A 68,636-nucleotide genomic window follows, 5' to 3' on the forward strand; every position below is an offset into this window, starting at 1 on the left:
GAAAAGCAGCCCCGAGCCCGGGGTCGGAGCTGGGTGAACACATGGATCTGATCTCTATCTCACCAGACCTCCCAAGTTCACGAGTGCTGCTTTGACTGGTCCATTCTTATACAGTTTTTGGGTAGAGTCCAAATTAATTCTATTCTTCTCGCATTCATGAAGTTTTCTTGTCCCAGAGTTGGGTTGCGCAAAGCCTTTCCTGGGTCTGATCAATTGTCCATCCTGGGTGATGAGTGGGCCATTTCTGGTGATGGAAGGGCCATCTCTGGTTCCTGGAACAGTTATTTTTTGCTCCCGGAATGTCCAATTCCTTATCAGATGCGATGTAGATATCAGAGTGTGGTGATCAAGTCGTCATGGTGCAAATGTCCTGGTGATAAGATCCAACCCCACCTAGGTGGAATCCTCACTTATTGTGAAAGAAATACTTTTAGTGTTGTGAAATTTTTCTCTCAGCCAGGCTGGTGCAGGGATTTTGAAACTCCGTCTCTGTAGGGTCTGATTACATTCCAGTTTTATAACAGCACGAATGACATACTTTATTTATAACACCCTGGTCCTTTCACGCTGCCATGCCACGTTCTGGGGACACTTCAGAGGATTTGGGCTCAGTTTCTGCGGCTGTCACTGCTCAGCAGCTCGGGGCAGGGCAGTGCCTCGGTGGGGTTTTTAACTGTGCAGCTGTAAAGCACAGGAGCACTGGATTTAACAGCTCGCTGCCAGCAGTAAATTGATGGTGAAACACTGCCCTGCCCCTCACGGACTCTCAGTGCTGCTAAAGGAGCAACTTTCATCCCTGATCTCACTAAAATGTAATTTAGTACGGATGCCACATGAAGATAATAAACAACAAATGTGTTGCTTCCTCTCTTCCAGTGGTTTAGTGGGTTTTTTTTTTCCTTTCTTTCCATAACTGGACACTCCAAATGGCTGAAGAATTAAAGGGTGAGGGAAGAACAAAGTGAGATTCCAGGCAGTTTTCCTGAGGAGAAGCTCCTGGCTGCAGCCATGTCCTTCCCAGCGGGACACTGATGGGAAGAAATTGTCAAAATCCACAAGTCACTGCTGGAGTGTTTTAACAGCTCCTGCCAGCTCAGAATCCTGAGGGATTGGGTTGTTAAAAGGACTCCACAGGTGTCACCAGTAGGAGCAGAGGCCAAAAAAAATCTTGTCTGTATAGAAGGAAATACTGGAGCTTTCCCCTTCTAGTGCTGCCTCTCCAACAGCAGATTGGAAAAACAAGAAGTTTGGAAATGTCTCCTGTAATTCTCTGGGATTCACAGACTCTGGATAAACAAATATGACCTTACACTGATTTATTTTGCATCAGAATGTTACATCAGGGTTGTGGAGAAAAGAAAGTCCTACGGTCGTGCTCATATTACATCCAAGTGGCCTCATTTGTAGGGAAAAAGTCATATATTTGATAATTCCTGGCTCTTTCAGGGGGTGGATCAGGAATTTCACAGATTTTAGCTGACCCAGAGCAGTGCCTTGCATTTCCTTGGCCAGTTCCTCTAAAAATATAACCAGGAAAACAGAATAGCCTAAAAAGAAGAGCTTCCCCAAAATACTGACTCACATGGGGCACTTATTTTACCCTTGAAAAATAATAAGGTTTCCAGAAAAATAGCAGCTGGAACCTCAAAGTGTTTTTTACAGTCAGGGGAAGGTCTCTGGGATTTATGGATGAGTGCCCCTGGACTGCTGGGCTTTCAAGTCAGGTTTTAAACTGGGATTGCTGAAAGCACATAGAAAATAATTCCCCTTAATGAAGTAATTTGTTTGCAGTGGCTGAGGGAAATCTGTAGCTGAGGGAAGGATTTATCTTGTTCGATGTCCAACTTTGACAGCCCATCATGGGAAAACCTCGTGTCACTTCAGAGACAAAGGGACAAAGTGGATAAAATCTTTCCTGATTTTTTTTTGTTCTGGGAAATACAACAACTCCCATCTCATTTATGGTGTTGGGAAGATCTATTTTATACTCGGGCAGTAGAAATGGAGAATTTGTGGGTTTATCAGCTGCTCTCTGCTCTGCTAAAACCTGATTATTATCTGCTTTAGACTTCCTGAACTAGAAGGGTAAAGGAATCCCTGAGCTGACACTTAAACCCAGGTCTGCGGTGTACAAAAGCCTCCTGTAGCTGCAACAGAAATGGAAAATTCTCCAGGAGGCAGCTGCAGGATAAGCTTTGAATTTAAATAAGAAACCAGAGCAGGGCCAAGAGGTGTAACCCTAAGGAATGAAAAGGGAAAGAGTTGAGCAGAAGTGAGGAAGGGAAAAGTTGAATGTTTGGTGAGTGCTCCTTTAACTGCTATCTGGTGAGGATTAGCAGATGAAGGCAGCACATCTTCCTCTGGCTATCTCCTCACTGGAAAACTGAGGGAAAAAATATCCCCCAAAATCACAGACAAAAATAAAAGAAAACAAACCCCAACCAAAAAAAGAAAAAAAAAACAAAAAACCCCCAAAACCCCCAAAACCCCAAACCCTCCCACCAAACAAATAAAACAACCCCCTCAAAAAAACCTCCAAACCACCAAAACCAAACCAAACCACCCCAAACGGGCCCTGCTCCCGAGTTTGGCACATCTTTAGGCGGATGGGATGTGTTCATGCTGAATCCCTTTCCCCTGAACTGCTTTTCCCGGCTGGAGCCGGAGCAGGAGCGCCCAGCAGGGGCTGAGAGCCCGTTTGGCACCCCCTGTCCCGGGACTGGCTTTGTTTGCCCAGTGCTGCCCCATCCCATCCCCTCCGCCTCTCATTAACACCTGATTTACCCTCCGTGCTCCTCAAGCCGCGGGAATGACACGGGTGATGGGAATTTTCTCAGTGTATTCCCTCTGGATTTAGGAAGAAAGGAGAGTTAAGCGTTGAAAAGATGAAGGAGCAGCTGTAGCCCTCCGAAGGTGGTGACAAGGCTCGAGAAAAGGTGTCCATCTGACTTCATATGTGCCTTGAACAAGGATTTTAATTACCTTTAGCTTCAATTGGTTCCTGATTGAGCTGAGAGAACCCAAAATGTGTTTGTCCAGATGTTTTAGGACAGATTTACCTGAACTGGTTTAAAGCATGGCTTTAACCAGGTTTCAGTGGCACAGAACTGGGTCTCCACAATATTCCTGCTCTGCTCCTTTTCTTTTGCGCTGAGTTAATGTAGAGCACTGAGCAATCCACCCTGGGCCAGCAGAAAACAAACCCAGAGCAATTTAAAGAGCTTTTACTGAACTGAAGTCAGGATGTTTTGAAGTGCTGAGTAAAAAGCAAGCTCCCTTTCTGAACAGGTAAACCAAGCAAAATTAGTCAAGGCTTTTCGCCTCTTTCCCTTTTTACCTCTTCTAACGCCACCTGGCAGAACTGAGGAGAGATTCCAGCAGCCCTGGCTCCCTAAGCTGGATGAATCCAGGATCCAGGATTGGTATTAGCAGGATCCATTCAGAGCTGTACCTCAGTGATCCAGGCATTTTCCTTTTCTTATGAACTTTTTGTTGATAAAGTTCAATGTCATGAACTTGTGCCACCATGCACGCTGTAATTTACACAGGAGAAGTGGAAATAGGGCGCTGGTACATGGGAAAATGTATCCAGGTGTATTCAGGAAGAGGAAAGGCCCTCTGGAGGAGCTGCCAAGGGAAGGGGAGGAGGCTGAGCACCATCTCCCCTGCCACACACCAGACAGAATCCGCTGTGCCTAACAGGTAACAGCATTCTCCTCTGAAATCTCCTCTTTCTCTATCATTGAAGCTCAGACTTGGTGTTCAAGGCATCCACACTGGTGTCAGAAAGAGGAAAACCTGAAAAACAAGGGCTGTTTAAACCATCTCTTCTTAGCAGCCCAGAGGTACCCCCAAAGTCAGCGCTGCAGGAGAGCACTGTGCCAGTGCTTGTGGGATTTCTGCTTTCCTTGGATCCTGGTGAGGAATTTATAAGCCCTTATCTTTTTATCTCGCCCATTCTTAGTCAGATAATTGTCTAATTCTTATTTGAAACTCCCCAAGCTCTTTGCCTCAGTAATTGAAGTTTTAGTCGTACTCTGGGGTTTGAAGAAACAGAGCAAGAAAAATCCCACGGATGCTCCTTTGTGGCTGGAATTCAATCTGTTCTAAGTGGGGCCTCTGCTCCCTGGTGCTCTGCTTGCTGTGGCAACAGGAGAGATTTCAGCATTCATGTACAAGGTGCGTGTGCAGGAATGCAAATGTGGCAAAGCTCCAGAGTTCATCTGAAATGCTGGTGGATTTGCAGAGCTGGAGCCTGAAGGACACACGGTGCACACCACTCCTTCCCACACTTAAAGAACGTCCCATTTTCCACGGGGCAGCGGGGAGTGCTCCTCACTTTTCACTGTTATGTGGAGAAAATGGCCTTGAGTTTTATTGAGGCTGAGGGTGTTGCTCAGTCTTGTTCTCCAGAGGTGTTAATTCCAGGTGTGGGGCAGTCACTGAGCGCTTTGCAAGCATTTCTCATTCTGCTCAGGTGGAACCTGCTCCAACAGGCAGAGCTTCCTTCAGATCCCAAAAGGAATGAGCAAAACACATTACAGTGAGCAGAGAGGGAAATGGGGGGAATCCACCACAGCTTCCATCAAAGAAGCTGAATTTTTTCTGAATTTTCCCCATTCAGGTGAGCGGGGATAACCATCCAGGAAGTTTAACCAAGTCACATTTTAAAGTAAAATAATTGTAAATCCCTTGCTAAGGGCTCCTGAAGGTCTCCCAGAGTGAAATGCTCTGTGTTTCCTGGCTGTCTCCACAACAGGGACACTTCCCACTATCCCAGGTTGCTCCAAGCCCTGTCCAACCTGGCCTTGGACACCTTTCCTGAGCCAGAGAGGTGTTAAAGCACCTGAGCTCCTGTAGAGAAGGATCCTGGAAGGAAAGGAAAGGGAAGGGCCGAGAAATTTGTTTACTGAATCACAGTCTGAGGTGAGTTTTAGCTCTCTCAGGAGGCTCCAGCCACATAATTGCAAATAGTTATTTTAGCTGAACTTCATAACTCGAAGTTGCAGTGATTAAACTGAAATTCCCATCACAGACCTGCAGGAAGACAAGGCCTAATAACAACTGTTAAATCTCAAACTAGCATTCAGCCACCTCAGTAATCTGTTTAAAAAAGCAAACATCTGCAATCCCATTATCAAGCAGCCCAGAGGCTGAAATCTCCCAAGTGGATACATTGGGGAAGAGAGAAATTTTGCTTCAAAAGGAAGCTTCTATCATCAGGATGAAAAATCTCAAGCAAGGAAAGCAAAATGTGCTGTAAAACACAACCACAACCTTTTTTATCTCTCCTCAATGTCTGAGCAATTAAAACTCCCCAGTGGATTCTCCCCCTCTGAAATGCAGGTCCAGCCCATCTTTTAAAACAATGGCTTCAGGTTTATCACAGGGAGCACAGAATTGTTTCTTCATGGCGAGCACAGCTGATACAACAAACAGCCTCACATTCTTAGGGGGTTCTGCTACATAACTAAAAGTAATTCCTACCACCACCAAAACCCCCATATTTCACTGTGATAACAATGCTCTGGAGCATCTCATCCCTGCACAGTCATCATCCATCCGAGGCAGCCAGGGCAGGATTTCTCCTTTCATGAATCAAGAGAGAGAAAACAAATGTTGAAGCTGATCTTGCTGAACGTTTTCAGGTGGCTGAGCAGAATCCTGGCTGCATTATGATACATCCATAAAAAAATCCAGAGGCAGACTGGGTTCCACATGGCTGACAGCACTGCTGGTGCTTCAGGTTCTCCTGGAAGACAAAGTTTCTTGGGAAGGATGACAAAAAATATCATGACACTCATTACCACGTTTCTGTAAATGTAAAGGATTACAGAGATGTGGACAATCTGAGGGTTAACCAGGACTGCAAAGCACATTTTTAAGCACTAAATTTTACCTCTTCAGTTCTCTATTGTTTCTCTGTGAAATGCAGAATGAGGGGGCTCTACCTCAAAGAAGCAATTGAAGCCTTAAATGCACATTTGACTGAGTAAATTACCCAGCAACTCCTCTGAGCATCCAGCTGGAGACAGGCAGAGATGAAGCTCGGGGAGAAGCACAGCAATAGGTTTTATGTAATGGAATTTAACTCTCCTGGTGGGAAGCAGGATGCTGACAGCTTTGGAAGCACTCTGATAACCTTGGTTTCCTTCACATCAGAAGTGCTCTGCCTTTAGAAGGGGTGCTTCCAATTAAACTGTTGTTAGTATGTTGTCGTTAATAAATACACATGGATTCAAGCCTCAGCATTAAAATGTGAACATGAGAACTGTTCAATGACTTCATCATTGAGAAGATGGGAGGGTTGATGTGGGGTTGTTTGGATCTGGGGGTTTATTTTGGCAGGCTGTAAAAGACAGATCAGAACCCATTCTGGCTTTCAAACATGGAATTTCTGCCCATGGAAAAACGATAAATGATGGAGAGATGCCTTGTCAGCAGAGGACAGGGTGAGGAGCATCGTAAATCACATTTTGTTACAAACTTTCCTTGAACTGGGGAAATTCCCTTCACCTCCCCAGCCCAATCCATAGCTCGGCAAATCAGGGATATGCTGCTATTCCTGACCTTACACTTGGACACTAATCTCCTTATGCTCCTGAGACCTAAGCTGCCTATTTTAGCCCTAGGACTGGCCCAGGAACAGCCTGACACAACATCTTTGCTCCTGTATCAATTTTGTCTCAGTGGCCCAAGCACAGGCACCCCCTGAGCCTCATCAAACCAGAATACTGAACATTTTACTGGCACTGCACAGGGTTTGTGACCAATGCCCAGCCCAGGCCATCAGCTCTGTCTGTGGCTGGGGTTAGGGGACAGCAAAGCAGATTCTAAATAGGAACACCAGGAGCTTTCCTTGCCAGGCCTCCCATGCCAAGCCATGCCTGTTACACAAGCCTTACATCAAAAATCAGAAATCATTGCAAAAACATTGGTTAAAGGGCTGGCCAGGGAGTGTTTCAGTAACTTCTGTTAAAAACATCACATGCTCCAGCTCAGCTCCAGCTCTGCTTTGCCATCAGAACAGAAAAGCCAAGTGGGTAATTTTTAAATGACTTTTTTTGCCATTAGGACGGTGTCTTTTATCCCAAAGATGAACACAGATGGCTCTCAAGACACCTGTAATTCTTCCTCTTCAGTAACAAACATGCAAAATGAATAACGAAGAGCCAGCAAGGCAGCACTCCACGGAGGTGCCCCCAACTGGCCCAGCCAGCCACAGATTTTGTCAATATTTCCTTTATTTGGGGAGGGAAGAGAATAAAGTTTAAACAGCAGCCTCGCTTTTAAGTTTTAATAAAACTCCTGCAACTCCTGGGATTCTCCCAGCCTAGATCAAGGTCACTTTATCTGGACTTCTGAGTTTTTAGACACAAGGCCGGTGTTTGATGCTCCTGGCTGCTGCCAGGGCCCCCAGTGATGAGGCCCTGCTGTAAGGACAAGCAGTTTTGTTGGGGTAGAATGCATTTAACCACCCAGAGCAGCTCCTGTTCCACGCTAATGGTGCCACAGCTTCACTGGCTCATCCAGCTCTGTCAGCTTGGGGGCTGAATTATGGCTTTCATATCTCACTCTCTGCTCTGTGATTTGTTCTTTGCCGTGTTTCTGTCTGTACTTTAGGGTAATCCGTTGTTGGAGACACTGGGGCTGCTTGTCACAGAGCTCTGCAAACAGAGCAGCTCTTCACTCCACTAATTCTGTGTATCTGTGGCTGTACATGATGGGAACGTGCTCAGGATCTGTGAGGCTTCCAGAACATTTGAGCACCAGTTCCTGACAGAATAGAAATACATCTTCACACTTCATTTTTAAATTAAAACAATCAGCACATTCCAGTGTATGTTTTCTCCATTTACATATTTCCATTACAACCTTCATCAAAATGCATCTTCATATGTTCTTTACAAGTATTTTACTTCAGATATTTAATGAACAATTAAATATTCAAACATTCTATACTTCAAATATTTCATGAACAGAAAATGTAACATTGAATCAATTTGGCTTTCCTTTAATCAGCTGTTCCCAAGGCACTACACATATGGATACACCTTAGCATGTAAATAAGTTTGCAGTGGATCCGAGTCTGGATTATTATTATTCATAACTAAGAGAGGAAGAAAGGAGAGTTAAGGGTATACTGTAAATGTATTCTGCTTTTCAAAATTCAGGAACAATCCAGCAGAGGCTTTTGAGTTATCACAGGAGTCAGCAGGTGTTCTGTGAATGAGGAATTGGAAAGCTCAAGGCCTCAGAGCTGTAAGCATTCCTGAGTTTGAAGAATTCAGAAAGGTAAATCGGTGCAAGAAATAATAATGGGAAATTCCATGTAATGCAGGACAAAGGCAGGGGGAGGTAGATATACCCCTAATGAAGGGAATGAAGCTTGACAGGGAGCTCAAAGCAGGCAAAACCTTCAGACAACTGTCCCCAGCTGAATCCATCCATGGATTGTGCAAATCACGGAGGGGGGGAAGTGAAGATCCCTAATCCAAGTCTAATCCAGCTGTGGAGAGCGAAATTTTTACAAGTTAGAAAGGAAAACAACTGAGGCTACAAGTTTTGATAGCTCTGCAGCTCAGGTGTAATTTTTGACAGCATTTTTGGTTCAGGTAACCAAAACTGAATGTTACTTTAATGACACTTCCCCTATTAGGTCATTAAGATCAGTCCATTTGTTTCCCCTGCTTTTAATTATCTGCTGTGGAGTCATTCTGGTTTTATACTGGTGTAAACACATCACATCCCATGCTGTGTAATTGCCCTAAAAATTCAGTTTGCCCATTTCTGGTTTTATGGGGACTTTAACTTGCAGGTGTTTAAATCAGCAAGGAAACAAAAAGATCATCTTAGAAGGAAATGGAGTCAACTCCAACTATATTTTAATTTTATGATTGTTCGTTTTCTTCCACTGCCAATTCCCAGTCAACAACCTCAGGTGAGAGAACATGACATTTTTAACCATCTAAATCCCATAATTTTGAAGTAACTATGGGCTTCTGCTTGTTATTGCTTAAGATTCAACAGAGGTTGCATCATAAATGAGCCTTTGAGGAAACCAAGCCTATTATTCCTGCTAGCTGGGGCAATGGCAACCATCATGAAAGTAAAATTACTGCCATTAAATCAAGAAACTAATTAGAATCAGATCATCAAGTTCCTTTTCTGCTGGAGCCTTGGTCTCCTGGCATGGGATAGGAGGATTTACTCCAGGGTACACGCCCGGGCTGAGCCAAGTCTGTCGGTTTAACGCTTTTCTGATACTTCTAGAAATTCAATAAACAGCTCAAGAAGGTCCAGTGGCACTTGTGGATGTGGATCTGGGCTGGCAGCTCTCAGAGAGGAAGGCTGGGAACACAGAGATCAGGAAATCCTGTGCCTATGGATGGAGTTAGGAGGAATCAGCCTCTGCTCTCCCTGCACGGCCCCAAGCGGAGCAGGAGCTCAGCTGAATGTCTCAAACCCAAAAAGCCTGGGCTTGATTTCCTTCCTTTTTCCTTCTGGAGAGCCCTCCCTCTCCCAGCTCTGCCAGCAAAGATCAATATGACATCAGATGGAAAGGATTATGAGCGTGGCTGTGCCCAGGCATCTCAAACAGAGAGGAGGGATCTCTGTGGTTCCCACAAGGAGACGATAACTGGGTCTGACAGAGTTTGTGAGGCTCTGCACTCTGAAATCCCCTTTCATCCCCACACTCTGGGGATCTCCTGGGCATGGCAGCATTTCACCTGCCTGCCAAACTCAGTGGCAGCTTCCTCCTGTCAATCCTCTCCCTCTGTGGGTGGTTCAGCAACTCAAATGGAGCCCAATTATTTCATAAATATCCACCAGTGAGCTTAGGAACCTTGGGGGAAAAGCACAGGACTTGTGAAGTTCTCATCTTGAGGATGCCACGGAGAGGTGATTCACTCCAAAGGATAACACAAACAATTAGACAATTTTACATTATCAAAGGTTAATAATGAGAAAGGTAATGAATAACAAGGTGCATCTGTCACAGCAAGAAGTGCCACGATGCAAATCCAGGCTGTCACTCTGTCTGACCTTACAGGAGTCATTTGCTCGTTGTGCTTTTGATTTCCCAGCACCAATCCTTATTTTACCTGTCTTTGGAGAGTAATCAATGTTTTAAATGTTCTTCAAAATTATATGAGTCAGTATAAATTGTGTTCCCATATGTACCCTTAATTGGCTTTTAAGGACATTTTAGGCATATGCATGTTCATAAGTCTAACAGGAACTCTTAAAAGCCCAAAATTATTTGGGACCAAAATTGACACCTGAGGGCCATTCTATTAATGGGAGTTGAGAGTTAACAATTTAACAGTTATTCTGTTCATAACCAGAGGTTTACTCAGTAGCTGCAGCATTACTCTGCACAGACACCTGAGGAATGTTCCAGAAAGCACCAAGGGGTTTGTCTGGCCCACAGGTAAAATCACTGCTTAAGATTATAGGGGCTACATTTATTGAGGAGATCTGCCTTAGATTAGGACACTGGAGTCCTCAAATACCTACACACAAAACTGGTTGCCCAACTTCAAATTAATGCTTGTTTTCTGAGTTACCAAACAGTCCCAGAAAATGAAGTGAGAAGTTTTCTCCCCCAAAACTACAGTCACCTAAAACAACTCACCTCCTTCCCAGAGGGGAAATGCTCAGAGCAACATTGATGTTCCTTCCTCCAGGGCCATGAGAAATGAGCTTAAGCTCAGAACAGATTATAAAGGTCCTCTGAACTACAAAATCAATCCACCTTCTGCAGTAGAAATAATATTCCACTAGCAAAGGACTGGAAAGGAAAACAGAAAATGCTTGCTAATATGACCCACAGCATGTGTGGGGCACTTCAAAACTGCAACAAATTGGCTGAGGAACAAATAAATTCTGGGGTTTTATACCATGATGGGTTAAACACAGTGGGAGTATGAAAAGCTGCAATTTCTAAATTAAAGCATTTGCTGGGCTGTCAAAATAACTCATCAGTTCGAAGTCAATCCTGAAAGTTTCCCAAAAGAATCAACTTATTACCAAAGCAGATGGATAAATAAGTCCAGTATTGATCTGCCAAGAGCACGGGGTGCCTTTGCTGATCCCTTTGGAAGCTCTTCCCACAGCAACACACTGTGAATTCAGCAGGATAGGCCACAGGGAGATCATTAAGCAAAAATAATAAAGGGAGAGAAGAAAATGAAGGAAATCTCAAGCCTCAACTCGATGGGTTTCCGATTCTCCTCTTTCCCATGAATTAATGTCATGTGCAGGTTGTCCATCCGTGGGAATACAATATTCCTTGGAAAAACAACAATAACTCTGCATGGGGGAAAGTTAAAAAGAACTGATGCAAACCTGCACACAAGGAACCAAACTGAGCTAGAAAGCAGCCCCTCTGTGTGTCCCCAGCAGCAGGAGGATCTGGGGATTTTCCCAGGCTGCTGCTGTAAAGGAGCACTGATTTATTCAGACACAAAAGATTAAGGCTGTTGGGGAAGGTGTGATTTAGAAATTCAGTGTCTGGTGAGGATCTGGATGCTTCCATATAAATGGAGATCTATCCCTGTGAATGGATATTGGATAATGCTGCCTAATGGAACTTTATTGCATTTTCAGATGTTTTCCCATCGGGTTATTGAAATTCCTGCTACTGTAAGAAGAGAGGACTCGCAGGGAAATCTGCAGTCTGCACTGAAAGGCACCAAAGGACGAAGGGAAAAATTTGCTCTTTACCACCTCCTTAGGACAAGGTGAGGAAGGATATTTTTCCAGCTGAAGGCACAAGGAAAATCAGGAAGGCAGAGTGTGGCCTTGCTGACCGGAATGTTGTTTCCTACACCAAACCCAAAGGAAAATTAACAACAGCTGCCTACAAATATGGATTTTTAATGCTTTTTTTCCTGTCTGAACCTCAGTGGACTCGTTCCCCATCTCATTTGGATGCAGAGCTCTGATCTGCCAGGGACACCTGCCAGTCTCCAGCAACTTTAGGCAAAGATCAATCCATTTTCTAATTAGAGATGGGAGTTAATGGCAGCTGAAATGACCATTTTAAATACAGCAGGCCCTAAACAATGACTTCCTAGCATGCTGCCTGCCCCAGAGCATTTCCTTTGTAATCTTTCCAGCCTCTCCACTCTCCTGGATGATTTATGGTGTCTGGGGGCTCCTTGGCAGCACTTTCTGTGCTGATAAAGAGGAAAACCTTGACTGTATCTTAAATTGTCAACAAATGCTTTCAAATTTCCTAAGAGTTCTTGCATTCATTCTTCATATTTGCAGAGTTAAAAAAAATGCTCCAGCCTCAAACTGCCTTTTCCTACAGAACAATGCCTATGAGCATCTCATTATTGAGCCCCATGAACTTTCCCCACCATCAGCTTAATTCCACTGGCCTCACCCCATAATTCCCAACTGGATACCCAACCTCGTGGTGACAGCCCAATTAATTCTGCTGGCATCATTAATGAGAGGCTGATTATTTGAGAAACACACCTAGCAAGCAGGAGTTCCATGCAGCCCTCTGGCTAAAAGGGATGTTACAACTTTAATAGAAGGAGACATCAAAAAGCATTTGCCCACACCAAGGAATTCAACAATTGTGTTTAAATTTAATATAACATATGATAAAGAGTTGAGCTGGAGTAAAAGTCTGTCACTGGCTCTCACACAATATTATTTATGGCTCTATAGAGGCCCAGCTCCATGACATTAGCGGGCAGAAACCTTAATACCTTGTGACACAACCGGGCTGAGCCATCTAATATCACCCCCAAATCCTTGAAAAACAAATACTCCTTCAAATAATTATGCTGTTCCAACATATTAACTTCCCAGGCACCAGCAGGGGAGCAGGGATGAAACATCCTGTCTTAGGGAAGACCACTGAAAAGCCTTGTCTGTATCCTGGGCTTCAAATCAAAAACCTTTAATATTAGGATCACACTCTGCACTGAATAAATGTCAGAGAAATAAACTTGACGGAACAATATATTTTTCACGCTCTAAAATGAATTTTAAAAAGGACCTGGAACAGGAAACTACAAAGTCTTTAACCTCCAGGGAAAAAAAAGATCAAATACCACCCAGGTCACTAATAATCTAATGTCAACTGTTTCCATAAAAAATGGGCAATGATAAATAATCAAAGCATTTAGTGGGAGCTGTGGGGATCAGTGTTATTCTCAGTTATTCTGTGTTATTCTCTGTGCATGATGATTAGAATTTTAAAGAAAAGGTAATGTTTCTCCCAGCCCTGTTTCCCCACGGTTTATAACCCAGAGCATGAAATCTCTGACGTTATCTTCTAGACCCTTCCAGATGCTCATCTCCCTCAGCCTGGCTGCTGGAGAGATGGTTTGCTGTGTTATCTTCCTGACAAGGAAAGCAGCCAGCAAGCAAGGTGAACCTCTGGGCTGGAGAGGTTTAGGACACAAGGCAGGTTTGGCTGATCTAAACTGCACGTAATTCCATAATTCCATAATTCCGGATTCCTGCCTCCATGGGGTTGGCAGCCAGGGCTCCTGGCATTCAGCTGACTCCCACCTCCTGCAGTGGGATAATTCCCCTTCCACTCACACACCTCTCTGATCACTGCTCTCGTTTGTGTGCACAGAAAAGGTAAAAGAAATGTTGATCCCATGTAAATTATTTTAATTTCTTGCAGCAAACCAGAGGAAAAGGGCCAGCCCCAAGCAGCCCATTCAGCAAACAACTGAATCCTAAAACTGGTACAATGTGTAGGCAGAGCTGTGTATTCCACTCTGCTTTACACTCCACTGCATCAATGCATTTATTACTCTCCTGCATCCATCTCATGCTGACCAATCCTTCTTTATATTAAATGCATAGATCAGCACGGAGTTCTCTGTTCCAGGAGACACAGGATCACTTGAGCTGCACTTCACCAAATGTGAGAGAAGACAAGAAGATCTCTGTCCTTTGGCCAGGCAGTCCAAACTCAGCATGAGGATAAAACCCCAGTGACAGACAACACACTCTGCATCCCAGGACTGAAGAATCAGCTTTTCTTGCTGAAAAAGGCTTCGCTGAAAGGAAAAAAGTGGTGGTGGCTAACCTGAAATAGCAATTTTAAAGCAAGACCCCAGGATACAGAAGAGCTGCTTTTATCATGGTATAACCTATGGAAATTGTACCTGAAAAGATGGGAAGATTTCATGCCCTGGAATACTTTTTGCATCTTATTTCCATGAAGTGTCACATCCAAGGCCATCTGTGTTCATCTTCTTGAATGTAATACACTCTCCTAAAGGTAAAAGAAGTCATTTTTAAAAGCCACCTAGTGTTTCTCTTGACTTTTCTGTCCTTACGGCAAAGCAGAGCTGTAGCTAACCTGTAGCCTGAAACGTTTTTAACAGAAGTCAGTGTAACACCCCCAGCCAGCCCTTTAAGCAGCGTTTTTGCTGTATCTTTGCTCTCATCTTCCTCGGGATTAAACAAACCCAGCTCCCCCAGCCGTTCTCACACATCTTCCCCAGCCCTTTCACAAATCGCTGGACACGCTCCAGCTCCTCCGTGTCCTTTTCAAAGCCAGGGGGGCTACACCTGGCAATCGATGCGGGACATAACTGGGGCTCCATGCGGGGCACAACCACAATCCCATAAACCCGGGGCTATTTCGGGGCAGGATTTTCCGCCTCAGCCGCGGCGGGCCCGGCCTCCCCGCCCCGCTCCGCCCTCAGCGCCGGGGCCGCCCCTTCCCGCCCTGGGGAGCCGGGCCGGGGTAAGGAGCGAGTTCGTGGGGCTGAGCGGAGGGAAAAACACCTCCTAGAGCCTGTCCCTGAGGGCTGTGGGGAGCGAGTGAAGGGCAGAGCAGCTCCCGGAGCCCGTGAGGGCGGGCACGGGCCTGGCTGCGGGGAGTTACCGGGTATGGAGCTGCTGCAGGGCTGGAGCCCCTCTGGAGCCAGGCTGGGAGAGCTGGGGGTGCTCAGCTGGAGAAGGGAAGGACACAGGGACACCTCAGAGCCCCTGGCAGGGCCTGAAGGGGCTCCAGGAGAGCTGGAGAGGGACTGGAGACAAGGCATGGAGGGCCAGGACCCAGGGAATGGATTCCCAGTGCCAGAGGGCAGGGCTGGATGGGAGATTGGGCAGGAATTGTTCCCTGGGAGGGTGGGCAGGCCCTGGCACAGGGTGCCCAGAGCAGCTGGGGCTGCCCCTGGATCCCTGGCAGTGCCCAAGGCCAGGCTGGACATTGGGGCTTGGAGCAGCCTGGGACAGTGGGAGGTTTCTTCCCACTATCTCATCTAACCATACTCTGTTTCTATTTCTACCCGTTCCCTCTTGTCCTGTCACTACCTGCTCTTGTAAATAGTCCTACCTCATCTTTCCTGTAAGTTCCTTCTTAATAATAGAACGGGAAGATTTGCATTTTATTTTTTTTAAATGAATAATTTTATCCAAGCATTACTGTAATCCACTGCAGATTTGAAAGGAATGCTGCTCAGAATTCATGGCTAATGCTCAGTGCTAATTGTTACTGTGCCTTTACCCCGTGGATCTGAACGTGTGCTGCTCCAGTCAGTGCTTTGGCTTGATCACAGTTGAGTTGAGATTTTACCCACCTGTTGTGGGTGTTAAATCAGGTGTGATCTGACTGTAACAGCCCTCTGTATATCCCATGTTGCTGTAATTAACCCACTCGTCCTCCCTGTGAAGCTGACTTTATTTTTGTTTTCATTTGCAGAGCTGCCCCATGGCGACTGCCCTGGCAGAGAGCTCTGGGAGCCGTGGAAAGGGGCTGGAGTTGAGCCAGAGTCACAGCAGCTCTGCTTTGGACTATTCAGGAGACACCTTTGAGTCCTTCAGCGAGGAGGAGGAGGAAGAGGAGAGCGAAGCACCTGGATTGTGGTGTTCCACAGAGGATTTGGAGGGGTCAGCTGTGTCAGAGGCGTTGGAAAGCACATCATCACATGGCCAAAGCCATGCTGGTATGCAGAGCTCTCTCTGTTTGAGGCCTGTGTTTCACAGCTTCAATCGCTGCAGGGGGGCCTTCAAACAGCAAAAATAAAGGTGAAAATTGCATGGAGTGTCCTTGCTGTGCGAAGTGCTGAGCAGATCCATGCTTCAGACACCTCCATGGGAAGGACTTGGCCATGGAAATGCTTCCTTAGTAATCTTGTGATGCTGAAATTCTGTTGGCACCTTAAAAACCTTAAAGTCCCCTAAAACAGAGTACAGAAGTCAGGTGCTCCTTCGAACTGGGACCATTCATTTTCATCTTGCTTTCAGTGGCTTCTCAGGCCTCTGAAGTTTTTTGTCTTTTCACATCTTTGTGGTTTCCTCAGTTCCTGCAGAACTGGAGTTCAGAATATTTAGAAGTGGAAGGGACCCACAAGGACCATCAAACTGGAGAGCAGGGAGCTGATACAGAATTTTTATTCTCTCTGTGCCACATTATTTTCCCCTTGGACCAACATCCTGAGAGAGCTCCTGAAAGCACTTGAGCAGCCACAAACGAAGGGCTGGAAATCAGTGATGGGGCTGCAGCAGGGAGGAGGCACAGGGGGTTAAGTTGGCATTTCAGATCAAATTCAATGTGCCAGCAGCTCTCATTTTCTCAGGGAATCCCATACCGTGGTTCAGGGGTGATTAGAAATGAGCAGTGTGAGGTATTCTGTGGGACAGAAGCTGAAATCCCTGGCTTCATCTGTGTATTCCTGTGGCTCAGGGTTTCTTCTCCCTCAGCAGGGAGAACTGGCACATTCAAGTGGAGGATTATTTGCCTCCCACTTTGCTTTCCTCACAATGTGTGTTCCAAGTTACCTTTTTTCCTTGCAGAGGAGGAGTCTGAAGCAGTGGATTCTGCAGCTGTGGAAAGAGCTGCCATAGGGAAATGGATTGATGCCATGGGAAAATGGGTTGATCTGAAAAATAAAGACACTGGGATTCAGCCAGACAAATCTGTCGTCAGAACGCCTGCTGGTGAGTGTGGTAACTTCAGCACAAGTTATAATTCCTTCTTTTGGAAGGGGATGTAAACTTGACTTAAATTTTATACACAGGCTGTTAAGCCAGCTGATTAGCCTGGCTTAATTAGCCAGGTAATTAAGTACAAAGTTTCTCTTCTATGCTTTCTTGGAGAGCAGTTTGTCTCCCGTATCCCATATCTGCCCATGTAGTGACATTATCCTGGTGATGCACTACCACAAAACCTGGGAAAGTACACTGAAAAATGTCCCCACATTTTAAATTTAACTGTAATCCTCACATTTTTACTGGACTGTTCAGGTTTTTTCTCTCCAGCTGTACAGGTATTAAGAAATTTGGGGATTTTCCCCTCCAAAATAAACATGACTTCAGAATGTATTGTGTGAAATGGTTTTCCCCCTCTTGTTAATCAACTGTGTTGATTATTGACTTACTTGTTTGCCCTGTTTTAGTCCCTTTCCCAAGCTGAGGGAGGCAGCAGGGCACCAATTTTGGCAGGAACAATGGAGCATCTTTAACCAAATAATGATGGAGTGTAGGGAGGAGGAGGAGAAGGGAAAGGAGGAAGGAAAGGATCCATTTCCATGTACTGGTTATGCAAGGAACTGTGAGAGCAGATGGTGGGATGCAAGCCCTGCTAAAGTCTGTCAAAAAGTGGGTCAGAGATGCTATTTTTAATTAAGAAAAAAGAGCAAGAAAGCTGTAATTGAGCAAAAAATAATGGGAGCAGACGGGGAATCTTCCTCAATCTGCATGTTCATGGGAAGTGAGCAAAGTTGGAGTTCTGTGGGTCACTGTAAGACTGATTAACCAGGAGATCCTCCTGCCTGGGCACTTAATGGCATGGAATTTGTGTACAGGCATCCTCAAAGCACCCATCTGTCCTAGAAAAGCAGGAGCTGAGGTCACTTCTAGGCTGCTCTGAATTGCAGAGCTCCTTCCCCACAGTGGTGAGTCAATGTTGTGGGTTCCTGACTCATCTCCTGCATTCCTCTGTTCCTTCAGTTCAGTGGAAGGCAGCTTGTGTGGAGCAGCTCATCTATAGTAGGGAGGCTTCTCCTGGCCTGCTCCTCCAAGATAATCTTCCTAAAATACATCAGAATCCTGTGACTGATTCCTGGAGAAATTGAAAGGGACCTGATGAGTTCAGAGGCACTGAATCAATGATGAACCACAGCTGAAGGGTGAGGATGTTTTCCATCTCCACAGGGTTCTCCCTTGAAAGTTGCACTCGGAGGATTTTATTCATAGAATCACTGTCAGATTCTCGTAGTGGTGCACCAGGGAATGCTCTGCCTTTGGGTGATGGATGTTGGTGGCAGGGAGAGTCAGTGGTCCCTGAGGCTTGAGCAGCAAGTTCTGTTCCATTATCTTGAGCTGATGTAGCAGACCTGGCTTGTCTCCTGCTTGTCCTGTCACTGTCACAGCCCAGCCCTTCTCAGCTACATTGGTGCTTCCAGTGATCAATATGAAGAGCACAAAATACGGTTCATGCTTATCTTTCTTTGATGCAAACCCAGCCATGTTAACCCCAGATCAATCATAATTAGCCGTGCATTGCATTTTTTATTGCTGAATATGATCATAAAATAAGCACAGCAACTTTTGTCTTCTGATACATAAAAATGCTTCTCTTGGGTTTGATCATTCAGCACTTGGTACCCCCCAAATCTTGTCTTGTTTTAGCAAAATCTTGTCTTGTTTTAGCAAAATCTTGTCTTGTTTTAGCAAGTTGGAGATACTTTTTTTTTTTTTTAAATGCAGTAGATGAGCTCACCTAGAACTGGATTGCTGCACAGTGGGTCCCCTCAGAACACTCAGCTCAGTGAATTGTGTGCACTGAGCACACAGGCTATTCTGAATCAGGGTTTGTTTTATTGCCTCAAGACTTTCTCTCTCATCTGACTGCTAATAGGGTTAAATGTGATGGGGGAGCAAAAGGTTCTGTGCCTATGGGAACACTCTGGAGTGTCATTTTTATTTTTCATGGTGTTTTTTGTGGGCTGAAAGAAGAAAAAGATGCTGGCCTCAGGAGAAGGGAGAAATTGTCATCATAGTTGTCTTTGTCCCTCCACCCCAGTGTGGTAGCACGAGCTGTTATTAGGCAAATACATCACAGCCATGACTATAAATTCTCAGTTCCACAGAGATTATTCCATGTTAGTCATCTTTAAAATGTACTCAGGAAATGGCAGTTCTTCAGCTTGGATGTATCTGAAAATTCAGGTGGGGCTCTTTAACCCCCTGGCTGGTGCTGTGTTCACAACGTGCCTCTCACCTTTGTAATGTGTCTCCATTAAATGCTTTGCCTGTTCATGTTCCTGCACTGTTAGCACTGCACTGCTGCTGTAATTGTTCCCAATTGTAATTGGGAGGCTGGGAGGCCCTGGCACAGGGTGCCCAGAGCAGCTGGGGCTGCCCCTGGATCCCTGGCAGTGCCCAAGGCCAGGCTGGACATTGGGGCTGGGAGCAGCCTGGGACAGTGGGAGGTGTCCCTGCCCAGGGCAGGGGTGGCACTGGATGGGCTTTAAGGTCCTTCCAACCCAGGTCATTGTGTGTCTGTGTGATGATTCACCGTGCTGGAGGAGTTTTACTCACTTTAAATTCCTGTTTGTGATAAACAGCCTGACATTTCAGCCTGTTTCTCTCACTCCTGTGTGACGTGCAGGGATCTTTCTCATGCTCTTTGCTGGTCAGGCTGTCAGCGTGTTCATCTGAACTGTAAAATCAATTTATTATCATCAATTAATTATGAAGATGTTATCTGGAGCTGCAGAGGTAAAACCTTACTGAAGAGCAGTTATTGATTATTGCCTTTCACAGTTACCTCTTTTTACTTTTTATCTTCTTAAAATAGAGTATTAGCAGAGAATAATAACAACAAAATGCCTGCCAGTTTTCATATTAAATCAAAGACATCGAAGGAAAAGGAAACTCATAAAGACTTTCCTATTTTACTCCCTCATGGATTTCAAATGTCACACTTAAGGCTGGAGTTGCTCACAGACAGCAAAACCTCCGTAGGTCACTGAGTTACAACCCCTCAGCAGGGTTTGGGATGTAGACATGGGGATTAGCTTCTCTCTCCTGGGCTTCTGGAATCACAGCAGCTTCTTGGTGCACTTTGTGGGGCTTTACTTCCTGAATATTCCATGTTTTGTGACCTTCCTCTGGGCGAGACGTGGCTCTGATCGATGCCTGTGCTGCTTCACTTGGGCTGCTCTTGTCACCTGTTCTGCCTCTCTCCTCCCCAACGAAGAGAGGCAACGCTGGGTTTGGAGCAACCAAAGAGCAGAAAATGTCCTTCTGGAGCAGTCATTGGCACTGGCAGGGATGCCCTGCACTGACCTTCAGCTCTGCCACTCAGATGGAGCAGGAGCCTTCCAGCATGTCTGGATCACACATGGAAAAGAGGGAATTTGAGAGACATGGAATAAATGCAACCAAAGCAAGAGCTGAGACCCCCTGGACAGGTGAACCTCCCACACCTGGGGGAAATCTGAATGTGTAAATAATTCAGTTAAAAGACAAACTTTTCTCACCATTTTTTGGGCTTGTTTCCATGAAATTATAGTCCTTGATCCCTAATTTATATTCTTTCTGAGCTTCCTGTTACGTGAATTAACATGAAAAAGTAACTCCAGCACTGAGTCGTGCAGTGAGGTTTAAAAATTGCTGTTCCCTTTGCCAGTCTTTCTTCTGAAGTCTGGAGGTGCAGATGGGTGGGTGTGTGGCAGCACAGGATTTATACATTATTAGAAACCAATTCTTAATAAAATTGCACTTGTGGATGTCAGAAGAGCGTTAAGTGAATTAATCAGGCTGGTATTAAACTGTCACTAAATGCTCAGTGGACCTGATGTGTTTTACTTCTGCCTTTGTGTACTCAAATGCTTTTGTTCTGGGTTTTTTCCCCCCCCTCACAATGGTAACTTTTTAATCTTTTTATTCATTCTATGTTCAGCATAAATGAACCTGCCAGGAATATTTTATTAGTGTGATTAAACCCAGTAGTGGCACATGATTTCCACTTTTTTTACAGGATTCTACATTGAAATTATAAGGAAAATCACCTGATGACTGAAATGGTGGTTTCCACTCAGATATTTATGATGCTCCCCCAGATTTATTTTTTTTTTTAATTAAATTGCATTTTAAGGTAATGCTAATTCTTATTTATCTGTCTATAAATTGTCACCACGTCTTTGCTTTTAATCATTTTGATACATCATCTCCTTAGGAGGAGTAAATTGCTCTGTGATGCTCAATTCTGAGCTGTAGTAGTTGCACTTAAACACATTTTCCACGTTGTTCATGAAGCCACAAAATTCCTGCTTTGCTTAGTTTTAATTATGGATCCCCTTATCCTTCATCAACATTGGATTTCTGAAGAGGTGCTCAGTTTTCTTTGCAGATTTCCACAACTGTATCTTGTGTCTTTGGGACTAAACTAATCACAGGGAATTTAGAGGAAGTGTTATATTCACATTGTTCAATATTTTAAGGATTGGTGTTGTGATCATGCCAAGATATTCCACGGGACTGGAATGCCAAGGTACTGGCAGTGCCTGTCTGGAAACTGAATTTAATCCTGAAAAAACAGCCAATGTGGAGGGCTTGTTTAAATGATACAATCCAACCTCCCAGCAGGAATTCGTGTGTGAATCCTTGGAGTTGAACTGGCCACACCTCTGGAGTCATCCCCTGCCTGACTTTGGGCATTGACACCTCGAGGGCTGTGGTGTCTCCCGCCTCACACAGCCCCATCCTGTGCTCATGGCCATGAAATACTGCATTGATTGTGCTCTAAGCCTCTGGAAAATCTCCCCAGAAGCCCTGAATGAAGTTGTAAATCCATCCTAACCTGCCCATCTGAAGTCTAATCTCTATTTTATTTATTTTTACGTGCCACTGGGAAGGATAAGAGAAGATGAAAGCGGGAACGATATTTTTTAAACAAGATCTTATAAAGAATTTAGGCAATGATTGTTGAAGCTTTAGAGGAAAAGTGTTTTCTAATGTAATTGCATTTCCTCAAAAAAAATTCCCTACTGTAGGTTGTGGAATATATTGGAGGTGTTTCCAGAGTGACTTCAGTGGACACTGCCTCTAATTTTTCTTACAAATTGCTCCTTAGAGTATTGATGAAGAGCTCTCTTGAAATATTAATTAATTTTGGCTTAGCAAGTTGCAGTTTCAGGTAAGGAGATGCTAAATCTATATTATTGGCAGTCAGTTTATTTAATGTCATAGTATTTAACTGCTGCCTTTGCTAATCTATTTATCCTGTACCATTAACCTTTTGTCTTTTTATTTCCTCCCAACTTTGGAGCCTATTTTAGAGCCATTTATTGTGCCAGTTGCTACAGTTGCCATCCACATTTGTATTTAAATTCTGCTTTGCTGTTGCTGCAGGCAGGGCCTGACCCTGGGTTTGGGTTTTCCTTGGATAACACGAGGTCACACAGATAAAGAGCAGCAGCTCTTCTTTCCCTGACGCAGCAGTTGATGCTCTTGTCCTGTTGATTTCTGCCTGGCAGGAATTCCCGAATTATCCCATGGAGAGCTGGATGCTCTCAGGTCTTTTTGCACCAGGAAGATCAGCGGGATGCACCAGGAGCAGGCAGGGAGTGGGAAGTGCAGGAAGCTGCAGTGTGGAGTCCCAGCAAGGAGAGCTGAGACAGGAGATTCCTGTGCTGTTCCTGCCCGGCTGATGAACAGGATCCTGCTGGAAAACACCAGGGAGGCTGTGAAACAGGTACTGAGGGACAGAAAGGGAGATTCTTCCCTAAATTCTGGGAGAACCACTGGAGAAAAAAAGCCATAATATCAGGATCAAGTCAGGCAGACCTTACTGATGCCAGGCTCAGGACTCTGAGAGATGTTTTGGGTTGATGTCCCAAGATTTATCTTTCTCATTTCTTAGACACCACTGTAGAACTGTTGCTAGCAAATAATCATAAAATATTGCCTGGTGATAAAATCCTGATCTGTGTGCTTGAGCAAGGCTGGGGTCATCAGTTACTGCAGTCCACGAGAAGCCCTGGATCAGCTGAAGGAAAAAGCCTTTTTCTCTGGTTATGTTTGCATCAGCTATTTATCAAATTATTCTGCATATTATTTTTTGTGAAGTCTTTGTGACTCTGGGATTAGAAAAATTCCAAAGGCAACACCTCCCCGTGCTCCCAGCTTTCTCAGGCATTAGATAATATTAATAAAAACAGTTCCAATAAAATCTTGCTGACCTCAGTCCCTGATTAAGAAGCATCTGTCTCATCTTTACCCAATTCAAATCTCATTTTTTGTCACCAGTCCGGTGGTTTTTTCCCACCACGGGATGGGTTTTGTGCCCCAGCTCCTCCCCTCAGCCCTGCCACTAAAAATAATACTTCAAAGTCAGTTCTGGTGTGATAATCATTTCAGGCTTCCTGTCTTTTAAAATCATTTTGACATTTCAGCCATCTGCACTTTTAATTTCTATTGGTGTTAACCCAGCTTCCAAATTTTGTGGAATTTTTATTTCCTCTTTATTTGTCTGACATTGTGGGAATACATTCCCTAAGAAAAGGAACCTGAACCTCTCTGTCTGCGTGGTTCTGTCTGTAGCTCCACACAGCAACATTTTTATACAGACAAGTCAGGGAAGAGGGGACAGAGAGGCCTGGGATGGGACTTTCTAGGGTTGATTCCCCTGCTTTTATAGCAGTTCACTGTGTTTATGGAGCCAGGTGGAATCCGTGTCAATTAAATCCGATAAAACCATTGATATTTCATAAAAGCACAAACCCTGGGATTTGTGTAATGCTGTTAAATAAGCTTAAGATTTCATGGTGGATAAACTACCCTAGGCATCACTGAGTAGCACTGTTCATCTCACAAGCAGAGCTGCAGAATCTGGGTCGGATTCTGGCTCAGAGCTGCATGTTTGAACTATTGCTCCAGAGTTTATTTGCCTCTTAATTTATTTATAAAATGTATAAATAGAATTTAAAATCATAACCCCTCTGGTTGGTGTCTAAGGCCTTGCACACACTGCCAGCATAGGAACAGTTATAGATGATGGAATTATGACTATGAATTATTTTACTACTGCCTAAAAAGCCAATTTTTGGCTTTAGCGAGTGCCTCTATGTATATTTTTATTGATTGCTCTCAAAGTTACCACCTTACTAGGCCAGACATTGCTCATGGCATCAAAGTCTCCTCTTCCAGGTGGCAGAAGCTCAAATCCACGAGGCTTCAGCGTGTCCTGACTGCCAGCAGAAGGAAGCAGAGCTGGCCAAGGTTGCCTTTCTCAGGCGAAAAAAGACTCTGCTGGAAGGTGCTTTGATCCGAGAGAAACTGGAAGAACACTTTTACTGCAGAGTAAGCAAATGTTGTTTAAAAAAATTCATGCTCCATTTTATAGGTGCTGTAACTAAAGAATGTCTAAGGCAGATTCCCCCTGATTTATGGCAGTGAGATCAGTGCAAACCAAAATAGAATTTGGGTCCTATGCCATTAATAAAAAGCTCGGCACCAACATTCTCCTCAAGTCATTTGAGCTGCCTGATTTATGGAAGCTGAAGGTCATTCCCAGAACCTCCTGGAATTGGTTTTGGGTCCCTTTTGATTATTTCTCCCCACTTTGTTTTCTGCTGGGCTGTCCAAGACGAAATGGCAAATGAAATAATGTGGCAGGAGGTAACTGTGCCCACACTGGGCTTCCTTGCTCATCCTTTGCCATAGGAATCTTGGAATAGGGCACTGCAATGTGTGATGGAGGCTGAGGCCTGTGGGATACACTGAGATTTCTTCTTGGAATTCCTGTCTGTCTGTGCCAGTGTCCCAAAGATTGAAGCTTTGTTGTTAGGAAGTGCCTCTGGAGGAGCTGGGCGGGCAGTGAAATGTGCAGAATTCCTTGGGTCAGCTGTGGCTGTTCCTCAGGATGGTCTTCCTGAAGGAAGAGCTCTTCTCTCCGTCTTGGAAGGGGGTCCCACTGAAGGCAGGTGCCTTCCTGAAGCCCCCAGATCTCTTTCCATGTTGATGAGCAGGGTGGGAGTTTGTGCTGTACCACACTTTCCTTTTTTTCCCCTAATAATTCCAGTCTCCAAAGTTTTGACTTCTTCACCTCCATACCTAAAATTTGAGAATTTTAGTCTCAAGTGAGGCTTCATTTTTTCCCACTTCTCCCCCCTGCTTCCCTGAAAGGCCAGCTGTTTTTCCCTGTGCCTCCTTAGGGAGGAATCCTGCTTTATGGGCCGTGCTGTTTGACAGAGTTCCTAAACAGAATCCTTTCAAATCCACCAAATTGTGTGGGTGAGTGCTGCCCACCTGGCTGGGTTTGAGGGACTGGGTGTGTGATACAGGCCATGAGAAATGGCAGGAATGCAAACCTGAGTAATTCCATGTTTCCTTTCTGTTTCAGGACACGCTCACACTTCTAGGAGAAGCACTCAGAAGCTTTCCCAAACCTTCAGAGGATCCCTGGGACTTGTGGCAAAGGCTGAAGGGTCAGGAAATGGAAAGCCTGAAAGTAACCATCACTCCAGTGGGTAAAGAACTGGGAGAGCCTCCTGTGGGCAGCCACCTCTAGAATTCCAGTGATTATGGATCTGAGCTGCTCTGGCAGTGATGGATTGGGTGCTGGTTTAATATTCCTGCAGGTGGAACCAGATCTGCCTGTGTGGGGTGTGAGTCAACCCTTTCGCCTTCCTCAGTGCAAATGCTGCAATATATTGTAATCCATCTCCATAGGTTTTTCAAATTCCAGAAGCCAACAGTTTCCATTATTAATCTGGCAAGCCATAAGTATTGTTTTTTGTGGGATTGCTGTGGGATTGCAGAGCAGCTCCCAGCTGCTTCCATCCATAAGGAAAATAAATCACTCGGTTTTCCAGGGCAGGGAGGTGTAATTACTGCATTTCAGCTCAGTCTTTGCCCACTGTCTCGTGGTAAATTGAAAGTGAGAGCCCCAGGTGGAGGAGAAAAAGCAAAGTTAACTATAGAAAGCAGTAAAATGAAATGCAGTATTTATAGAAGAGAAACAATGAGGCTGTAAGAGAAATTAATCAGCAGGACTGGGGATGCCAAGAGGATGAGAAATACTAATAAATTAATCATGGAATCTATACAGGATAGGTGCCTAGGAGAAAAAACCAACAGAGTTTAAAACTGGAAAAAGAACTATAAGAAAATACTTGAGAATTTGTTGTAATTTTCTGTAGTTTTTCAAGATGACAAAGCCACTGTTGTTCAAAGACTGGATCTGGGGTTCAGTACACATCCAACTAAAATGGAATTATGCCGGAAATCTCTGAAATTATCTTCACTGTGGCCTCCAAAGGCTGGTGGTGCTCTGTGGGCACCTCTACACCCCTCTGTGATCAGAGCTGACAGCGAGGGCTCAGCCCTGTGCTCTAGCCGTGGCCTTGTGGCCTTGGCTCAGTCCTGAAGGGACTGACTCTCCTCAGCCTCCCGTCTCCTCATTTCTGGGCATTCAGATCCCCGTGGAAATCTTGGAGGAGTATCCCTATCTATGAACCCACACTGTATTTTTGTGACAAAGCAGAGAGGATTAAATCTCCCCGTTGCATTTTCTTCCCCCATTTTGGGACAAGAGCACTCACTGCTGAAGTGGGGTTTGTGTTTCCTACCCGTGGGCCTGTTCCCTCCTCGTGCACTCTGTTGTTTATAAGAGTCCTCAGGGGCTATTTGGCCTCTTGTCCTCACTTCCCACGAACCAGTGGAAAACCTGGAGGGAAGTGCTGGGATATAAACAGAAGTGTTAGCAAAGCTCTGCCTTCTGCTGCTTAAAAATCTGCTGGGAGTGATTTCCCTGGGAGCTGATACTGAGTAGGTCAAGACCCTGGTGGAAACCCAGCCCAGCCCAATGCTTGTTCTGGTTTCTTGCAAACAGCTCTGATACTCCATCAAAAATATTCCCCTAAAAACATTCCCTTTTGAGCTGTCCCTGCAGAACACCTGGATAAAGAATAAACTCTGCTTGTTCCTTCCTGTTGCTCTGGAATCCTTAGAAATGTTTAAATCCTTTAAATCTCCTCCCTTCCAGTCTCTTTATGGGTGCTCCACCTCTGTTCCTTACTTATTTTGGTCTTCACTCCCTGGTTCTCTGAGCCTTGGGAAGTCTCTGCAATCTGCAAACACTGGGAAAGGCACTCACAATTCCACGTGGAGCCTTGTAAAGGCTGTCAGGTGTACAAGAGGTGATCAGGAACTGAACCCTTTGAAAATGTCATTTTGTAGCACAGATTTCAGCCCTTACAGACCCACAAGAAGTGACTTCCAGGACTCCTTAAAAAATAATCTGTACACGTTGATACTTTTGCTTTCAGAACATAGAAGCTTTCTAGAGCTCCTGAAACGTTTCTTTGCAGCTGCTGTCAAGCCTTCCTGTAAATCCTGAACTGGGAGTTACTTGCGTTGTGTTTGTCAGGAACAGCATCCTGCTCACACACAGTGCCTGCACAGCTCTTGTTTGTTTGCATAAATGTTACAAAGAGAACTCGGGTAACTCCTCAGGAAAATCAAAGCAGATTTTGCTGATGGCTGTTGGATGCGTTTTCCTGCTGCTCGCTACAGTTGTTTCGTTCTTTTATCACCACTGACTCTGAGATCTGAGTGTTTTCCTTTAGCAGCTCTTAGAGATACGCAATGGAATGAATGATCCGAGCCCCTAAATAATTTATTTCCTAATCCTGCAGTTTTTGAGGCTGGAGATCCAAAACTCTTGACAGGGAGGATGTGGGAGAGAGGGTGGGTGATGTCTCTTCCTTTTTCCCCTTCCAGCAGCAGATTTTTCTTTTGATCCAAAGAACCCCCAAAACTCTGATCAAGGAATATTGATTCATCTGCTGCCTGGTTTGTGCTTGCTGGGGCATAAAAGGAGCAGGGTGGCTCAAGAGGGATTCCTATGGAAAAGCAGCTGTGGCTGTGAAACAAATCACTCTGCCTCTTCAAAGTGCTCTGCAGCTTTGGCTTTGTGGCTTTCATGCCACCCAGGGCTGCATGATTTAATCTTCTGAATGATTGCTGCTGTTGTGGAGATCATTGCTCTGAACTCTGTGCTAGCAGAGAGGGTTTCTCCCATCTCAGTTGGTTTATGCTCTGTGTATGCTGATAGCCACTTTTGGGATGTTGGATTTTATAACTGACCCCCTTTGGATAAACTTAAATTCCTCAGATTATCATTAAAATCAGTTTCCCATGGACTGCAGCACTGTAAGGTTCATTTGCTCTAGCTTTCTCTATAAAAAATACCCTTTCCATCCATCTCTTAGGCTGTGGGAATTTGTGTCTCTGGGATAAACTTCCCTGTCAATCCCAACAGGCTGCTAGCACAGCTCTGAGTGGGAATGAAGTTTTAGTGTCATGAACTTCCTGGATATGAGCTGGGAACAAAGATAAACATTCAAAAATTATCTGTTCTGGTGGGAGGTGCCAAGAGGGTGGCACTGGATGAGCTTCAAGGTCCCTTCCAGCCCAAACCATTCCACGATTCTGGGATATTTGAGTTAGGATTTCCAGCTACTGAGGAAATCTGTTGTGGTCCCACTGGTCCAGTGTAGGATCATAGAAGAGTCTGAGTGTGAAGAGACCTTCCAAAGGTCTTCCTTCCTTCCACCTAACCCACCCCTGCCCTGGGCAGGGACACCTCCCACTGTCCCAGCCTGCTCCAAGCCCTGTCCAACCTGGCCTTGGACACTGCCAGGGATCCAGGGGTGGCCACAGCTGCTCTGGGCACCCTGTGCCAGGGCCTGCCCACCCTCAGTGTGAAAACCTTCATGTAAAAACCCTAAACCAACCCTCCTGCAGGTAAACCATTACCCTGTCCTGAGGGCACAGGGCCTGCTGAGAGCTTTGCTCCATTTTTCTTGTAGGTCCCCTTCAAGTGCAGGAATGTTTCCCTGGAGCCTTCTCCTCTCCAGATGAACACTCCCACCTCTCAGTTTTTCCTGATGGGAGAGGTGCTCCAGCCCTCAGAGCATCTTTGTGGCCTCTTTCCATTAATCTTGGACCTTTTCTCTGAAGTTACACTAAAATCTGAAATGCTCCAGGCTCCCCTGGGGTCCCTCAGTGCCTCCTCAGAAATTCCCCTCATGGGGCTGCTGTGTGATGAGACTCAGATATTTGTTTTAATTTTATTTTTTACCAGAGCCCATTTGCTGAGGTTCCAAGAAGAGGAGCTGAACCCATTGATTCATATTGGGGAACTTGACAAATATTTTCAGCTGGTGGCACCAAGGATGAGGTTTTGCTGCTGGAAAGGCTCACGTTCCCCTGTGGAGCTGGAGCTCACCCAGCTCTCAGCAAAACCCTGAACTGAGTGCAGTTCCCTCAAGCCATCCACATATCCTCCAGCAAGAGCTGCAGTGCTCCCAGCTCTGCATTTTTCAAGCATTTTCAAACCTCCTTGCGTTCCTCAGGCTGTAATTTTATTACCGCGGGATGTGATTTTCAGAGAGTGACTTTTGATTGTGGCCCCTGAGGGAGGCGCTGGGTGTGTGCAGATCAGCCCTGCCTGCCCCGGGGCTGCTGCTCTGGATTTACTGTGTTTAAATGATGGCAAAACAGCTATTAATGCTATAAACACCACATTTGCATTGTTTTCATGCAACTAATTGTTCTTTTTTTTCCTCCACAACTGATTTTGAAGATCTTTGGCAGCACTGACAGCAGCAGGATGTGGATGGGAGATGAGGGGGAGTGGATTCCTTCTGTCAGGGCCCTCCATCTTCCAGATTACCTAAAGAATTGATCAGGGTACTTAAAAAAAAAACAACCCAAAACCATTTTCCAGCTTCTGGGCATGGATATTCACTGCTTATTTATTCATTTCTTTATTCTGTAATAAAATAGTACTGTTCTCACAGACTAGGCTGTCTGATCCATAAATACCCTTGTAAAATAGATTTGTAGCATGTAACAGAATCCTTTTGAATATTCTGTGAAAATTCCTTTTTTTTTCTCTCCTTTTTTTTTTTTTTTTTTTTTTGTTGATAGCACTTTCAGAACATTTACATCCTTCATCCTGACATTTGGAAATAGAACATTTTTTGCCTACAGAGGTAAGTTTACAGCATCATCACAGTATTATAGCTTGTTTAAAAATACATACAGCAGTACTGGTAATTGCAAGCAAGCTGTATACTTGAGCAGGGGGCTTGGTGGCAACTTCACAGGGTTTCTACTTTATAAAACAATGACATTTATTAATATTACATCCATCACTTGGTTAGAAAAGATTACTTAGATACATTACTCACAATAAATCTGTCATTTCTCTGTGACATCACAGGACAGGCTATGAAAATAGAAACACACCGTGGTATGGGTGGTGTAAAAAGGATTGGATGCCTCATTAAAAAAAGAGGGTTGGGCTGTCTCTTCCCTTGGGAATTTGAGTTAATGCTGGATGTCCTCAATCCACTTGTGGTGGGAAGGCCACGAGCAGCTCTCAGCACCAAGCCTTGTGTGAAGGAAACATTGAAATGTCAGGCTCGGCCCCACGAGGAGCTGCTGCTGAAGACACGAGCGGTTCTTCAGGAACAGCCTGGCAGCACCATCTGGGAGCTCCTTCACTCCCAAGCCCAAGTGCATCTCAACACCTTCAGGCCCTGCTGGGATCAGTGCAGCACAGCTCCCCTGGTTTGGATCAGCTGGGCTGGTTGGTGTCACCCCAAATCTGCCTCTTTACCTTCCAGTGGGTTTTTGAAAGAGGGAAAGCAACAGATTTAAATTTACTGGTTCAGTAATACAGAGAAAATTTGGGTTAGGGTTGGAAAGGAGCTAAAAACTCATCCCATTCCACCCCTGCCCTGGGCAGGGCCACCTCCCACTGTCCCAGGCTGCTCCCAGCCCCAATGTCCAGCCTGGCCTTGGGCACTGCCAGGGATCCAGGGGCAGCCACAGCTTCCCTGGGCACCCTGTGCCAGGGCCTGCCCACCCTCACAGGGAGCAGGCACTGCCACGGTTTGCCCAGTGAGGATTAAAATGACAGAAGAGATTAAAAATACATCATTGCATTGGTTTTACTTTGCACAAGTGAGACTAAGTGTATAAATATATATATATATATATATGTATAATAAAGCTGTAGGAAATCTCCAAACTGCTAACAACTCTTAGAAATGAGATAAAACAAGGATGTATTTGCTTGGAAATTTCATAGTTGCAGTTCTTTCATGGTTTTCATTTCCAGGTAATTCAAAAGTACTTCGTGCTGGATCCTGGTTTTCTTTTTTTATGAAACAAGTCCAGGTGTGCTTTGGCAAATGCTCTTTTCTTGGTCTCTCTGATACTCCTCTTGTGCTTTCTGCAGTCTTTTCCCTCTGAGTTTCCACTTGTGAAAGCAGTAGGTGATGAGGGATGTCATTATCAAGGAGAAAATGATGACCAGCACGATGATCAGGGCGATGGTGGACGAGAGGGACCCCTCCAGCTGCTCACTCTCAGTGTCCCTGGTGGAGTTCAGATCAGCAAAGTTCTCATAGTCTGCTGAGGCCAAAAGTGCAGCTCCAGGAGCCTCCTTGAACTTGGGCCTCATTGGGACTCAGGAGCTGTTCTCAAAATCCCTGGAGAAGCAGAACTAGGACTCCCTTGTCACCCAGCTTTCCCGCTGGGTTCCGCAGGCATAGGGGATGCTCAGGAGTGGGGTTGGAAGGCAGGGAGTGCAGGAACAGCAGCGTGTTGCACAAAGCTTCCAGCACAGGTCACCTTTATCCCAGGTGTTAAGGTCAGGAATGTGTTGCTTTCTTCATCAAGGGGCAGGGAAGGCTCAGCCAGCTGCCAGTTTGGGATTCCTTGTTTTCTGCAAGAGATAATTGGAGAAAATCCAATCAATTTTCCAGTGGTGGCGGAGCTTGTCCTGGGGCTGAATGCAAAACAAGCACTGCAACAAGTGTGCTTTCTATCTTAGGAATTGTCTCAGTGAAAGACTCTTTTTTTCTTTCCCAGAATATTCCCAGAAGAAAGTGAAATCAAAGGCCTGGTTTGTGACCTTGGGCAGGCTTGGTTTTGGTAACATCACCCAACATTAACAAAAACAGGAGCTCTCATGTTGAGAAGGGGTTTCATTCCCCCTCTCTGCTCTCAGACTGGGCTTGTCTGGAGAGGGTTTGAATTTGGGGTTTTAGTCCTCATTATACTGGAACTGAGGGGGTGTCCTCGCTGATTGCAGGTCTGGGATCTGGAGAAAGGGCCTGGGAATTGAGGAGGTTTCCTCACTGATGGCAAATCCGGGATCTGCAGAAAGAGCCTGGGTGAAAAACCACGCCGGATTATTTGAGAGGTGAGCTCCCCTCCAGGCACTGAGCTGTAAACCAGAATTTAACCCCCCCACCCTTCCACAGTTCTGATGGAATTTCAAAGACTTTTAAGTCGTTTGTCTTTGATATGTGCTGTGTGTGACAAAGCCTAAAAAATTCACTCCTCTGAGCAGTTCTGAGGTCCAAAGCTGCTCTGCCATTCCCTCCCCTGATCCAAATCCCATTTTGGAGTTAAACCTGAGGAACAAGGCTGCTCTGCTCTTGACTCCTGCTTCCAGCCAGGACAGGAGGATTTGGCCCCGCGGTATTTTCCTTCGAGGAGCTGGAAGTATGTTCGGGGCTATTTATTTCAGATAATTTATTTCAGCTTGCTCCAAACCCCCTCCACAATGCTTGGAGGCCAAAATGAGGTTTCAGAGATCTTGGAGCCTCATTGTTTGGAGATGCTCTGTGAGAGGATGCAGTTCATCCTCTTTATAGAAATAAAGTTCATCCCACTCAGGCTCACAGAGAGCTGAGGGTCTCTTTTACTAATTAGCAGCACGTTCTGATTAGTAATAACCACTGTTTATATAGCTCAGCATTCTGTTGATGCTAAAAGATGTAAATAACAGTTCCTGCCAGTTTGGAACAATATGTTCACGGAGTCAGAGAGAAATGGGGATTTTCAAGGAAGTTTAGAACTCAGATTCTGCTGTAGTTGAGGGAGAGCTGATTGAAGGCTCATTTCACATCAGGGACCAAGGCACCTTTGATGAATGCCTACAAGTGGCACTGCTGGCAAGCCATGCGTCAGGAGGGGATGGCAACAGAATATTTTAGTGCTCCTCAGCCATGTATTCAACATCCTTCTCAAGCAGCCTAAAGAAAGAAACTGCAACAAAAGCACTTGAGAGGCTGAGAAATGCCCCTCTGATTTATGGAGCAGCCCAGTGTCCACCTCCCACGTGGAAGTCCAGGAGGGGGAAATGTCTCAGCACTGAGAGAAATGGGATCCTGTCATACTTGCCTTAACCTGGATCTCATCTCATCTGTATCGACAGCTGTCAGGCTCCTGTGGGGAGAAGAAAACAAAAGATACAAAGTCAGAATGCAGCTGGTTCTGTGCTGCTCCAGGAAGGTGCAGGGATGTTGTTTGTAACTCCCCCATCAGTTCAGGGAGGTGGACTTTCAAAACCAAACCAGGAATGCTTTAAAATCTTAAATCTGCAATGCTCTGCTTGTGCTTCAGCTGCGTTTTGGGGAAGGAAACTGCTTTTATGGGCAAATCCCTTCGAAACAACCTCTGAGGGTTCTGCTGGTGGCTGTGCTGTGAGCTCTTGAGTGACCGTGACCAAACCCATGGGTGACATGGCAGTGCCAGCACTGCTTCCTGAGGGCAAGGAATGCTCCTTGCTGCTGCTCAGGGATGGACTGGGGAACCAGATCAGAGAGCAAAGGGTGAGAGAAACCTCAAGGGCTGGCAGCCATGGCTGGAGGCCCCAGCTCGGTCTGCGCCGCCAGGAGCGGTGCCAGGGGAGCTGCCAGGGAGAAGCTCTTTCCTGGGAATCGGCGTGGGCGGGTGTGGATGTGAGGGGTGGTACAGAAGGGCTGCTGGGGTGAAGGAGTTGCTCGTGACACAATTCCAGCGTGGAAAGGAAGCAGGCAGGGACAGCAGTGGTGGGTGTGCTCCAGAGGGGCCTCTCCAGGCTGGAGAAGCCGAGAGGAGCCTGGTGAGGTTCAGGCCTTGGAATGATCACACACAGCTCCCATCCCATCTGCTGGAATCTCACTGGCAACACATCCTCAGGGGAACACTGTCCATTAAAATCCCCCAAAAACCCTTTTCCTTGCCCATGCTTTAACTGAATTCCAGCAGCAGAGAATAAATGAAGCTGATGTTGTTTGCTTGGGTTTGTGTGAGTCATAAGTCTTCAGTGGCTCTGGCCTGAGCGTTGCAAACATTCCAGTCAGGATCTCAGGTCTGGGCACATTTAATTCCCATTAAAATATATTAGAAAGATTCAAGTATTGATAAAAATAATGAGATTTTTTAAAACCTGGAGATTTGTTAGAATAAACTTCTCGTGCAAGCACATTAGAATATCTGGAAGTTGAATTAATTTTTAAAGCTTTTAATGAAATAATAGTGTTTTACTCCAGTACTTAGGTAAGCTCAGGCTCTTGGTGGAGCACGTCCTTGCCTTGGGATGGACTTTCCTACCCTGGCTCATGTTCCTTTGTCTTTTTTACCAACCTATAAAGTAAAGTACAACTCAGTACAAGATGGGGAGGACAAAATCTGCTCCTAGATTTGTAATATCCTTAGGACAGGCATCATCTTCCCTTTGTTCTCCAAGTTTGACCTCGGAGAACCTCAGAGAGAAAAAGATTTTTGAAGGTTTTTTTTATAGTTTTTGAGGGTGGAAAGTAAGAGAGGGTTGGATGCAATTTATATGAGAGAAACAAGGCAAATGACAGTTAAAAATCCCAAAGTGTCTCAAGATTAATTCAGGTTATTGGCATCTGTCAAATACTGAATTACTGAAGAGAGATAAGAATGTTCATCAACAGCTTTTTGATTTCCCTGAGAGTCCTCCCTTTTATGAGGGCAAACCTTGCCAGCCGTGGTAATAATGATGTTATCAGTGTTACATTCAAGACTGAAATGATGATTTGGATTGTATTCCTTAAAAAAAACCAAATGAAAAAGTCAAAATACTGTGTGGGAGATCAGAGTTTTGGTTTATTGGATTCGGTTTGGGGCTTTTATACTCTTAGGATAACTGGTTTTTTATTTCTAAGGAAGGACTGAGTTTAGTGAATGTCTGGAATCTCCAGCTTTGCTGGAAGGATGAAGGGCAGGACTCACACCTGAGCTGCTGCAGCTCCCTTGTTCCAGTGGGAAGCTGGTTGCACATCCCTGACCTGTGGGATAACTCGGGCTTCCTGGTGGGGTTGATAAAGAATGGCTGATAAGGACATAAACCCAGCAGCAGTGAGGAAAAGGAACAGCCCTGCTCTCAAAGGAGCACAAAACCAGCTTTCCAAAGGAAAGGTGACTGCCCTGAAATACAAACCTGCTCCTTGTGAGTTGATAGAAAAAATCTCTTTGATTTCTCCTGCAGGAGCAGGAGAACCTTGGGTTCTGTCTTTGTGTGTCTCATGCCCCCATCCCTCCATTCACCGTGCACTTCCCACCGTTGAATTACTCCCAGCATTTATGTGACCCTAAATATATATTGATTTTTTAAACATAGTTTCAGGCTTGCTTTCATTTTGCCTTCAGCTTTCTCATAAATGTCTCTGCTGCCTTTCAAATTGCCTCTTCCATTTTAATTGCATTAGGGAAGAATGCAGCTCCTCTCTCTCCGTTTGCATCTTTTTGATGTGAAAACACTTGTGTGAAAGGTGTCCCTCATGCTTAGACCTGATACAGAAATGGCTCTTTCTCCTCCTCCTCCAGAGCTGGGGAGCGAGACATCAACTCCAACACTTGTGCTGCAGATAAAAGGCACAGTGGGAGTGGGAGCAGAGGAAGAGGGACAAGGAGGAGGAAAGGAGAGGAAGGAATGGGAGAAGGCTTTGAAAAACACACTGTGAGATGTTTTCGCCTTGCTGCCTCTTCTCTAAACTCATCTGGGAACAAAGGACGGGGATTTAAGAGTACTGAAAATAACCCATAAATATTTAGGTATTTCTTTTTGGATGCTTAAAGAACTTTTGGAAATCTGCAGGTTTCACATCTCCCGAGTGCTGCTCAGTTTCATTCCTGGGAGGTTCTGTATCCTTCGGGGTGTGTGTTGTTCCCATACACTTTTTTTGTAGTGGCACCAGGTTTGCAGGTGTTAAACACCTCAGATTTACCTGCAAGGTCCTCACGTTAAACCTCTTCATCCCTCTTTCTTCTCTATTGTTAATCTCCAAGGAGGAAACAAGATTTGTATTTGATTTTTCCACCCCTAGAAACGCCATTTGCATAAACCCCTTGTGATTACACCCAGTGCTGGAACTGGCACCTTAGGGAAAGGTTGGAGCAAGCCAATTAATCTTTTAATTAAGTTTACAAAACTCTAGCCCTGCTTTTATCCCAGTGAACACGAAATCTCTGCTCTCAGTTGTCGTTCAGAGTGTTCTGTCTGCACTATTCCTGAAGTTGTCTTACGCAAGAAGAGAAAAAGGCTGGGAGTTTTGGGATCACTCATTCCAGCACTGGCCAGATCCCTGAGCCAGTGGAAAGTTATGTTCCTATAAAAAGATCAATATCTGGTGGGATCCCGATTCTCCTGGGAGCTGCCCTGGGCTCAGATAACTTTGAGGGATGGTTTGTGTAGGACAAAACCAGGTAATTGTAGAGCAGAACCTGATCCCATCTTCCCTCCCCCTCGGAAGATCCTGAGCAAAACTTCCATGACTGAGGTGGAAGTTGCAGGCTGTGCCACTGCTCAGGACATTTCTGGGATCCAGAGGAGCTGCTGTGGGCAGGGCTGTGCTCAGCAGGGCCATAAATGGAAGGTGCTGCTTTCCTGGGCACTCTGTTTACAGAGGACCCACGCGAGGCTAATTCTGGTTTTTATTTTAATTGAGTAACCCCTAAGTGCAGATTAATTGAAGCCACAGCCGTGTCTGGCTTTAGGCTCTCTCTGAAGTTGATTTCCATCCCACTGATTTTATTGGTGACCTCTGCTAGTTTAATGTGTTAATTTAGCCTGAGTGTGATTTGATAAACAGCAGCAGCTTTTGAGGTGTGATCACAGCCTCCCTGGCACTGCCTGTTTTGGCAAATCTGAGCTTTGCTCTGTGCAAAGTCCAAGTCCTTCTGGAATGGCTCCTGTTCCCAGGAACAAACTGCACCTAGGCCGTGTACAGACTGAACACCTGATGGTTTCCCTCCCTAAACCAGTCACTGCAAGGTACCTGTGGCAGATATTTTAGCCTTCTTGTCCAGGAAATGTGAGGAAAGCTTATTATCCTGAGCATTGGAATCCTCGCAGGAGTGGTGTGAGGGAAGTTTATTATCCTGACCACTGGAATCCTTGGATGCCATTTTTTGGGGAGCTTTAAATCTCCATGAAATGCTCCCCAGAGGTGGGAGGATGAGGCTTGTCCAAGCTGGCACAAACCTATGAGGAGGAGACACTGGGGCTTATTCCTTTCACAGGAATAACAACAATAACAATAACAACAATAATAATAATAACAACAATAATAATAATTTCTATCTAGGAAGGGGTCTGGATTTCTTCCCTTTTAAGCGTGGAGAACAGTGCTGTGTCCAGGTGCTGTTCTCTGAGCACGTTCCTTCCTGGTGTTCCCTTCCAAAGAGGCTTCGCTGCCTTTTGAAAGCTCTGTTGAGGTTGTTTTTCTCAAAGCAGCACCACTGCTCCTCTTTTTGGAGGGTGGATTTTCCTGACGAGCCACTCCTGCTACAGGAGCAGGCTTCCATCAGCAGCTAAAGAGAACACCCTGCAAAATGGGGATTCTCTGTCCCTTAGAAATGATATTTTGTGGTTCACTCATTGCTGATTTAGTTCAGACTCATTTTTTAGGCTGTTCTTCCCCTCCAGAATCAGGGGCAGTTCCATCCTGTGGTACAGAGGCAGCCTGGGAGTTTTCCCTTGGTCCATATTTTAGCTGTTATTCTGTGAAAACACAAATCCTGGAGTGAGCAGTCCCCAAATCTACACGGAGCTTAAATTGCTCAGTGATTTTTTTCCCCTATTTGCTGTTTTTAGGCTCAATTTGCCCCAAAGTTACAGGATTTTTGGAGCCAGAACAAACAGAGCAGGTACAGGTGGACGATTAATTGTTGAATTAGAGGGGAAATGAAAACTGAGAGCTGTTTAGAGCTGAACTCAAATGAAAAGCCCAAACCTAAGAACCCTCATTAAATATAATTTTAAGCCAATCAATGACCTTTTTGTTAAATTCCCATTTTGTGTGCAGGCAGAGGAGGGTTCTAATTCTGGCCTAATTGTGAAGGGATGAACAAATTAGGTCTGGTTTTGTGTCCCCCTCCCTATTTAATCTGTCCTTTCCCATTTTCTCCTGCCCTACCACGAGCAAGGAAAGCCATTACAGCTGGGACACTGCAGCCTTTCTCTTGGATCTAAAATCTGACTGAAACTCCTGCAGGGATAGATTTGGGTTTTTTTTAAATATTGCAAAGAGCAAAAGATGGTTTGAACATTCCAGTTTTCATCCATCTCCTTCCAAAATAAAACTCTCCTGCTCTTGATGAACAGGCTCAGTCTAGGACTGCAATAAATTCACTACTCAAGGAATTTCACCTTTAAATTGTGCAGGAAAAGAAGAAGTTAAAGGGTGGGAGGGAGCAGGGGCTGGGAGGGGGAGTGATGAGTGTCAGTTTAGAGGCAGCTACTTTGTCTGTTCATTTCTGGAATAAAATCACATTTCCCACAGCACAGACTGGGAATAGTTTCTGTGGGATTTGAGAGTTGTAGGTGAGCAGGAGCACCCTTCCCTCCTCTCTCCATCTGCAGCCCAGGGAGCTGAACTGGTGTGCAGTGAACTGGTCCCAGCGCCGAGGCTGAAGGAGGGAATGAAGACTTGGAGCATTCAGTGCTCACAGCACTGACTTTCCTTTGAGCTTCCAATCCCATTCCAAACGGGAAAAGCGCTGTGGGATCGGTGGGTGTGTTAGGGATGGCACTGCTGGGGTTGGGAGGGGATAAGGGCGCCCCGAGGGGTTCAGCTGCAGGCACAGCAGCGGGACAAGTTTGGGGTGCAGGTGTGGGAGGATGGGAAGGGTCAGGGATCCCTGGAGCGCCGGGGATGGAGAGGAGGACGGGAGAGGAGGGGCAGGTACGTCCCGGGGTGCCCGGCACAGCTTTGCTGGGAGCAGGGGGATGCAGCTCCTTGGGAAGGGCGGGGTGCGGGAAGCTCTGGCACCCGGGGCAGGAGGGTCACAGCTGGGACGAGAGCAGGACCCCCAGAGAGGACCACGAGTGGCCTCGGGCCGGGCTGGGGGCAGCGGGGTGGGCAGAGCAGCCCTGGAGCCTGTCAGGGACCGTGCCAGTCCGGCAGGCTGGTACCGTGCTGTGCCAGCCCGGCACATGGCTGTCCTGGTGCCGTGCCAGCCTGCACACCAGTGCCGAGCCAGCCTGAACGCTGATACGGTGCCGTGCCAGCCTGCACACCGGTCCCACGCTGCCTGGCACGGTGCCGTGCCAGCCTCACACCCCGGGTACCACCGTATCACTGAACGCTGGTGCCGTGCTGTGCCGTGCCAGGCAGGTACCGTGCTGCCCAGTGCCGTGCCAGCCGTGCCGGGACCGTGCCGAGCCGTGCCATCCAGCCGGCACATTGGTACCACGCTGCCCGGTGCTGTGCCGTGCCAACCCCGCACGCTGGTACCGTGCTGTGCCGTGCCAGCCTTGCACACGGGGATCACGGTGCTGTGCCGTTCCAGCCTGAACGCTGGTTCCGTGCCGTGCCAGCCCTGCCCGCCGGTGCCAGCCCCAGCGCCGTGTCGCCCGCGGGGGCTGCGGGACCGGGATGCAGCGGAGCAGCCCGGGCTCTGCCGCAGGCGCTGCCCGTGCCGGGCGATCGCCGCCGCGCCGGGCACAGCGGCCGTGCCGGGAAGCAGCTCCAGAGGGGCATCCCTGCGGGAAGGGGCGCACGGCGGGCAGGGGCACCGTGCCCTGCGCACAGCGGGAAGGGCGCAGGGCTGGGGCTGGGTCCATCTCGGAGCTGCCCCCTCCCTCCCTCCCGCACTTGCAGCGCGCCCGCGGCTCCGCACAAAGGAGCCGCCGCAGCACTCACCTGCTCCGGCCACCTCCTCCCCGGACACCGGGGGCTGTCTGGGGCTGGCAGCCCGGGCAGGGCGCCCCGAGCCCGGCCGGTGGCCCGCGGTGGCCCCGGAGCCGGCGGCGCTGGCCGGGAGCGCGGTAGTGCCGCAGCTGCAGCGAGGTGGAACCGCTCCACACCCCCTCGGCAGCACCATCTGAGCCCCGGCGAATTTGTCAACTTTATTTAGGGGGAAGAATGGATCACATGGGGAGCTTCACCCAGCTGGGAGGAGCGTGTCAGTGCAGAATCAGGTCACCGGCAGAAAAGCCGAGTTAGTCACGGCCGGCAGCAGCGATAGTGAGAGCGCAGCCAGGCAGGGAGAAGAGCCTGAGACAAAGGCAGGGACGCTGATGGGAATTCAGTGCTGCTGCTTCCTTCCCTTATCTGTGCCATTAAGCGGGGTAATTTCGCTCTCCTTTTATCAGGTGAGTTTTCCTAATCAAGTACGAAATAGAGTGGGATGTGAAAGAAATGTTTTCAGCTTCCGAGTGCTTTTTGAGCACGTTCGTCCTGTCGAGGTTTCTACAGCCTTTTCTTTTCCCACTCCTCTCTGTGTCCTGCTGTGTTGTATTGATCAGCCCCAGAGAAACGGATGCTGCAGCCCCATCCCAAAGCATCCACATCCAGCAGTCCAGGTGGAATATTTGCCTCTGTCTCCAATCTTTCATTTGCATCTCCTGCTCAGACAAAGGCTGGAGGCTGCTGCCTGATCCCTGCTGTCCCACTGGCTGAGGAATCCTCGAGGAATTGGGTTTCCACAGCACCTTTCCCTGCTCTTTCTCATTCCTTTATGGCTGGGGAAGCTCCCGAGCACAGGTAACACAAAAGCTGTCCCCTGCTTGCTGCAGCAGGATCCGTGTGACTTTTAATATCGTTGTTTATTTAATCACCACACACTCCAAAAAAGCTGTGATGGGTTTAGGTTATTCAGAGGCCAAAATTCGAGCGTGGATTCCGAAGTGTGGATCCCTAAATACACACACTTCTTGTGAAGGAGTGGGCCTGACTTTTATAGGTGCTAAGCAACTGTTCTTGTGCATTTCCATCTGCGCTGAAGTCACATCCCACCCTCTGCCACCTTCCTCATGTCCACACTTTGAGACAGAAATGAGCTTTGGAAAGTGGGCTGGCTCCTTCCTCTGCTGCCAGGAGTTTTCTGTCCAAAGGAAACTCCATCCTGCCCCACAGCAGCTCCATCCTAAAGCAGCACACCTGATGGAAGGCCCTGGCCCCCAGGGCAGCTGCCCCAAGGAAGCCAGGAGGGCTGATGTGTCCAGGGAGGATAAAAACCCAGGGCAGGGTGTCTGCTGCAGCCAAAAACCGCCCGAGCAGCCATGGAACAAGTGGCAGCTGCCTACAGAGGGACTTCCCTTCCTTCAGCTTGCAGAAAATCACCCAGCCTTGGCACTTAAAGGCTGAAACAGTCAAAATGTTGACTCTTGGCAACTTCTTAATGAAGCCTCTGGATTAGAGACGATGTAAGGGAGGATTTCACACCAGGAAAACAACCCTCTCATCGGAGCGCAGCAAGAGGCAAAGCCCAGTCCCTCAGAGTGCAGTGCAGTCCTGGCTGGGGCAGAACTTCCCAGTCCTTGCTTTTCTTTCCCCAGCAAAGGGGGAACCTGGGCCTGTCCCAGAGGAACCAGGGAGCGCAGCTGCTCCGCTGCAGGGAGAATTCAGCCACAGCTGGTTCTTCGTGGGGGCAGAGAAAGCTCTTTGCATCTCGGCTACAACGCAGCCAGCACCGCCCTGTGCCTGCCGCAGGGAGAACGGGAGGTTTCCCCAGGAGAACCTGGGCGTCGGCACCTGGAGACTGAGCTTGGTGTGGAACTTCCCTTTGGGCTGTGCAGAGGCCTGGATTTCAGCACAGGGAGGATCCATCCCTCTGCGCAGCAGCTCCAGGTATTTGGGGTTATTTTGTGACAATCTCTGCATTGCCCGGTCGGAACAAACCTGGCAAAGCCCTCGTTCCCCCTTGTTTATATCTCAGCCCCAGTTTATAGTTTGTATTTCTTCCTTGCTGGCTGAACTTTTCAGTCTCCTGCATTTCATAAAACTTTCCCTTCATATTTTTATACCCTGCTGCTTGCTGAAGTGTCTGATGTCAACTGAAAAAATCTATATATAACGTGTGTGTCTGAATGCATATTTATATAAATGCATCCATATCCATATCCATATGCAAAGGCCTGGGAATGCAAATCCCTCCCTGTTTGCATTGGTGCAAGGGGAGTTTTTCCTCTGGTTTTATTCCATTTCACTCTCCCCAACACTTTGCCAAGGAGCTGAGCTCATAAGGAACGTCTGAAAAGGTTCTAATATATTTTTATGCTACATTTAAGCTTTTCTTCAAATGCTTGCTCCTAATCCGCTGTGACTAATCCACTCACATTCCTCACACTTATCAGATTCGCCACTTCCTCAATCTCCTCTATTTTAAGGCTTGCAACAGGTCGGGAATTGTATCAATAATTTGAAGATTGTGGCACTCAGGGGGCTGTTGACCAGGGACAGGGACAGTGTTGACACAGTGTTGACACAGTGTTGACAGTGTCTCCTCCAGGAAAACTTCCAATTCCCAGGAAATCAGTGCTTCAGGAAGTACCTGACTGCAGTAGGACTTTAGGAAGGTGATTCCTGGCTGTGAGGCCCTGGAATAGAATTCCCAGAGAAGCTGCCCCTGGATGCCTGGAGGTGTCCAAGGCCACGCTGGAGCACCATGGGATAGTGGAAAATGTCCCTGGCTGCAGGTGGGTGACACAAGGAGATCATTCCCAGGGAAATGGGATTTTTTCCATGTCCACGCTGTTGTCAAGGTGCTCTCCCCATGCAGAGATTCATCGCCTTTACTGGGTCCCCATCTTCCCTTGGAGCAGGGAATAGGAAATGTGGCTTTTCCTAATCCCAGCTGAGCAGGGAGGCACTAAAACCAGAATCATTAAAAGCGAATTTTCCCATCAACACCAGGCCATCCAACTCCTCCTCACTGGATAAAGTTATAAATGTTGACTGCAGGGGGAGAGCAAAATTTGGAGGCAAACAGAGCGAAATGAAAGCTCATCATGCAGGAAGTTTGTGTGGGGCTGCTCTTCCCTTCCACCCGAAGCGGAATGCTTGGCTTTATTAGGAGAGGTAAAATCGACTTAATAAAAAAAAATCAGTGAAGAGTCTGTCCCTGGGTGAGCTCGTCGTGCACAACCGGCTTAGCCAGTACTGCTGATCTGTCAGTCTCACTGATTTTAATTGCATCCAGCCTCATCAGGCAATGTGGAATGAGGCCTGAGGCTTCTGAGGCGTGGTTGGAATCCTCAGGCTGCTCCCCTGTCTCTGAGATGGCTCCTGAGGAAGACTGGCAGCTCCTGAATTCCTTATTCCGGGAAGAAGGCAGGCGAGGAGCCTGTGGTAGGAGCACAGAAAATACATCACCCTGAGGGAGGAAGTCAGAAATCCCTAATTAACCTGCATTTGGGAGAGTAAGGAGCACTCCCAGAGGAACTGAAGGAGTTACAGCTAATACTAACGCACAGAACAGCTGCTGCACAGGGCATGGAATTCCGCCATGGAATTCCTTGCTGCAGGTGTGCTCTGAGGCTGGAAGCTGTGAAAAACGAGGTTCACTCTCCTGTGAGAATTTAAAGGGTTTAATATAAAGACAATAAGAGACACATAAAATAAAGCAAAGGGATAACGGCCGGGTGCCTTGGCGCTCTGCCAAGAGCACACCTGATGCCCGAGGTGAATCCTTTTTATACCATTTTTACTGTCTGTTCTTTATGCATATTAAAACTTTTCCCGGAGCTGTTCTGCATGGCCACTCCTTGGGTCCGCCTTTTTAGAGCATGCGTAGTCTTCTGCCTTGTGGTTTTACTTCTTTTGATTCTTGGGGTTGGGCCCGCTAGGTAAGAGTCGATGGTAGGGTGGATCTCTTAATTCTCCAGACAGTCAGGGCTGATTGCAGCTTTGGCCTCTTTGCCCCCCGGGCAGAGCGGTGATAGCGGCTCTGGGCTCTCCTGGCCGCCCGTTCTCCGGGCAGAGCAGCCTTTGGGCCCTTTTGTTCCCTGGACAAAGTGTTGATCAGCAGCTTCTCGGGCCTCATCCTCTGCTGGCTTGGAGGTTATCTTACTTGCTCACACTTGCTAACATTCTTGCTAAAAAGAGAGAAAACTCCATCCACACAGCAAAAAAGCATTTCTAACATTATATAATATCTACCTTTATACTTTGCGAGAAGCCAATATTATAATCTATGTTTATAACAAAGCCTTGAAGGATTTCTGGGACGGTGTCGACGTCCCTTTCCCCGGCCATGGAGCCCCGGGCGAGGGGCCCTGAGGGAGGCACGGGGTTTACCCAGCTCCTGCTCCGCCTCGCTCCCATTGTCTGCTCCGTGCTCCCTGCGCAGGAAGGAGCCTGAGCCCGGACTGTGAGGGCTCCTCGGCACAGCCGGGACTGTGAGGGACCCTCGGCACAGCCCGGACTGTGAGGGCTCCTCGGCACAGCCGGGACTGTGAGGGCTCCTCGGCACAGCCGGGACTGTGAGGGACCCTCGGCACAGCCGGGACTGTGAGGGACCCTCGGCACAGCCGGGACTGTGAGGGCTCCTCGGCACAGCCCGGACTGTGAGGGCTCCTCGGCACAGCCGGGACTGTGAGGGACCCTCGGCACAGCCGGGACTGTGAGGGACCCTCGGCACAGCCGGGACTGTGAGGGCTCCTCGGCACAGCCGGGACTGTGAGGGACCCTCGGCACAGCCCGGACTGTGAGGGCTCCTCGGCACAGCCCGGACTGTGAGGGCTCCTCGGCACAGCCCGGACTGTGAGGGCTCCTCGGCACAGCCGGGACTGTGAGGGCTCCTCGGCACAGCCCGGACTGTGAGGGACCCTCGGCACAGCCGGGACTGTGAGGGCTCCTCGGCACAGCCGGGACTGTGAGGGCTCCTCGGCACAGCCGGGACTGTGAGGGACCCTCGGCACAGCCCGGACTGTGAGGGACCCTCGGCACAGCCCGGACTGTGAGGGACCCTCGGCACAGCCGGGACTGTGAGGGACCCTCGGCACAGCCCGGCCGTGCGGCTGGAGAAATAAACATCTCTGAAACATCTAGCAAGAATCCGTCCATATGTATTTATTTTCCACGGGACTCCTTGTTTGGTGCATCGTGTTACAGTGTCCCCGCTGTAACAGGAAGGTGCCGGTGTCCCTGTGGGAATGGGAGCGCCCAGAAGTGTCTGCAGTGGCTTTGGTTGTGGCCTGGGACTGTAGCTCAGCACGTGGAAAGAGGAAATTCCCTTTTGGGGCAGATTTCCTGGATTCCTCTCCCCTCTGTGTGTGTCAAAGCAGCTGGGAGTGACCGGAGTGAGGAGCTGGGGCTGCATTAACAACCTTGGATCCTGGACAGCCACTTTTGCTGCTGGCCTTGAAACGCTCCTGGTTCTGTGGCTGCTGCGGGAGGAATAAATTCAGCACCACAACAGAAATATAAATCTGGATTTTGCCCTGAGGTCAGCTCCTTCTGTGCACATCTACACTCGTGCCGGTGGCTGGAGAGCTGATGTGTCTCCTTTGCCACATCAAAAATCTCCTGGAAAAAGCTCGGATTAGAGGATGAACGTTCTGGAAATGTGGGATATGGTGCAGGTAGGACAGCCAGGTCTTGTTTTACAGCACTGGACTGCAAAGGTCAGGGCTGCTGGAGAAGATGGAATGTTCTTTGAGATGACCCTGAGGAATCCAGGATAGATCCCTGCCAGCACCAGCCCTGTCATTTCTGGAGTTTCCTTTTATTCCCTGTTGTCCCTGCCCACGGCAGGGAGGGATTGGAGGAGCTTTAAGGTCCTTCCAAGCCAACCCATTCTGGGATTCTGTGACACCCAAACCCCCGCGTTCTCCCCTTTCCTATGCATCCATCTCTGCTCTCTCATCCCAAGCCAAAAGATCCTCATCCCTTCTCCCTCAGCTCTCATTCCCAGTGTCTCTTCCTCTGCCCTGCTGTCCCCATTCCTGCTGAGGCCAAACTGGATATCCCAAATTAACGAGCGCTTTCACAGCACAGCAACTTTCTGATCATTTTCTCACCAGCTCTGTCGAGATAAAATTGGGACAATAAGTTAATCAAAAATTAATTTGTAATGTGAGCCTTAGAAAAACCAGGAATAAATTAACAACGTGTGCTCAGAGAAGAACCTGAGTTTGGTTAAGCAAAGTGGGTTAAACTAGGTAGAGAGGAAATGATCTTGTTGTGCACCAAAACATTCAATCAGGGAGCTGTTCAGCTGTTTCCGAGGAAGCCCCGAGGAGGGAAGGCACCAGAAATGGGCTGAACAACGAGAGAAAACCGAGATGGGATTGCTGCTCATTGATTTAGAATCCTCCACCCTCTCCACCGAGCCAGGCAGAGGTCCTGCAGGAAAAACAGCAGGTGAGTGGAGGTGGCACTGGAGATTCCAGCTAGGACTGCACCTCAATCCTGGAATTTCTGACCTCTGGGATATCTGCCGGAGCCTTCTCCGTGGGGCCCTTTGGAGCTGCAGCGTCGCGTGTGAGGCGCAGAGCCTTGGTTTGGAGTGAAGCTGGGCGGGCTCCAGGCGGCGGCGTTCGGGCGCCGCTGCTGTCAGGGTTCTGCGGGAGGAGCAGCTGGTGTGCTAAAACAAGGGATGGACTTTGGAACGCGGCAGGGTTAGGGACTGCGGGGCTGGAGGCAGGGATTCACACAAATGTCAGCCTTCCTGGCCCGCTGCTCTCCTCCCACTGCTCCCCCCGCTCTGTTTTCTGGAGCAAAGTGTAAACGTTTGCTGGGAGCTGTTTGGTGGCTCTGCTGTCAGTGGTCCTGCAGTAACTCCATGGCTTCTCTCTCTGATGTTCTTCCTAAATACAAATTGGGGGTCTCCAGTTGCCAGCTCCGAGCTCAGCGTGGGGCTGAGGGTCAGGCTGAGCTCCACTGGCAGAACTGGGGAGCAGGACTGGGTGAACTGGGCTCTGCCCCTCGTGTTTGGGCCAGGGGGGAGCCCTGAGAGCCCTGTGGGGCTGAATAAGGGCAAACCACGAGCATTGGAGGATGATCATTAATATGGGCAGTGCATGTTGGGCTGCAGGGAGCGGGGCTGGTAAATAGGAACTTGTGGGGCTTCATTATTTACCTCGAAACAAATGAGGTTTTAATCCATCTCTTTAGTTAAGGAAATTGTTATCTGAGAGTCCTTCTGTTGCATTCACTCGGAGTGTAAATGAAAAGTGATTCTTTTCTCTTAATCTCCGAATCTTGACACAAAAGCAAGAGCAAGGTCTGACTCCCCAAGGAGGAGCAGGAGATCTGACACTGCAGCAAGGCCTGGAAATCAATGACTGATGCTGTAGGGTTTTTAATGAATCTCCCATTTAATAACGGGCCATCAGCGGCCAAAGAGCTTCTCCAGGCAGGGCAATACAGGCTGATGAGGAGTGGGAAGAGCCAAGGAGGAATGTTTTGCCCAGTACCCAGCACTGGTTGTCTTGCTGAATCTGTGGGGTTAAAAGTTTGTCTTCCTCATCATCTCTGATGAAACCTTCCAGTGCCTAAAGGGGCTCCAGGAGAGCTGCAGAGGGACTGGGGACAAGGCATGGAGGGACAGGACACAGGGAATGGCTTCCCAGTGCCAGAGGGCAGGGCTGGATGGGATCTTGGGAAGGAATTGTTCCCTGTGAGGGTGGGCAGGCCCTGGCACAGGGTGCCCAGAGCAGCTGGGGCTGCCCCTGGATCCCTGGCAGTGCCCAAGGCCAGGCTGGACATTGGGGCTGGGAGTAGCCTGGGACAGTGGGAGGTGTCCCTGCCATGGCAGGGGTGGCACTGGATGGGCTTTAAGGTCCCTTCCGACCCAAACCATTCCATGATTCCATGGTAAGATACCCTGGAAGCATCCCCAGCTTCACCCTCACATCCACAATGGTGACATCGCTGCAACAACTTTTATTGGAATGGGATGGGAACTGGGGGAGCTCTGCTCCCCTACCTGTCACAAACACCCCAGACATTCCCTTCTAGACACTCCCTTCTCCCTTGGAGCAATGGGGACGTTTCCTCTCCCTATTCCTTTGGAACAGGGATCCAGGGAGTTGATCCTGACTGCTGCAGCAGCCTTGGGGCTGTCCCACACCCTGAGACAGGAACTGCAGCTGGAGGGAAAGGAAATAAAGAGGGATGAGGGTTGGAAGGTCCCTTGTGCCTGTGCTGCCTTGGGGTGATCTGTGGGCACAAATATCCAAGGAAAGAGCTGTTCTTGGGAAGGGCTGGCACCTGAGCCGTGCCCTTCCAGGGGGGCTCACAAAGAACCCCCACACGGATTTGGAAGCGATCAGGAAAGGCTCTGATGGAGTCAGGCTCTGCCAGCAGCATTCCAGCACAAGTTCTTCCCAATATTTCCCCTGTTTTGCCTCCTTTCCAGGCACGAAGTGGAATTAGTGTGGAGTTTTCCCCCTGGGGAAGAGGCAGGGGCTGGGGGCTGCCGGTGGATGTTGGGAACGGTGAAGGAACACGCTGGGATCCCACTGCTGCTGCCCCCGGCGCCACTGGCAGGGCTGGAGCTGTGCTGATGCCTGAGGAGGCCTCCTAGACACAGAAACTGGACAGGAGTAAGGGAATAAGGCAGGGATTTATTTGAAAGGCCTTCAAAGGTACCCCTGGGGAGCCAGAGGCCACTGCCCAGATGGGCCCCAAGGTGGACGGCAGGGCACGAGTTCTTCACACTTTTATAGGTTGGGTTCATTTGCACAGCAGGGTTCATTCTCCAATTAAAGCTTCAGTTAATGAGGTAATTCCCCTCAGCTTGCCCCCCTTTAGAGGCTTTTGGTTTATACTTTTTGGGCCTAGGACGGTCTGGGTGTCCTTGCAGAGCAGGTCTGGAGAGGCTTTGTTGTGTCTGCCTGGCACGAGAGAGCAGAAGTGAACAGGCTCCAAGGAATTTCAGAGTTACACACCAGGCAGTGCAAGGATTTGAAAAATATAAAAGTTAAAACCTAAGGCATCAGTGCCCAATGTGAAAAACGAGGTTCACTCTTTGTAAAATTTGAAGGAAAGTTTAAGAAAAGGGACAATCAGGAGACAGCAGCACAAAGGGCGCTACGGCCGGGTGCTTCACAGAGAGCCAAAGGCGCACCTGTACATCCAAAAGATCGGCTTTAAAAGTACATCGCTTATTTTTATTCATCACCATGATGCATCATTCATTAATTCTTTGGAGTTGCTGAGTATCATCTTATCAGTCTTATCTTTTTCCTTGGCTCCATCCCCTCTGGTTTCGGGTTCTTTTCTTCGGATAAGAATTTCCAGGAATGCGAAGACCCCGCCCCCCATTCTTCCCAAACTGAGCACCCAAACTACAGACATTCTACAGCGTTACATTACAGAACCCAGGCAAAGCTTTTCTCCCATTAAGGACCATGAAAAAACCAACACCACAATCCATTCCTAACAATGATGGAACGTGCAAAAAGCCAACATCACAATCCCGTTCAGAACAGAGGGATCGGCGCTGCTGCGGCCCGCCCGCGGCGGGATCAGCGGTGATGCGCATGCGCAGGCGGAGTGATCCGCCAGGAGGGACTATTTGTGATGCGATCCTGCCCGCGGAAGGATCAGCGGTGATGCGTTCCCCGCGGAGGGATCCGCCAGGAGGGACTATTTGTGATGCGATCCTGCCCGCGGAGGGATCAGCGGTGATGCGTCCCCGCCCGCGCATGCGCACTGATCCGCGCACCCGCAGCCATCTGCGCACGCGCAAGGATCCGCGCACGCGCAGCTGCCAAAACGAGCTTCACTTTGTAGAATTTGAAGGAAAGTTGAAGAAAAGGGACCGTTTAATAAAAGTTTCAGGAAATCAGGAGACAGCAGCACAAAGGGCGCTACGGCCGGGTGCTTCGCACAGAGCCAAAGGCGCACCTGTACAGCCAAAAGATCGGCTTTAAAAGTACATCGCTTATTTTTATTCATCACCATCATACATCATTCATTAATTCTTTGGAGTTGCTGAGCATCATCTTATCAGTCTTATCTTTTTCCTTGGCTCCATTCCGTCTGGTTTCGGGTTCTTTTCTTCTGACAAGATTTTCCAGGAATGTGAAGAGCCCCCGCATCCTTCCCGAACTGAGCACCCAAACTGCAGACCTTCTACAGCATTACATTACAGAACCCAGGCAAAGCTTTTCTCACATTAAGGACCATGAAAAAACCAACATCACAATCCATTCCTCACAATGATGGAACATGTGAAAAGCCAATACCACAGTACATTCATAACAATACCTCCCTTCTCCTTTTTTTACAGATCATTTGGCTTGAGCAGTATCCCTTGTTGTTTTCTAGCCTTTATTATTTGCTCATTTTTTTCAAAAATTAATCTTTCTTCTTCAAAGGGGTCTTTGATATCATTTTGCTTCTTTAACACCACGATCTTTTGTGCCGTTCCAGATGTAGCCAATTTTGGTTCCACAGGCATTGGTACTATTTGCATGCCTTGGACCATAATAGACATTAATCGAATAAAACAGGGGATCAGGCAAGGGAGAAATATCAAGGCTGCAGTGGCACATAAAAGGAAGAAGCCTAGCTTCTTCCACCATTCTATTCCCAATACATTATCCCACCAGCTAAGTTTTAGTGCGGATTCCCACTTTTGGACCGGTACGTGGGCTATTTTTCTGATATTTTTGGCTAGATCTAGGATGGCATCCCCATGGTCATCTATCTTCAAACAACAATCTGATGTATTAAATTTTCTACAAACTCCTCCTTCTTCAGCCAATAGATGGTCTAAAGCCAACCTATTCTGATACACTGCAGCTCTTGTTTGGCTTTGTTGGCTAGCTAGTAATTCCAATGCCTGACCAGTTTGGTTCGTTATTATTTCTACAACTGCTTGGAGTCTTATAATGCGATTCAGCATGTAAATTGGGGTTCCATACCCCAACTCCCATCTTGTGCCCAGGTGGCTGGCCCATAGGTTTCAATTACGCGCTCAGCGGGCACTCCCTCATCTCTCCATTTTTGAGATCCTCCAATCAATTCTCTTTTATTCCTTTTCAGATCCTCAGACACTGGTATTCCTAGTTGATCTCCATCTGGCTCGGGTAAAAGAAAGAATCCTGGGTGTATGATTCCCAGGGTACAACTCCCTTTCCACCAAGAGGGGAGCTTTGCCTATGCCCTTTTCCCACATATCCAAAATAGGCCATCTGGTGCCTTCCAGTAATGAAATTTTTGTTGGTTTATATTTTCCCAAAATTCTGAAATGTCTGGGATCCCAAAATAAGGATTTTTGTTTGTATCATTGCATTGAAAGAGTTTGACCTTATTACTGTACTTACAATTCTTTTCCTTTGTTTTTTCCTGAGTCCAATACAGAGATGGTTTCTCGGGGACCCACCATGTAAAAGTTCCATTACTGACCTTCTATCTCTTACAGGGAAAGTGTCGTTTCTGTGAACTACAATAGCAATATTTTATCAGTCTAGACATTTACATTTAACCCAGCCAGCATGTCCAGTAATGGGATGAATTCTTACTTCATTCTTTTTCCTCTGTTTCACTGAATTTTGGAGTCTCCAATTTTTCGCTCTTCGAGGTCAAAATTAACACAACCCTTTTTATCCCATTCTCTGCAGCATCCTCAGCCCCCCTGATCTGCCACACTCCCTCCTCCCATCTCTGAGGCCATCCCCCTGCTGTCCCCCCATATGTACCACAGCTCTCTCTTCAGGCAATCCCAATGCCTCTAAAACCTCCAAAACAAGTCTCCCATGCATGAGCCCCTTTCCCTCTGAACCGAGCAATCCCCCTTCTTCCCAGATTTTCCCAAAGGCGTGCACCCCTCCAAAAGCGTACCTTGAATCAGTAGCTGTGTTTCCCTTCTTGTGTGCGAAATCTTCCAGTGTGCATAGTCCCCCCATCAACTAAAGCCTACCCTGACATTCTTTTTCCTTGGACACATCTGGAAGAACCGTCTCCAGATATTATTTCCTTCTGCAAGGGCTCGTTCCTCGAGATGGAACTTCGGCGTTTTGCTTCTCGTTTCAGAGGAGCAGCAGCAGCGGTCGCTGCCAGGGGAACGGTGCAGGCGAGGGAGGGAGGGGGGTTAGGAGGTGGGAATCCTCTCGGAGGCCGATTCCTCCAGGAGCGGGGGAGCAAAAGCGGAGGCTGCTGCCGGCACCGCCAAGGGCACCAGCTCTTGGGGCCGGTACCAGAGGCTGGCGTGGAGCCTCTGCACGGGTCCGCAGCAGCCACGGCGCCAGGAGGCCGAGCTGCCGGCGGGCCCAGCGCGGCCCGCGGGGCCGAAGCCGGGTTCAATGGAGCCGCGGCAGAGAACGCAGCGGGGGCAGGGGCTGCTGGAACGGCCGCGGACATCGGGAGCGGGGCCGGAGCCGGGACTGGGGCCGGGGCGGGCCCCAAAAGTGGCGGGCTGGGCTGGTGTGGAGCGGAGAGCCGGGTTAGGGATGGGCACAGGGACACCGAAAGCGGCGGGCTGGGCTGGGCTGGGCTGGGCTGGGCTGGGCTGGTGTGGAGCGGAGAGTCGGGCTGGGGACGGGCACAGGGACACCGAAAGCGGCGGGCTGGGCTGGTGTGGAGCGGAGAGCCGGGCTGGGGACGGGCACAGGGACACCGAAAGCGGTGGGCTGGGTTGGTGTGGAGCGGAGAGCCGGGCTGGGGACGGGCACAGGGACACCGAAAGCGGCGGGCTGGGCTGGTGTGGAGCGGAGAGCCGGGCTAGGGCCGGGCACAGGGACACCGAAAGCGGCGGGCTGCACTACCGCTGGAGCCGCAGGGGCTGGAGGGGGCGGCGGGAACAGCGGGGCTACCGGCGGAGCCGGCGGAGCCGCCGCCGCTGGGACAAGCGGTGGAGCCGCGGGCGGTGCCTGAGAGCCGGCACAGGCGGGACCTCGGGCTCCGGGAGCGGCGCTGCAGCTGCGAGCGGCGCCACAGGAGCCTGGGCTTGGGGCGAGGCAGGCGGGAATGGAGGGGGCGATGCTTCCAGGGGCTCCCAGCCCTTCTCTTTCTTGCTTTCCCTTTGCTCCTTTCCTTGGGTCTCGGACAACTTTAAAATTCTTATCCCCTCAGACTCTGTTTCCCACCCAGCATGAAGCGTACTTGCTTTCTTCTGTGTTAACGAGTTCTTTTGAATTTACAAATCCTTGTATTAGCGGTAATGGCGCCCGCCCGCGGAGGGATCCGCCAGAGGGACTATTTGTGATGCGATCCTGCGCGCGGAGGGGTCAGCGGGAATGCGCATGCGCAGGCGGAGTGATCCGCCAGGAGGGACTATTTGTGATGCGATCCTGCCCGCGGAGTGATCCGCCGGGAGGGACTATTTGTGTTGTGATCCTGCCCGCGGAGGGATCAGCGGTGATGAGTCCCCACGCGGAGTGATCCGCCTGGCGGGACTATTTGTGATGCGTCCCCGCCCGCGCATGCGCACTGATCCGCGCACCCGCAGCCATCTGCGCACGCGCAAGGATCCGCGCACGCGCAGCTGCCAAAACGAGCTTCGCTCTGTAGAATTTGAAGGAAAGTTGAAGAAAAGGGACCGTTTAATAAAAGTTTAATGAAATCAGGAGACAGCAGCACAAAGGGCGCTACGGCCGGGTGCTTCGCACAGAGCCAAAGGCGCACCTTTACAGCCAAAAGATCGCCTTTAACAGCGAGCTCCCGCAGCCAGCTCCCAATCCCAGCCCGCCTTCCCGGGCAGGGTTTCTTTCGGACCAGGGCTGCGTTTCCATCCCCCGCTCTGGGAGTCACCAGGTGCGTTAGGAGCGAGCCGATCCCGCTCCCTGAGATACAAGGGCTTGCTCGAGGAGACTGTTCCTGTTCCTCTGTTCCAGCCACTCTGCTCTCCCCAAAACACCATTTCCTCGGAGCTCCTCTGAAACTGCATTTCCATGGACCCAGGGCTCCAGAAGCTGCAGAGCCGTGCGATGGGGTTTTTTGGGAAGGGACCTTAAGCTCTTGCAGTTCCACCTCTGTCATGAGAATTTCAGGGCTCTAAGACTCACAGAACGATTTGGGCTTGGAAGGACCTTAAAGCTCATCCAGTGCCAGCGCTGCCACGGGCAGGGACACCTCCCACTGTCCCGGGCTGCTCCCAGCCCCAGTGTCCAGCCTGGCCTGGAACATTCCAGGGGATCCAGGAGCAAATCCCCCCTCTCTGGGCAGACAGAACGAGCTAAACCTGGCTATTCCTGAGGGAGTGATGGCAGCACAGCCGAGTGCTGCATTCCTGATTCCCACTGGGAATCTCCATGTCCTTCCTGCTGTGGGATCCAGGAGCTGCAGTAGGATTTTTGTGTTTGGTGCTGCATTCCCAGCACAGCAGAACCTGTCACGCTCGGAAACACGGCCAGCGTGACAAGTTTTTGCTCCCTTTCTGCTTTGTTTTTGCTGTGTTTTGTTTCTCTCGACAGCTGGTTTAGAACTTCTGTGTTGCTGTTTAGACATCAAGCTTTGGGGCTGAGGTTTTTTTATTCCCAAGTGCTTGCTGGCAGTAAAAATACACTTCACATCTGCAGCGTGTGCACGTGGCTTGGGATGAATATTCTGGGGCAAAAAAAATTCAGGAATCAGGGAAAGAAAGAGATGGAAAAGAGAAAGAGAAAGGGAATGTGAAGGGAAAGAAAGAGGTGGGAAAGAGAAAGGGAAAGGGAAGGAAAAATTAGACATAAAAATAAAATTAAACCCAAAAATAAAAACAGAAAAAGAGACAGAAAGAAAAATAGAAAGAAGAAAGAAAAATGAAAATAAAAAGAGAAAGAAAAAAGAGGGAAAGGGAAAGAAAAAAGTGAGGAAGAGGAAAAGGGAAGAGCAGGTGGTAAAAATTGATGCTTAAACGCTATAGAATCTCATTTAAATTAAATTAGAAGTTTCTGTTTGCTCTAGAGATGAACCAAGGATAACAAATGGTGCCAGGTGACATGAGGGGAACAGGATTTTCTGAGTGATCCCAAATGAACTGGATCAAATAATGGAGCAGGGAGGCAGTTTAGGGGACCCTTGATACCCCCAGAAACTCCTCCAGAAGGAGGAAAAAATCCAGACTAAATCAGCCCTGGGATGTTCCGGGGCGTTCCTGCCTCAGCTCTGTCCCACTGCTCTGCTCTGGGCTGTGGGATTGGACACCACCAGCGCTGCAGCACCTGGGGACTCACTGAAAAAGGGGTTTTTTCACTAAAAACCAGTGAACCAGCAGTGAACGGCAAAAATGGACAATTTCCGTTCCTGTCTCCGGGAAAAGCAGCAGGGATCAGGCCGGGGAGGAGGTCGCTGGCTCCGGGAAGGGATTTTTCCAAGCCGGGAATGAGCGCGGGCAGCAGAAGGAAGAAGCTCTGCAGGAGCTGCCGCGCCGCCTCAGACACGGAGGGGCTGCGCAGCCCGAGCGGAAGCGGCGGGAGCAGCGGGAACAACGCGGGCACGGGGAGCAGCGGGAGCAGCGGGAACACCGCGGGCACGGGGAGCACCGGGAGCAGCGGGAACACCACGGACACGGGGAGCACCGGGAGCGGCGGGAACACCGCGGGCACGGGGAGCACCGGGAGCGGCGGGAGCAGCGGGAACACCGCGGGCACGGGGAGCACCGGGAGCGGCGGGAGCAGCGGGAACACCGCGGGCACGGGGAGCACCGGGAGCGGCGGGAGCAGCGGGAACAGCGCGGGCACGGGGAGCAGCGGGAGCGGCGGGAGCAGCGGGAACAGCGCGGGCACGGGGAGCACCGGGAGCGGCGGGAGCAGCGGGAACACCGCGGGCACCGGGAGCAGCGGGAGCAGCGGGAACACCGGGAGCAGCGGGAACAGCGCGGGCACGGGGAGCAGCGGGAACAGCGCGGGCACGGGGAGCACCGGGAGCGGCGGGAGCAGCGGGAACAGCGCGGGCACGGGGAGCACCGGGAGCGGCGGGAGCAGCGGGAACACCGCGGGCACGGGGAGCACCGGGAGCGGCGGGAGCAGCGGGAGCAGCGCTGCTCCGGGCGCGCAGTGCGCAGGCGCGGGGCCAGAAGCGACCAAGGGCAGGCGGCGGCGCGGCGGTGACGTCCCAGGGGCTGTGAGGGGGCCTCGGTCCGGGCAGAGGAGCCGCGGGAACCGGGAGCGCTTTTGGGGTCCGGACTTGGGCCGGGGGGGTCCCGGGGGCCACGCGGTGTCTTTGGTGGCCTTTAGGAGGGTCAAAGGAAAGAGTCTCCGGTTGTGGGTGAAAAATCTCCGTTGAGGGACACCCCGTGGAAGAGGCTGGCGCTGTGCTCGTGCCGGGTGAGTGTTCCCGGCTGGATCTGGTTGAGGGATGTGGGAGAGGCGGCTGCGATCCTGTCCGTGTCCTGGAGCTGGAGGCAGCAGGAGAAGGGCAGAAACTCTGTCCCACATCCTCTCCAAAGGAAGAGTTGGAGGTGGTCAAGAGAAGGAGCTGCTCCAGGCTGTGATTTATCCGTGGAGGAGCTTCCCCGCATCGCTGGAGCCGTGTTCTGCTGCTGGCCGACAGCTGCTGTCACACTCCCCCCACATGCCGGGATGGAGAGCAGGAATCTCCAGCCCTGCCCCTGAGTCGGGGTGAATATTGTGCTGAATGCATGCTGAGGGTTAAACCAGACACTCCCGGTTGGCGTGCAGAGCTCGACAAGCTCCATAGCAGCTCTGCGTGCAAGCTCCGCTTGTCCTGTGGAATCCTGACAGCTTTTCGAAAGGATTCTGTAGCCTTCAAAGCGGGAGATAAGACAGGAATGTTGTAGGAAACAAGGATGGTTAGGGCTGAGCAGAGCTGGGGAGACGGACAGCAAAGGCGTGCCCGGCTTTCCGAGCAGAGCTGGGAATAGAAGGGGAATCTCCATGTGCAGCTGGAGGATCCCCCTGACAAGGCTCCCTCCTGTGCAGACACCTCTGATCATTCCCTGGTTTCCTCCTTTTTCCCTGCACACGCTGCTCGCTCATTTAGAATTACCGCAGACGAGACACGAAACGGCTGCAAAGGGGATTACAGAGACTGTGGAGCAGCAGAGGAGTTTCTGTCAGCCTGAGCTCCCTGCACAGCTCTGAGACATGCACATATTCCTAGGGAATCCCAACAGTCTTGGCATCTGCTGAGCCCTGAGTACAACTTTTATCAGAGAGCAGCAAACCCCAGGCTGCTTTTTGTACACAAAATGTTTGGTCTTTGAGTGTTGGCAGCTCAGTTTGGGCCTTTTTCTCCTTGACAGTGATGATTCTGTAGGGTCACTGATTTGTTTCAGTGCAGTGGCTGTAGTACTGAAGCCAATTAAACAGTACCTGGTGATGAAGCTATTTTTGTCTTGTGGGCTGAATTAGGAAAGTCTGGATATTTTTGGGAGTGAGCAAATCTTCCTGCCTGATTTCCTGTGCTGCTGCTAAAGATGGTGGGAAAGCCTTTATCTTTTTATCTCTGTGCAAACAGCCCTAAATCCCAAATCCACGGCAGTGTGTCAAGGGAAGCGTGGAGCTCCACCTCTCTCAGCTCTTTGTGGTCTGCCACAGTCATAAAAACAAAGAGTTTGGAGTGCTCAGTGCTCGTTCAGGGGTTGCATTTGACTCCTGGAGTGTGGGGTTATCTCTGCACAGCCCCCGAGCTGCACTTTTTACAGCTTTTGGGTTGTTAAGTGAAAATTTGGCCAAATAAAACTTCAAAATTGAACAACTTGAGTGTAGAGGATCTGTGAGCAGAGGGCTCTTGCTGAACAAGGACAGCTCAGAGCAGCTGCTGGCAGCAACTGAATGTTGTCATTGTGCAGCTCAGTTATAAACTGAGTTCCAAAACTGGAGACAAGTTGCTCTCCTACAAGAACATCAGGGAATTAGATGAATTTTATCAGAATATTCTGACTTTGTACCATTTTCTTCCAAAATCTGCTTTAAAAATAGAGGAGAGGTCCAGAAGGAAGGGGGGTGGGAGAGAAAAAACCATTTTATTCTCTTTCCCCTTCACAGCTAATTAGACTTTGCATTTTTTTTCTGTTTAATTGGGATATCTGAGAGTTCAGCAAGAGGAACAAAGAGGTGAAATGGCTCCAAATTCTCATGGACCTTGGCACAGTTTTAGGGGACACAAAGTCACTGTCACAGCTGCTCCTGGGATGTGTTTTGCATGAATATAAAATGAACATACCCAGAGTCAGACAAAAGTCTGCAGTTTGGGGTTCAGGCTCTGACGAGGAATGCTGATGTTTGAGATACAAAGAGAAAACATTTGTAAAAATCAAATACAAAAAGGAAGGGGGGCTGGGTGTTTTCCCCACATCTTTCCCAGTTTTTAAAGGAGAAATCTAAACCCATTTTTATGTCCATGTTGGCTTTAAAATCCTTAAGGAATGAGGGGAAAAAAAGCTTGAAAACCTGGAATCCTGTGGGACAAGCACTGCCATTCCCACCCATTAAATAGCTCAAGGTCTGCCAGGCTGGAATTCCCTTGGAGCTGAAACGTGCCGGATGCCAAGGGATGGAGGGGATACGTGAGGTGCCCGAGCTCTGGAAGGGGGTGACAAGACTCTGAGGGGGGACACGTGAGGTGACAAAGCTCTGAGAGCGGTGATGGGACTCAGGGGGGACACCCAGGGTGACAAAGCTCTGGAGGGACCCAGAGGTGATGGCTCTAAGGGGACACAGGAGGCGATGGATGGCTCTGGGAGGGGACACCCGAGCTGGTGGCTCTGGCTCCGAGGAGCTCCCAGGATATCTGGCACCAGGAAACCCCAGCAGATCTCAGAGTCCCACAGGTTTGGGAGAGCTCCCAGGAATCCCTTCAGCAATGAGCTCCACACGTGTATAAATCTGTATCTTATATATGGATTCTATGTACGTATCTTCAGATTTTTGCTGCTGGAGTTGCAGCACAATCCAATTTGCCTTGAGCAAGTCAGGGCGGTTTAAAACACACCGTGGGACACAAGCATGAATTTTCTTGCTTGCCTTAGAGAAGAAGCCAATTAACAGCATGGTAATTAGCTGGGGGCTCTGTGCTCCAATGTACTTGAGCGTTCAAACAGGTGGGAGGCTGCGTTTGCAGTGGCAAAGTGCTTCCTACAGCTTCAGGAGGCTCCTGGCGCCGAGAAATTGTACCACAGAGATGCAAAAAAAACAGGGCCCTGAGGAGTTCTGAGGGAGAATGTGCGGAAAAACTAGAAATGAAGGCGGGGAACCTATCCGGGAGGAAAAAGGGAAGCTTCCCATACCGGGAGTCGAACCCGGGCCGCCTGGGTGAAAACCAGGAATCCTAACCGCTAGACCATATGGGAGGCGCTGAAAGCAATACTGCCCGCGCACCTCAAAATGCTGCCGCCCCGCCCCGCTGATCCCTGCGGTGGCTCCGTCGGGCCTCGCTCCGCCGCCCCGCGGGAGCCACGGGGAAACACCGGGAGCCACCGGGAATACCCGGGACTCACCGGGACCCCGGCCATAAACGCCCCCGCCCTGCCAGAAAGGCCGTGCCCTCATCCAAGATGGCGGCCGGGGGCTTCAGCCGCCCCGCGCCCGCATCACGTGACGGCGGGGGACGCGCGCGGGCGCGCGCGGCGGGCGGGGCGCGCGCGCTCACGTGACCGGCGGCGGAGCGCTGGGTCCCGTGAGCGCGGGGGGCGGGACGGGGGCACCGCCACAGGCCCGGGACAGGCCCGCGCCGCCGCCCCCCTGCCCCGCCAGGCCGGGGCACCGCCACCCGCCCCCGAGCCGCGCCGGCAGCGCCCCCCGACCGTCCCGAGCCGCCCGGCCTGCCGGGGCTCACATCGGCATCACCCCCCCGAGCCTCCCCGAGCCACCGGGGTCGCACCGGCAGCGTCCCCCAGGCCGCCGGACGTACCGGGGGTCCCACCGGCATCGCCCCCCAGCCGGCCCCGAGCCGCCCATCGCCGCCGGAGGTACCGGGGCGCGGCCCGGCCCGGGGGGCGCGGGGGCCGGGGGCGGCTGCGGAGCATCCCGGGGGGATCGCGGGGAAGGGGCTGCGGAGCGTCCCGGGAAAAGGGTTTCGGGGCCATACCGGGGAAAGGGGCCATACCGGGGAATCCCGGGAGAACGGAAGGACATCCCGGGAGAAGGGGCTGCGGGGAATCCAGAGGAAAGGGGGCTGCGGGGCCATCCCGGGGGAAGGGGCTGCGCGGGGACTCCCGGCACGGCCGCAGCGATCCCGCCCGGGCCGGGTGATTTCGGGAACGCCGGAGGTTTCCCGGCCGCAGCGGGAGTTCCCCATGGCCCGGAGCAGGGGGAGGGGAGCTGGGGCTGTGTCAGAGCTTCCCCAGTGCCGGGGGCGGGATTGGGATTGGGATTGGGAGGAAAGCAGCGATCCAAGGTGGGTTTCTCTCGGCAGGTGTGTGATGCCAAGCACAGCCATGAAGAAAAAGGTAAGGACGGGAAGGAGGATCCTGTGCTTTCCTTCCCCATCCCCATCCATGAACGCCGTTTGTTGTATTCGTCCCTCGGGCTGGGGCTCCGGTGCCTCTCGGAGGCAGCGCTGCATCCTCTGCTGAAAGTGCCCGGCGTTAAAACCGGGTTTGATCCTGGCCTGGGCGTGGGCTGGGTTCGTGCAGAGCCTTCCCCGGCAGTTGCTGTTCCCCGGGCGCTGCCGGGGCTGTTGCAAAACCCTCTGCGAAACGCTCTGCAAATGCCCTGCTCAGGGAGGAGGATCTGCTCCAAGCCCGTCCCTGTCCCTGGGCCACCCTCCCGAGGTGTCCCAGGAGCCCCGCATTCGCTCAGGGCTCCCGGGAGGATGACATTTAACACAGCAGCAGCTCTGGGAATCGCAGGGGTGGGTGTATCCCAGCAGGAGCGTATCCAGAGCTTTTAAAGGAATATCTGGCTGCCCTTCCATGGTGAGGTGGGATTGGGTTCCCTGCCTGGCCCTCGGTGCTGCTGTCTCACCCCTCTGCAGGGCCTCTGCAGCCCAAACTGTGGGAATTGGGGCTGGTTTGGGCCGTGCCTTGGAGTGGGATCGAGTTTCTGCCTGGGATTTTGTGCTGGTGCTGTGAAATAAGAGCTTGGCTGTTCTCTGGGATCAGCTCAGGGGACAGGACAGGACAGGGCACGGCACCTTCTGGGGTGGCCTCTCCTGCCTGCCTGGATGTGAAACAGCCAGGAACAGGATTTTGTTGCCAAACCCTGGAACCTGTGGGCAGCTTCCCTCTGGCCAGGGCGCTCCCAGCCCGGAGCTGCTGCAGGAATGACCTGAGCAAGCAGGATCGGGGAATTCTGCCTTGGTGTTGTCCCGAGGCTGTGGCAGCTCCTCTCTGCTGTCACAGGGTGAGGGTGGGAGGCTGGGCAGGCGCTCACTGGCCTGTTCTCCTGAAATCCCTCCTGGATGGGAGACTCATTTTGGCTGCTGCCGAAAGCTGGATTTGGCTTTGTAGCTGGGACTTGTTTAACAGCTGGGTTTTGTGAGCAAGGCTGTGCTGGCTGCCACTGATGGGTTTGTTTTGTTTAATTTTTATTTTTAGATCACAATGTAAAGCCTTGCCTGGTGTGACTGTCTCTGGTGTGACTGTCTCCCCTCATCCCAACCCCCAGCATTCCCTCTCTGTTTTGGCTGCCTCTCCTTTCCCCTGAGGTCTGCAGGGATGGGACACCATGGAGCCAAGTGTCTCCTCTGGGGAGGAGTCACTGGAGCCATGAAGAGTCTCCCCTGCTCTGGGGACCCTGACCTGGGCTGTCTCATCTGCTTTTCCCTTTCCTTCTGGTCTTCTGGCACCTGGAACTGGAAATGTCCCTGGCATTTGGGGAAAAGAAAACCAAGCAAGTTGTGGGAAGAGCAGGATTAGAGCTTTAAGGTCCCTCCCAACCCAAACCACCCTGTGGTGAGGAGAGAGTGTTTGGGGTGGAAAACCAGGGGGTGAGGGGTTGTTTCTGGTCTGCAAGGGTTGAGACAAAGCCACTGCTCATCCTTAAAGCCCTTTGTGCCACCAGAGCCATCAGGTGGGAGCAGCTGGGAATGGGGAGGCCGCTCCTGATCTTCCCAAGTCCTGTCCATGTTTTTTGGGAAGAGTGTTCAATCTGACCATGGACAGCAGGGGTTGGGATGACCACGGCCCAGTGACCATGGACAGCAGGGGTTGGGATGACCACGGCCCAGTGACCATGGACAGCAGGGTTGGGACGTGTCTCCTGCTTCCCACCTGCTCCTCTTTGCCTCTCTCCTGGTGCATTCCCAGCTGGAATGTGCCAGTCCTGTGCTTAGTAGCTTTGGCAGTCAGATGTCAGCTCGAGGGAGCTGGGAAGGACTCGGTGCTCTGTGAGAGCTCATTTTTCCTTCTTTCCCTCTCTGCAGGTGCTGCTGATGGGTAAAAGTGGGTCTGGGAAGACCAGCATGAGATCCATTATCTTTGCCAACTACATCGCCCGGGACACGCGGCGCCTGGGAGCCACGAGTAAGGAATTCCCGGCTGAATTCCCAGATCCCAGGGCTCCAACCCTCTCATTAGAGGGGCGGGGCTGTTCCCTGCAGCGATCCCTGGGTCGGGTGTGGCCCTGCAGGTCCTCCCAGCTGCCACACCTCAGTGGGAGCTTCACTCCCGGGATCAGCCAGGGACAGGCAGGAAGTGGAGAGAAGGGAAAGGCAGCACTGGGATGGACTTTGCTGCTTTATTATTCAACTTTTATCCTTAACTCCTTTTTTTGGGGGGGATCAGGGAGCAGCCTTTGGTGCAGCTAAATCTGTCAGCCTCCTCTGTGCTGGTGGAACACTCCTGCTGTATCCAGGGGTCTCCAGCACAGGGATCCTGCAGTGCCCCCGTGGTTTTGGCAGGATGATGCACTGGGCTTAATGAGAGCCTTTCCTTTTTCCCTTTCCAAAGCCTTTGTTGGGAAAGAGCAAGAAGGGATTCCTCTGGAAGAGGGGGAGGAGTTGTTGGGATCTGGTGCTTCTCGCTGGGAAGGGTCTGTGAGGATTTAGTGTCAGGGATTGGTGTACATTTCCTCTTTGCCATAAATTTGGTCTCCTCCTGAAGTTTGCATTCCCTGTGTTCCTGGTTTTTTTTGTTAAGGAGGGCTTAAAGCCCTGCAGAGTCATCCCTCAATATCCCTGGGATCAGGGAATGTGTGCTTGAAGGGAAATTGTGCTTCCCAAGGAGAGCAATGGGCTCTGAATTCCTCTGGGAAATGCTGTTTTGGTGGGATTTACAAACTGGGGCTGCTTTGTGAGGAATTGCCCATCCAAGGCCAGGCTGGACAGGGCTTGGAGCACCCTGGAATAGTGGAAAGTGTCCTTGCCCATGTCTGGGCTGGAATGAAGGCTTTAATCCCTTCCAGCCCGAACCATTCCATGATTTTCTGCTGATTTCCATGATTTTTGGCTGCCCGAGCTCTGCCCCAGGTGTGTGGTGCAGTCTGTGAACTCCTGCTGTCTCTTTGCAGTTGATGTGGAACATTCCCATGTCAGATTCCTGGGAAACCTGGTGCTGAACCTGTGGGACTGCGGAGGGTAGGTACTGATGATTCCTGTCCTTTTCCAACCTCTGGGGGAGGCTGTGGGGAATCAGGGATGGAACAGAGTGGATTCTCCTCCCCCAGGGATGAGGTGTGCCAGGGAAAGCCCCTTCTCCTGCTGTCCTGAGGTGCTGGAATTGCTCATCTCCAGCTCCATCCAGGTGGGATTTGTGCAGAGAGGCCACGCTGGACGTTGATCCCATGGCTCCTGGAAGCAACTTTTTTCAAGGAATGCTGTCCCCTCCTCAGCTCCATGGCCTCTGGATCATCTCAGCCGTATTCAGGCAGAGTTAAAGGAGCTTTAAATCCTGGGATTTAAGGCTGAGCTGATGCTTTAGGTCACATTTCACCTGTTGCTGTGGGGTTTCACAAACAGCTCCTAAAGCCAGCCTGGGGCCAGGAGCAGCAGGACATGAGGGAAGCTTCAGCTTCATGGGGGGGCTGATGCTTTCCAGGAGCATCCAGCTTTCCTTGGGAATGCTCAGGGGATGCAGCTCCAGCCTGGCCTCCTGAGTGCAGCTCCAAATCCCAGCCTTGCCTTCCCGGCAGGAGGAGTTTCCCACAAACCCAGCGTGCCAGGCAAGAGCTGCTCTAAGGATGATCTTTGCTACAAAAATTCTGTGCTCGATTTAAGTGCAATGGTGACTCCTTCAAAAACTCCTCCCTTTTTTTTTTTCATCTCGTTAAACATTCCCAGGACTCTCTTCTCTTGAAGGGAAATCTCCCGGTGGGACTCTCTTTGGGAAATGTTCCTCTGAAAACCTCATCCTGAAATTGTGTCTAAACTGTAGTGAAAAAACCTCACGGGCTCTAACGGGAGTCTCCCTGTTTTCCTGCCCTGCTCCCTCAGCCAGGACACCTTCATGGAGAACTACTTCACCAGCCAGAGGGACAACATCTTCCGCAACGTGGAGGTGCTGATCTACGTGTTCGACGTGGAGAGCAGGGAGCTGGAGAAGGACATGCACTACTACCAGTCCTGCCTGGAGGCCATTCTCCAGAACTCCCCCGATGCCAAGATCTTCTGCCTGGTGCACAAGATGGACTTGGTGCAGGAGGACCAGCGGGATCTGGTGAGGAGCTGGGAGTTGCCATGGAAATGCTCCCACACGGAGCATCCCCTGTGCCATGTGGGTCACGCTTCAAAGGCAGCCCCTCAGGGCTGTTCCTCGAAAGCTTTCTCAGATGTTTTCAGAGCTTCTCCTGCCTTTTTTTAAAGTGTGGCATCCCAGAATCTAGTGGAGAACAGCAGTGATGGTTTTTAGGGATAAAAAAAGCCTTCCCTGCCTGCTTCCAGAGCTCCCAGCACACCTTGGCTCCGGGAGGGAGCAGAACTGGAGGGAATCCAGCTCCTTCAGCCCCCTGCTCACAGTTTGGATGGGGGTGACAGTGACAGTTGTTTTCAGCTCAGCTGCTTCTTTCAGTCCAGCCCAGGCTTTGTGCTAAAACACCCCCGAAATCCAAGAGGTGACACTTCCCCAGTTAATCAGGAGATGGTTTCTGTGGATTGATCCTGCTCTGCCTTCCCAGAAATCCTCTTAAGCCCTTGAACATCCTGGGAGAGCTGGGGATCAACCTTTCAGAGGTGTTTGGTGCCTTTTGAAAGGTCACAGGGAGGTGGGAAAATGCTGAGTTCCTACAACCACAGCACAGGCAGGAATATTTACACTCAACCCCAAACTCTCTTTGTTTCCCAGATTTTTAAGGAGCGTGAGGAAGACTTGAAGCGCCTTTCCCGGCCCTTGGAATGCGTTTGTTTTAGAACTTCCATCTGGGATGAGACACTCTACAAGGTTGGTGCAGCTTCCTCTCCAGACCTGCCTTCCCACTTGGAACAGGAGCAGGAGGAGGATCCCTGTAGCTGCTGCTGGTCTGTCAGTGATTGGCCACGTTCAGCTGCTTCTGGAGGGTGTAAATTAAACCCAAATTAATCCTGGGTTTAATCAATTAATATAAAAAAGTCAGGAGTGTGTGGTAGCTATCAGGAACTTGGCAGACAGGCATCCCAAATATCCCCTGGCTCTCAGGAAGGATGAGCTTGAGCACTGCTCCACGCCTGGGGCAGCAGCTGGGCAGGGAGGGGAGGCTGAGCTTGGAAACTCCGAGTCTGGGTGAGGGCAGATGTTGATCCCAGCACTCCCAGTCCCTGCTGGGCTTGTTCCTGGCCTGTTGGGATAAGGTGGAACTTTGTTTGGATCAGGGATGAGCTGCCAAGTGTCCATCTGCGCCCTGACCTTGCTCAGGATTAAAACTCTCTGGAAACTTGAGCGGGAGGAGACAGAAGCATTCCCAACTAAAACCAGGGATGATTTAAGCCTGTTCAGCAGCACTGGGGTTTCTCTGCCTGGTGGAGCAGAACCTGAGGCAGGGAAGAGTCTCCTCAGCTCTGGGCTCCCTCTGGGACCTGGGCACAGAGGGGGGAGAAGCTTCTCAGCCTTGCCCAGGCTGTCGCCAGCCAGAAGTGCCAAAAATCCCTTTGGGAGCATGTTTATCAGGAGGGGCTGAGGAGGGAAGAGTCAATGGGACCTTTCTGTGTCTCCACGTGCAGGCCTGGTCCAGCATTGTCTATCAGCTGATCCCCAACGTGCAGCAGCTCGAGATGAACCTGAGGAACTTTGCTCAGATCATCGAGGCAGACGAGGTGCTGCTGTTTGAGAGAGCCACGTTCCTGGTGAGTTCCTGGGATGGATTCCCTGGATGGAGCCTCCCTTTCCCTCCCCTCTACTCTGGAGCCAGGCTGGGAGAGCTGGGAATGTTCACCTGGAGAAGGGAAGGTTCCAGGGAGAGCTCAGAGCCCCTGGCAGGGCCTAAAGGGGCTCCAGGAGAGCTGCAGAGGGACTGGGGACAAGGCATGGAGGGCCAGGACCCAGGGAATGGCTTCCCAGTGCCAGAGGGCAGGGCTGGATGGGAGATTGGGAAGGAATTGTTCCCTGGGAGGGTGGGCAGGCCCTGGCACAGGGTGCCCAGAGCAGCTGGGGCTGCCCCTGGATCCCTGGCAGTGCCCAAGGCCAGGCTGGACATTGGGGCTGGGAGCAGCCTGGCACAGTGAGAGGTGTCAGGGTTGGACCTGGGTGAGCTTTGAGGTCCTTCCACCCCAACCCACTGTGGGATTCCACGGAAGTTGGGAGGTGCAGAATGCCCTGATCCAGCCCTTGGGACACTGAAAGCAGCTGCTGGGACCCCGTGGCTCATGGGACCATCCCAAAATCCCCCCCTGCAGCAGCTGAGCTGAGGTTTGGTTGGGGTTTCCTCCTCCAGGCTCTGGTTGTGTTTCATGTCCCCATTGTGGTGGGACTGCTCCGAGAATCCCTCTCTGTGCAGGGCAGGAACCTTTTGTAGCTTCAAAACCAAACCTCTCCACTTCCTCCTGCTGGGACATTTGAGCTGCACCTGATTTCTTTGGATTTTTGATGTTCTGCAAATCCAGAGCAGGGATAGAGGATCAGCCATGGGATTGTGATGCTTTTCCAGGGTATTGTGCTCCCAATCCCTCTGCAAAGGTGCTGGATAAAACCACCCCTGGTGCTTGTCCATATTCCTGATTTCTGGGCTGGGCTCTTCACACTTGGCACCAAACTCCTGCTGAGCTGAAGGAAATATTTGAATTTTTCTGAGTGTTTTCCTTGCTGGTGATTTGGAAATGATGGAGGGAATTTGGGAAAGGAGCCACGACTTTTCTTCCTCCTTCAACTATCAGAAACAAACACTTGCCATGCCTGGCAAGTTCTGCTTTTTGACCTTCTGGAGATAATAAACAGTTCCACCTTTGGGTGTGTGACAGTGTGATTGTTACAAGGACATTTTTAACTGAAAAAGGATGATCTTTGCTACAAAAATTCTGTTGCTACAAAAATTCTGTGCTTAATTTAAGTGCAGTGGTGACTCCTTCAAAAACTCCTCCCTTTTTTTCATATATTTAAACATTCCCAGGATTCTCTTCTCTTGAAGGGAAATCTCCCTGTGTGACTCTCTTTGGGAAATGTTCCTCTGAAAACCTCATTCCAAAATTATGTTGAAATTGTAGTGAAAAAACCTCATCTGGGAAGTTCAGGAAGGAAATCGAACACTGGGAATTGCAAGCCTTGGATGTGGCTAAAGCTGTGCTTGTGGGAATAATTGGGCAAGTTTAAAAGTGATGGGTTTAAGGTGGTTAAGGGAAAAAGAAACCTAAAAAACCTGTTAGATGTGACTCCCTGGGTAGAGCAGAGCTTCACATCCCTGTGCCAGGGCTCCGGACACATCCAGTGGGAGCTGATTTTGGGATTCTGAAGAGTTCAAAGCAGCTGGCCTGAGGTTTTTAAGAGATTCCTGTTAGGTTTGCAGTGGGGATAGAGCTGTTGGTGCAGGAAACGCAGCTCTCACTGGACATGGCTGAGGAGGGAAGGGCTGGGGCCACCAGCACGGTGGAAATGTTTCTGGAGATGTTCTCAAGGATTCCTAAAAACCTTCAGATTCTCTGGGTGTTGGCATCCAGGCACTCAGGGCCGCTCCTGGCTGCTGGATCTCGGGGGGAGGGAGAGGAGAGAACTGCTCTGAGCTCCCTCTGCTCTGACTGGAGTCGTGGAGAGGGAATTCCTAAGGACCTAGCTGCCTTTGAGCTGCTTTTCTTAGGGAGGATCAGCTTGATTTGGCTTTGGGATCACTGCCTGTGCAGGATGGGCAATGTCCCAGCAGCACCTTAGGAGGGAAAAGCTGTCCCAGCACTTGGCCCATTCCTGAGGTGATGGATGCCTTTTTTCCCTGTATCCACCTATTTTTGGATCAAGATTAAATGGCTGCTGAGGTGGAGCTCTCAGCCCTCAGGGGGACAGTGGTGTCACCTGGCAGATCTTTGTGTGCTGATCCTGTCACTGAGTCTCCTTTCTCCACGAGAGCCCCGCAAGAACTGCTGTAAACACTTCCCAAGATCCAATCAGCCGAAAAAGGGAATCCCTGCCCTGGTGCCCAGCCATTCCCAGAACTGCTGTTGGGAAGGCTGTGCTGGGATCCCTGACTGGCTGTGCCCCTTCTGCAGGTGATTTCCCACTATCAGTGCAAGGAGCAGCGGGACGTGCACAGGTTTGAGAAGATCAGCAACATCATCAAACAGTTCAAGCTGAGCTGCAGGTGAGCTGCTCTCATCAGCGCTGGGGAGATCAGGGCTAGCCCAGCTTTTTCCAGAGGGCTCTCCAGAGAATCCCAGTTTGACTCTTCAGCAGCTGGAATGCCAGGGTGGAATTGCTGC

The 68,636-nt window shown here is 49.6% G+C and overlaps 2 protein-coding genes, 3 long non-coding RNA genes and 1 other non-coding gene across 15 annotated transcripts in view; 3 read left to right on the forward strand and 3 right to left on the reverse strand.

The window, feature by feature from the left end:
- Positions 1–13,557: 13,557 nt before the first annotated feature.
- LOC109145126 lies at positions 13,558–14,600 on the reverse strand. The gene is made up of 3 exons (XR_002046374.1): positions 14,351–14,600; positions 14,154–14,263; positions 13,558–14,045 (listed from the first exon to the last, which is right to left on the reverse strand). It is a non-coding gene; the product is annotated as an uncharacterized LOC109145126 (long non-coding RNA).
- Positions 14,601–14,705: 105 nt separating this feature from the next.
- C4AH8orf48 (chromosome 4A C8orf48 homolog) lies at positions 14,706–42,077 on the forward strand. 8 transcript variants are annotated; one of them, XR_005604693.1, is made up of 9 exons: positions 14,747–14,884; positions 15,701–15,944; positions 16,795–16,938; positions 22,485–22,702; positions 24,157–24,309; positions 25,352–25,478; positions 29,947–30,011; positions 32,123–32,233; positions 40,189–42,077. XR_005604693.1 is itself a non-coding variant. In XM_039572059.1 (8 exons), exons 2-7 carry the CDS (start codon positions 15,710–15,712, stop codon positions 29,976–29,978), a joined length of 909 nt encoding a protein of 302 aa, XP_039427993.1. In that variant the 5' UTR covers positions 14,747–14,884; positions 15,701–15,709; the 3' UTR covers positions 29,979–30,011; positions 32,123–34,889. The 8 variants fall into 8 exon arrangements, 6 of the variants coding, with proteins under 6 accessions (XP_039427991.1, XP_039427993.1, XP_039427994.1 ...); XR_005604692.1 differs by lacking the exon at positions 40,189–42,077 and adding an exon at positions 32,948–34,889; XM_039572059.1 differs by lacking the exon at positions 40,189–42,077 and having other exon boundaries at positions 32,123–34,889.
- Positions 42,078–49,149: 7,072 nt separating this feature from the next.
- On the reverse strand, positions 49,150–52,391 carry LOC120412047. Its single transcript, XR_005604722.1, has 2 exons — positions 51,852–52,391; positions 49,150–51,453 (listed from the first exon to the last, which is right to left on the reverse strand). It is a non-coding gene; the product is annotated as an uncharacterized LOC120412047 (long non-coding RNA).
- Positions 52,392–55,906: 3,515 nt separating this feature from the next.
- Positions 55,907–57,277, forward strand: LOC104691599. Its single transcript, XR_752219.4, has 2 exons — positions 55,907–56,254; positions 56,377–57,277. It is a non-coding gene; the product is annotated as an uncharacterized LOC104691599 (long non-coding RNA).
- A 1,892-nt stretch (positions 57,278–59,169) lies between these two features.
- TRNAE-UUC lies at positions 59,170–59,241 on the reverse strand. Its single transcript has one exon. It is a non-coding gene; the product is annotated as a tRNA-Glu (tRNA).
- A 412-nt stretch (positions 59,242–59,653) lies between these two features.
- The window catches only part of LOC104691600 (ras-related GTP-binding protein A), an 11,468-nt gene continuing 2,485 nt past the window's right edge, over positions 59,654–68,636 (forward strand). The window contains exons 1-8 of one of the 3 annotated variants that reach the window (XM_039572193.1): positions 59,654–59,859; positions 60,306–60,339; positions 62,256–62,355; positions 63,341–63,407; positions 64,263–64,485; positions 65,110–65,205; positions 65,961–66,083; positions 66,884–67,188. In XM_039572193.1, coding sequence (XP_039428127.1) covers positions 60,313–60,339; positions 62,256–62,355; positions 63,341–63,407; positions 64,263–64,485; positions 65,110–65,205; positions 65,961–66,083; positions 66,884–67,003 — 756 coding nt within the window. In that variant the 5' untranslated portion in view covers positions 59,654–59,859; positions 60,306–60,312 and the 3' untranslated portion in view covers positions 67,004–67,188. Of the gene's footprint in view, positions 59,860–60,305; positions 60,340–60,691; positions 60,808–62,255; positions 62,356–63,340; positions 63,408–64,262; positions 64,486–65,109; positions 65,206–65,960; positions 66,084–66,883; positions 67,189–68,426; positions 68,519–68,636 lie in introns of those variants that run through there. The other 2 variants (XM_039572191.1, XM_019288165.3) reach the window with 2 other exon arrangements.

Source organism: Corvus cornix, chromosome 4A (genome assembly GCF_000738735.6).
Source record: "Corvus cornix cornix isolate S_Up_H32 chromosome 4A, ASM73873v5, whole genome shotgun sequence".
Classification (NCBI taxonomy): Eukaryota; Metazoa; Chordata; class Aves; order Passeriformes; family Corvidae; genus Corvus; species Corvus cornix.

Bases quoted from the DNA above. Each gene is read 5' to 3' on its own strand.
- C4AH8orf48 (XM_039572057.1), top strand. From the start codon at position 15,710: ATGGCGACTGCCCTGGCAGAGAGCTCTGGGAGCCGTGGAAAGGGGCTG. The intron at 15,945-16,794 runs GTATGCAGAGCT...TTTTCCTTGCAG, and splicing joins ACATGGCCAAAGCCATGCTG to AGGAGGAGTCTGAAGCAGTG. The intron at 24,310-25,351 runs GTAAGCAAATGT...TTTCTGTTTCAG, and splicing joins AAGAACACTTTTACTGCAGA to GACACGCTCACACTTCTAGG.